Source organism: Sceloporus occidentalis, unplaced genomic scaffold (genome assembly GCF_023333645.1).
Source record: "Sceloporus occidentalis isolate IW3139 unplaced genomic scaffold, rSceOcc1.0.p SCAF_1, whole genome shotgun sequence".
Taxonomy (NCBI): domain Eukaryota; kingdom Metazoa; phylum Chordata; class Lepidosauria; order Squamata; family Phrynosomatidae; genus Sceloporus; species Sceloporus occidentalis.
The window spans coordinates 147568911-147629858 of record NW_028316981.1 but is presented as its reverse complement, the minus strand read 5'-3'; the positions used below and the strand labels follow the sequence as shown (position 1 = coordinate 147629858).

The window sequence follows — 60948 nt, the reverse complement described above, 5'->3', positions numbered from 1 at the left end:
GGGATATAAATGCATTTTATTGTTATTGTTATTCACTTGGATCAAAAACACACTGCGGAAATAACCCACTTTGTGACCGCTTCTACCGCCCTGGCTCAGCGCTAGGCAATTCTAGGAACTGTCGTTTTTGTGAGAAACGTTGAGCCTTCTCTGTCAGAGGGAGAGAGAGGGAGCTCTGGTGCCACAAATAAACTACAATTCCCAGAATTCAATAGCATTGAGGGCAGGGCAGTTATAGTACTGTCAAAACGGATTATTTCCAGCTCCAGTGCTTAGACCAATGGACTAGGCGCGAGCATGCGCGCAAGGGGGGGAGTTCCAACGGCAACCTCACGCGCCGCCGCGTTCGAGCCCACGTGACAGCAGCGCGGCTCCCTCATTGGTCGGGAGGCCCCCTTGCGTCACGTGCCCGCCTAGGCGCGCGCGGGAGGGAAGGGGCGTGGCCGTTTCCTGGGAGGGGTGGAAAATGGCGTCCCCTCGGCGCAGGCGCAGAGCGTCCCAAGGCCGGGGCGGCCGCTCCCTGGCTTGGCAGCGCTGCTCCTGTGTCTCTCTCTAAGATGGCGGATTTCCTGCCGTCGCGGTCGCCGCTGGCGGTCTGCTTCCCGGGCTGCCTGCTGAACAGCAGCGAGGCCGAGCAGCAGCGCAAGTCCAAGGAGATCGACAAGTGCCTCTACCGCGAGAAGACCTACGTCAAGCGGCTGGTCAAGATCCTGCTGCTGGGCGCCGGCGAGAGCGGCAAGAGCACCTTCCTCAAGCAGATGCGCATCATCCACGGACAGGACTGGGACCGCGCCGCCCGGGAGGAGTTCAGGGCCACCATCTACAGCAACGTCATCAAGGGTGAGCGCAGAGGAGCGGGCCGAGGAGGGGGACTCCGCGTTCGCTCTTGGCCTGGCTCAAGGCTCTGGAATTCTGGGAGTTGGAGTTTGTTGTGGGCCCAGAGCGGAGCGAGCTTAAAGAAGGAAGGCCCCACAACAAACTCCAACTCCCAGGATTCCACAGCCTTGAGCCAGACAAAGAGTGAGAGGGGGCAGGAATCAAGCAGACATAACCCACTTTGAGAGCGCCTCAGCTGCCCTGGCTCAGTGCGAGGGAACCCTGGGGACTGTAGTTTAGGAGAGCTGCCTGGCCGTGAGCCCTCTGCCTGCGAGTGTGGCGGGGCCTCCGTGTTTGGAGGTTTTTAGCCAGAGGCTGGGTGGCCATCAGTCCCAGGGAGGGCCTGGGTCGTGTCTGCGGATGGTCGAGAGACCCAGGAGGAAGAAGGCGCAGTCAAAGCACGCAGAACAGACGGCCACCCAGCCTCTCTTTAAACCTTCCCAAATGAGAGTCCAGCACTTCAGGCAGCGTACAGTATTCAGAGCTAGCCTTCCTGGCCTCCCACTCCGCCATCACTCGCTTCAAGATGGTTCCCTCTTGGCCCATGTTGTTCCACAGACCCAGGCTTAGTTTTTATGATTCTGTGAATGAGAAGAATGCCAGCGTGGTGTAGTGCTTTGGGCATTGGGCTCGGACGCTGGAGACCAGGGTTCAAATCCCGTCTTGGCCATGGAAACCCACTGGGTGACCTTGGGCAAGTCAAACTCTTTCTCCTTCAGAGGATGGTAATGGCAAGCCCCCTCTGAAGAAAATTGCCAAGGAAACCCCATGATAGATCCACTTTGGGGTCTCCCGAAGTGGGCAACGACTTGAAGGCACACAATAACAACATGAATGATAAAGTTTGTACTACATGGTTTGAAAACTTAGCCGGATCAGGCCATGGCAACTGCACGCTGCAGCCCCGATCCAGCCTTTTGGGGTGTGAAAAGGAGCCACAAAAAGCAGCCCCTTTTTGCGCCTTCAAAAGGGTGTCATAGCTGCAGAGGCACAGCTATATGTTGCTCGTTCTGTGCTGTGTCATGTGGAAGAGGAGCACCATGATAGCACATGCCGTATGGAGCGGAGTGTGGCATCATGGCACCCTGGGACGGAGGTATCTGGACATGAGGCCCCAGCTCAACCCCCAGGGCAGCCTTTCAGGCCGATCTGTACAGGGCCTTAATTGAAACGTCTGGAGGTGCATTTGTTATCTCTTGTCATGTATTGGAAGGAGAAGGAGCTGAAAGGGCCAAAGCCATGAGCGGTTGCTGAATGGATGATGTACCTACCCATTGCATATCCCAGAACAGAACAGAATAGAACTGTTACTCTAGTCAGAAATTGCACAAAACTGTCCAGACAAGCATGGAGAACTGAAAATTATAGAACTAGAAAGAAATGGTGGTCATGTTACAAATGGTTGCTTGGCAGTCTAGAAATATGTCCTGAACTTTACTAGTAATTGGTGTTTCTGTAGCATTGTGCTTTTGTGCTGTCTTATGACAAGGAAGCAAGCAATCTAAATGGCTCTCAGATATCAACTAGTTTATATGCGCTCTCTCTCTCTCTCTCACACACACACACACACAGAGAAACCCTTAAAAATAGAGTTTGGCTTGAGGTACAACTAGTGACATATTATGGTACAGTCTAAGATTACAGTTTAAACCTGTTCAATCTTGTTTTCTCTTGCCACTTCCTTACAGTTTGCTCTATTTTTTGTGCATTTTCTGGCAAGGAAATCTGTATGAATTAGAACTATCCAGTGTCAAGTAATAAATGCAGAATATAGGTTTATAATTAACGGGCTATTAAACCTGAAAATTATGTATGCATTATGTATGTCTACAATAAAAAGAAGTGTATTGGTATGTTTAATCTATAGACAACTATTCATGGTAATAGCACATTAAGACTTGCTTTGTTAAGAAAGAGAAGCCACCTGGGTTGTTACACATTCTTAAATTTATCCAGAGTTAATATTCTTAAAAAACATCTAAATATACTTTCCAATTGGCAACTCTTTCATACTATTTTACAAGTATAAAACCAAAAACAAATCAAAATCACTTATTTTCCATTAAGAGCAAATAAGCTCAAACAACATCAGAGTGACAACATTTTAGAATGCTTGGAGTTACATTTAAGAAAGATTATGGTAAAAATGAATACAGTATGTGGAACTTGTCTCTGTGTGTCATAGAATTAAGGTGTTATATCCAGACCTAGACATATTTGAGTAGACTAATTTACGTGTCCCATTGGTTTCAGTGGGTCTCTTCAGGTATCACTACATCTCCATATGCTAATTTTATAATTATTATTTTTTTTAGTCCAAATTAGTGCCAATACAGCTGGCATGTAAACTATTTGAAGGGAACTTTGGAAGGTATACATGGTGAAGCAGATACCTTTTCATTTTTATGTTTACTACTTTTTGATGTTGCTAAATGTGACATCCTTGTTATCCATTCCAAAAGAGTTGTAGTTTTAAAGATTAATACCCTGTTCTGGCAGTTATTTTGAGCATATGTGGAATGGATGTTCTGCAAGTCAAAACTTTTAAAGATCTGGTTATGTAGAAAGTGGTGAGGGCAATTAATCTAAGACCACCTTTTCATGTAATTAAACTGGTATAGAATTAGTTCAGTTGATTCACTGGGGCTATCCATTTGTAAGTTGACTGATACATTCGTTCCACATTGGTCTTGTAGAATGATAAGGAAGGTGTTCATTTCTATCCATATTAGTGGAGATTAAAAATTGCACTATTTTCTCTCATCTATTAAGTGTCACAGTTTAAAGCTAAACATTAAGCCTTTGCATGTATGTATCACTTTTTGCATTTTAAGAGAATCTGATTACTCAGTTTAATGCAATACCAGAAGTACTTAGAAACTAATGCATACTTTCAATTTTGTTGTAGGTGTAAGAGTTCTTGTAGATGCTCGAGAGAAACTTCATATTTCTTGGGGAAATCCTGCTAACCAAACAAATGGTGACAAGCTGATGGCCTTTGATACTCGCTCAGGAGTGGCAGTGCAGGGGATGGTGGAGACCCAGGTTTTTTTACAGTATCTTCCAGCAATAAAAGCTTTGTGGGCAGATAGTGGTATCCAGCATGCCTATGACAGACGCAGAGAATTTCAGTTGGTAAGAACATCTCTTAATATTATTGTTCTTGTTCAAACACACTTTAAAATGCTTCTGCAAGTGAATTAATGTTATAATTTTTGTACTTGAAATAGTCTAAACAATTTTAGTTGATGTATGTGTTATTTATTAGTTACCATTTATATACTGCCATTCCTCCAGTAAGCTCTTGACAGCATACATGGTTGTGTTCCTCTTCATTTTATTTTTACAGCAGTCTCACAAAGTAGATTATACTGAGAAGGAGTTACTAGCCCAAGTTTATGCAGTGAGTTTCATGGGTTGAGTCTTGTTCCAATGTACTATCCATATATTACACTGACATGCGATTCATAGAAGAAGATGTAACTTATCCATAGCAAAGCAGTTGGAGCAAACTTTGTAAAATTCACAGTGCTTCCTGCTTTCTTCCTTTAGGAAAAAGGAAAGTTATTTTATTAGATGAAGATACACCACCTAGTCTGGTATGATTTTTGTTTGACAAAGGATAATTGAGGCATGCATCAAGGATGTTAATGTTCTGGAAATCAAGACTGTGGCAGAGTTTTGAATTTAAACATAATATCACAGAAACTACCACCCCTCATATACTAGTTCTTTGTCTCCCTCTTGGAAAAAATACTGTGTATGTGCACTGTATATGTCTTATTAAAGGCTGACTGAGTTTGTGAAAGGAACTTAAGGAACAATTTAAAGAAGCAGATATAATGACAGAAATTTATGTCAATGAGTGTTTTTCCCTCATGGTTGCAAGGCAAGAGGCAATTGAACATGCAGTTGTGTCATTTGCTTGTATTAATACCATTGGCATCTTAAGATTCCCAGAGGCAGAACTAAACATGAGTGTGTATGCTACACAACAGACCTACAGTTCTCACCTCATTTGTCATAAGGCAAATTTCCACGATAGAATACAGTAAGTTAGAAACTGAAATTGAATAAACATTAGCTGTAGTCTAAGAAGTTCCTGTATGTCTTTTGCAAGAATTATACTTCCTAATTTATTTCTAAACTAATCTTATAGGAGTCTTAGATTTTGGTTTTTTAAAATATTGATAATATGGCATTTATTCACAGTTCATGCCTCTGTTTTTGAACTTAAGTTTCAGGACAACTAGTGTTTAGCCTAGTATGTATTTGACTCACTGCTTATTGCAATCTGAATTCCGAGTGCCAGTCGTAATGTGGCCAAAGGAGCAAGATGCGAGGAAGTATTGACAGACCCAGAGAAACAAAACAAACAAACAAACAAACAAAATCACCCCTTGGGAAAGGTGTTCTCATCAGTCCAGTAAGAACTAAGGATGCTTAGAAAGCAAACAAAGCTGCTTGTTGAAAATTATAATAGGAGAGTGAGACTAGAAAATGGAATGGAGACCCTGGTACTGAACAGACTGTACTCATTATTAGAACCTTTTGTTGTATGTCTTGCTTGTCAATGCACAGGCTCAAGGCTTCTTTGGTTGTTGACACAGTGGTGCGTGGATTGATGCCTCAGAAACAACCCATCATTTGCAAGTTTTAATTTAATAAGAATTCATTTAACTTAATGTGCCTTATAGGAAATAGGAAATATGTAATAGAACCAGTGTTTCATTATATGATAAAGAAGCAGAAGGAACTATGTACACGGAACATTTGCTTGCGTAATCAAATCATGAGTTACCTTCAATAAAAATATTAATTTTTTAAAACAATCATGAGTTGCCTTTTCTTGTGAACCGAGTAACTATTATATAATTCACCCTCCATATAATGAAATGAAGAACTATGACATTACAGTTTCTCTCCTTTCCAAGTCGTGATGCATGTAGGAAGCAATTTCTGTTCAGCTTATATTAAGTTTTAAATTGGAAACAATGGGTGAGATCAAAGATATGCCAGTGGAGCTCTGCTTGGATAACTGGGCTTTCCTAAGACATCCTTCTCTATACTCCCTGACAAACTGCTCCTGAGTTTGAAGAGATTCCCATAAAAGAAAAGGATGTTGTATTAGGCACTCCAGTGGGAATGCAGAATTGGTGTGCGTATGTGTGTGCGTGTCTGTAAGTAAGTATCTTTCCACTTACATAAGGCACCATAGTGTTAGGAAACCAGCAAGATTTCTTTAATATATTTAGGAAAGCAAAGGAGCAAGAAAATATGTATGTGCATGGCTTATTTAAAACATGTTCATATGTGTTGCCAGGTCAGTTATGTGCAAGTGTGGAAATAGAATGTATCAAGTAATGTTTAGGCTTCGGAGTGTATGGTGCGGGGAGGAAGGAAATGTCAAACAGTTTCAGTTTTGTTTGTGCACTTCAGTGTTTCTTGACTTGAATGCTGGGCCCAAGCAGAGCTTTCTGCCAGTCATATGTAGACATAAAGAAAAAACGATTGAGATTACTTTATGTGGACTACTTCTGTAGAGTCGATGCACTCTAACTTGTATATGCAAACACATTGCTTTTACTGTCAGTGTATCATAGTAACAAACTCAGTATTATCGGTTATTATACACTGTACCTCTTACTGTTTTTTAAGCTTAACATTGCTAGCCACATCTCACTTTACATTTCTGTTGACTATGACTACTTTCCTTCTTTTCATACGTCCGATGTGCACACTCAGATATTGCAGTATTTTTCATTTGAAGCTTTGCTTAGTTGTTGCTTTTTGTTAATGTAACCAATGCAGAAATTCAGCTATATTTTTAAGGCCAAATTTTGAGTGGCATTTTTAGTATTTAATTTGTTTCATATGCTGGTCTAGACTGTAGAAAACTAGTTGGCTTTAATTCTGGACATTTTGATATTCAGAACAGTTTAGTTATGCTCAGCAAAGAAAGAAAGAAAGAAAGAAAGAAAGAAAGAAAGAAAGAAAGAAACTGCCTGTAGAGGTTGTAGAAGAAAATATTCAATTAATGCAAATATGTATATGACCGCCTTCACAGATAATTGGTAATAAAAAGGGTGTTTTTATTATATTGGGGCTCTCACGTATAATGCAGCATAAACCTTTTTAGAGAAGAGCTGATTTTTTGGATAAAGTTGTTGAACTAAACTCTAGTTAGTCCACAAAAACTTACTCTTCAAATCTGTTGTTCAAGATAGTACAAAATGTCCTTATTTTTGCTCTAACAGACTAGCATGGCTAGCCATTTCCATGTCTCCATATAGTATATGTCTGCTGATGTCAAAACGCCATATATTTAACTTTGTTCTTGTTAAGTGCCTTCAAGTTGTCTCCGAGTTCTGGCAACCCTATCCCAGGGTTTTCTTGGCAAGATTTACTTAGAATGAATTTTCCTTTGCCTTCTTCTGAGGCTCAGAGAGTGTGACTTGTCCAAGGCCACACACTGGATTTCTATGGCTGAGCTGAGATTCTTACCCTAGTCTCCAGATGTCGTAGTTCAGTCCTTAAACCACTATACCACACTAGTCTCTTGTATTTAACTTACAAATTTGTTTTACAACCTCATTACTTTCTTTTCATTTGTCTAACTCTGTGGTAATGTGAACTGTTAGGGGATAAGAGAGGGTTTTTTTAAATGTTATGTAAAGATGTTGTAATCTTACATAGATTATGTATGTTATATATTTAGAATGAACCAAAAGAATCAGATAACTCTGAGGGTATGGAATAGCCTGAGCCATGTGTTACGCAGACAGCATTCAGTAGGAGATTATTAGTCCAACCCACACATGTCCAGTGTTGTATAAATAGTATTATACCTTGCAGCCTATTAGCTTCTTTTTAATCTCCCTCTCCCTTTTTGTCATATTAGGAGGGGACCATTAGCTGTTTTCATTGTTTAATATGTACTAAATATAGTAGCTCCTCAGTGATTTTTAGAGTTTCTATAACAGCCTGAAATACAGTTTGAAAGAGAGATTATGGGGACAGATTGAATTTACCATATGCCTGTGATTGCCATATGCAGCAGATTTTTTCCCCACATGGGTGTGTTTGTGAGAATCTGTGCAGTAGTCTGTACACATGCAAGAAACAGGCTTTAGAATGGATCTTCATTGAATGTTTTCCTCCTCAAGAAAACAAGCTACCAGTTGTTAACCATGAAGTAACTCATTTGTAAAATGCCTGTTTTGATTTGTGACATTTCAAGTTACAGTTTAAATATTTGAAGGAGTTTAAACATTGAGGAGGGAACAAGCTTGTTTTCTGCTGCTCCAGAGAACAGGACCAGGAACAATGGATCCAAGCTGCAGGAAAAGAGATTCCACCTCAACATTAGGAGGAACTTCCTGACAGTAAGGGCTGTCCGACAGTGGAACAAACTCCCTCGGAGTGTAGTGGAGTCTCCCTCCTTGGAGGTCTTTAAGCAGAGGCTGGATGGCCATCTGTCGGGGATGCTTTGATATGGATTTCCTGCATGACAGGGGGTTGGACTGGATGGCCCTTGTGGTCTCTTCCAACTCTATGATTCTATCATACAGTGTTTAATTTACTAAAGCAGGAAAAGAAACTGTGCCTAAGTACCAAGTGATCAGAGCTTGTAATTCATAAGCAAAAGGGACTGATATTCCTGATCGGGGTGGATCATTGGCCTGATGATCATTGGTTTGAATAGAACAGTCTCTTTATACATGGAATTAATACAAAGCAAGGCTGCTTTGTATTGTCTGTTGTATTTTCAAATTTGTGAGATATATTGTATATACTTGACTATAAGTCGACCTCATGTATAAGTCAAGGGCAGGCTTTGGGGCTACAGTTATGAAATTTGATATGACCCATGTATACGTCGAGGGTAAAACTTAAGGGCATGCAACAAAGGATATAAAGAATGAAGGAAAGGAAAATGATGCCAAAGAATGCTACTGTTTTCCTTTCCAAGCATTCAAAAAGGCCAGAAGTGGCACCATATTGAGAGAGTAGAGGGGGTTGGTGCTTCTTTTATGTTCTCCCAGGATCAACTAAGCTCTCACCTTTTGCCACTCTACTTAGAGAGGGAGATGGCTCCTATTTTGAGTTAAGGTACAGCACTTGCATTTACCCGTGGATAAGCTGACCCAGGTTTTTTGGGTCAATTTTTGACTCAAATGTCTAGACTTATACATGAGTATATACAGTATTCCTTTTCATATACCTTATGAAGATTTACTCTTTGATGGTAGTCAGATGCTTCCCTCTTTCCATGTCTTTAGTGAAGTTTATAAGGGACTAGGTAACTCCTGCACTTAATACTTGTCGTGAAAACCTGTCAGTAGATTGAAATCTGCTCACTGTATTGACAGTCATTTTCAAGGGCCTAAACTTACTTATTTGAGTCTGTCCTTAAAATTCAAGCCTTTAAAAATGTGAGAGATGTGCTTCTCAGGCTATCTGATGTGTGAGGCTTCATCCCCCCCCCCCTAATTTGCCAGAATGTGGGCCAGGCCTAACACCCTTAAATTTGAAGTGGTAGAGCTGGGCAGTATTTTGGGCCTGGTGACCTGTCTCCAATAGCTGAAACATTACCTGCAGGTTGTGTCTCTGTTTGTACCCCTAGCTATGTGACATTTCCTCCGTAGCACATCAGACACTCATATGGTTCTTTGAGCTAATATACTACGTATATATCATCCCCTTTACAGTTCTAATCAGAAAGGTGATCTTCCTTACAAATGTGGTTTTAGCCAGGAGGTTGAATGAGCTCTTGATTCGGTCTGACAAAACAAAAAAGCACCAACAAGGCAGCTCTGTATTTTCTGTCCTGGTGGGGTTGTTCATGTACTGATCTATTTTCTGTGGCAAAGGTAATTTCATGTGACTCATGGTCCTTCCTGGCTTTTGCCTGAATCTGTCTCATACCATGGGAAAATTGTGGCACAAAATGGATATGCACCAGACATTTTACGGTATGTGTCAGATGTACAGCAAACTCATGCAGGTCCTGTAGCCTTGGTTTTTTATAAGCCAAATGATGAGGGCAATAGGTGTCAGATGACACCATCACCCGGTAGGGCAAAGTGGTGTAGCTTTGCCCTACCGTTACTTTGATAGGCCCTGTCTGTTACAGCCTTTGCTGCTCTCAACTTACTGAGCTGATTTTTTTTTCATAAGGAGATGGAGTCACAGTATTCAGCACAGTGTGATCTGATCCACACAGCTAATGGACTTGATGGTTGTCTCCTGTCTTAATGAAAAGCAGTTTTGGGAACCTTAGTGGGAAATACCCTCTCCATTGTTGTTGCTGGAAAAATAGACATGAAACCAGCAACACCAGAAATATGATTGCAGTGCTCTTTTATTCATGTTGTTCATTAAGTAGAGAACAGATGCTTCGAAATACTGTACAAGTATGTTGAGACAGTAAAAATGGTACATGGTCTCCTTTTTGCTTGAGAACTGTTCTTCTACAAATTTTGCAGGCCACTTTGAACTTGATCAGTACTTCTCCATGCCTGTTTGATGTATAAAATCAAACCTCTTATAAACCTTTCTTTTGGAAAAACATGAAAATGAAAAAACACAATGTTTTGGGGAGTTTAGACAATGTGCACTAATTCATACTGTAATTTCATGGAGTTACATTTTGAATAATATTTAAATGAGTTAAGTGATGCGTGGTGCTAAACTGTGGTTTGCTGATAAGGGAATAGCTTTGCGCTCGCCCCCCTCTCTTGCATATAACATTAGTTACTTAGTAGTTGTGGCAAACAGTTTGGCAAATGCTTTCTGTCCATTGCAAATTGGGATAGTAAACTAGGATTGATTGTAGTTTGCAAGGCCAGAAGAAGATTCCCTGCAGCTGTCTGTGCAGGTCAAAACCTGTCTCTGGAGAATTTCTTGGTCTTCCCGAGCTGGTTTTAGAGGTGCTTAGAGAGCTGCAGTGGGGAACCCTTTCCCCTGAATCTTGCTGTTCTGCCAGTAGAAGTCCAGTGTTAGATACTGCCCACAGTATGAATCAGGCACATTCTATTTACATTGACATGTTCAGCAGTGAACCATTGAAAAATAATATATGCATTGGTTCATTTAATATATGACAGCAGCCATGGTGTGACTTTGAGAACTGTGACTCAAGACTTGTGTGTTCTGATTCCCTTTTCCATTTCATTGTGCAGATAAACGGTAGTTTGCCCAAACAAAAGTAACACAGGGAAGTAGAATATGCAGAGGGAGAAGAGAATTGCACAATTTAACTATCAAGCCATGGTTTTGTCATTAGATGTCAGAATCAATGCTGTATAGAAATTTTAGCACTAAGTACTGATGTAAGTATTGAGTAGCAATACTCTTAAAGACTTTAGCAATGCTATACAATTTGCTGAATGCTTCATGAAAAATCAGTTAAAATGGTTAATATATGTTTGTATCTGTAACACTAGAAGTAAAAGGATTTTACTTTTTCACTCAGAAACAAAAATCTCCAAGGATGATTTCTACTTTTAGTATAATATGCATTTTAGTACCAAGTGTGTGAGTGGATGTGTGAAAGATGAATTGATTGAAAGTAGGACTGTACACATCCTCCACCCCATTCAGTTCAGAGATCAGTTTGACTGTTTAGATCTGGCCCCAGATTGGTCTCAACTGGTCACTGAATCTGGTGCCAAGCATTCAGGCAGCCACACTTGGCACATAGAACATCAGTCAGTTAAACCTGTTAAAAACTTTAATTAATGATCAGATATGATGATAATCATGATCAGTTGAAAAAAGGGTACTTTTGCTTTATGTTACTTAATTGAAAAGGGAGTACTTTTGCTTTATTTTATCAACAATTCAACTAGTGAGATTAGAGATGCAGCACAAGGAAGTAGGGGATAGAGAAAAGATGTTTTACCAGCAGTCCTACTGATGGGATCCCCCTGATTCCTCTTAATGGTTTTGATTATCAGGACTGCTCCTGGAAACTTCCATTGCATGTTTCTGTGTTTCCTCCATCCCATCTTTTCTATGGCATCCTGCCTCTTGCCTTTGTGGGAAGGAGTGTCTAAGAGCTTATGTTACCTTAGGATTCAACATTTTTATTCCTGCCTGATGGGTCTTGTCCCTGCTGTCTGGCATCTTTCCTTCACAATATGCATCAAATATGCAGGATGTTGATAGTGGTGATGATGATACTTTGTGAATTAAGTAACTATGCTTGCTGTGAGATCAAAATTTCAATATGCAAATGAAAGAATTAGAGAGACTTAAAAAAAGAAGCATCAGTGAGAAAACAAATCAGATACTTAACAAGAGCTAGGGGGCAGTTGAGGTGGGGGAGGGATAGGTTTCACTGCTTCTTTCTCTCTCTCTCTCTCTCTCACACACACACACAAACACAGATTATTACTCAAATATTCATGGAGACAAAAAGTTGTAAAATTTAGAGTCTCAGATAATAATATACATCCAACTCTTTTAGCTATCTGTTGTTAACAGGTAAATGTAGCAAACCAATGAAAATATGTAGAAGATAATTGATTATATAATTTAAGTGGCTTCACAGCTCCATGCCTATAAACTGTAATTGGAGAATGCTGGTGAGACTCTTGCCTGTTCTTCACCCCAACCCCCTATTGCCTTTTATAGTTGTCACTGAACAAAACGATGTTCTCCCTTGGTGCTACACCACCCTAGCATTTTCCTTATACGCTGGAGGCACAAGCCTCCTGCTTTTTAAAATGTCTTTATTGGTACAAAGCACTTTGAAATGGACCATTCTTCTCTGAACCACAAATTATTTATTTACTTATTTGGAGTATTTATACTCTCTTCAGCCATAAAGACTCTCAGAGTGGCTTACAATTATTTTACCAGCCCTCAGGCTTACAATCTAAAAAGACGTGACACAAAGGAAGAAGGGAATGAGTGTGGGGAAGGGATCAAGTTCATTGGTACTTCTCTTCCTCTGGGGCCATGGTCATGGCAGATGGGCTGGAGGGAGAGCTCTTCTTACTTTGGGCTAGGCCCAATGGTGGTGGCCTGCCTCTCTCCCCCTTTGAGGCTGGGTGATGGTGGATTGGAATGGCGGGTGGCTTCGTTTTATGGAATTGGCCCTGTTAGCTTCAGGATTTAGCCATATTGGTGGCACTTCCCCAATTTAACTTGGCAACAAAAAGACTTATTGAAATAATTGATTTAAATAGATTGTCACATTGATGATATATATGTTTCTTAAACTGTGGTGTTGATCTACCTACTAGAACATATTAATTTACAACTGGAATATTATGTTGTTTATTTCTCATGACATTGAGTCTCTGTTTAATACTGTGCATGATTTGAAAGAATTCAGTTTTTTTTCTTAAAGGATTCGCTGTAAAATATTCCAGAATATTGTCATGACTAGTACTTGTGACAGTTTGTGAAATTAAGTTTGATAATATGGGGCTTACCAACTGGATAATTTTGATTCCTCTTTAGTTTGTTTCACTTCCCCAGCCTCATTCTTCAGCAAAACAAAACAAAGAAAGGGAATGGAGAAAGGAAAAGGAGAGAAAAGTAGCAAATGAGTTGAGGTTGGTATGTTAGACTTTAAATAATCATATTTAAGAAATTATAAACTGATTTTTCATTCATAAAGAAAAATGACATTAATGTGAAGTACTTACTGGGACATTGATTCAGTTTAGATGATAACTGTACAGTAGACATTTCTTCATTATTTAATAATAACCATATTAGTAAGAGAAAATTGATATGTACACCTTTTTGTTAAATCCAATTTAAATTCTTCTCAAAATAATATTTATTCACCATGCCTTAACTTGGAACAGTGCTTGCAGCTCACTTTCTTCTCCATCTTTTTCTTAAAACTCTTCATTGTATAATACATACTACTCAGTGAAGTACAACTTGGCTACAGCAACCATTTTTAAAGCAAATAGAGAAAGAGTCCAGTGGAGTGACAGAGAGAGATTGTTTTATGTGATATGAAAGTTGTTTGAGGTAGTGTAGATTAAATTAAGAATGTCCTTAAAAGGATGCTGCTTTTCAATTCAAAACTTATTTTGAAAATGTGACAATAAAAGATGGATACAAATGTTTTGACTGTTGATACACACTCAAAAGATTTGTTAAGAGAATAATAATTAAACAAAAATAAGTACAATAAGCCTTCTGTATCCACAGATTTTTTGTCCCCAGATTCAAGCATCCATGGGTTGAAAATATTTTAGAGATGTATAAATTCCAAAAAGCAAACGTTGATTTTGCTAATTTTTTAAATAAGGGATACCAATTTACTATGCTGTACTGTATTTAATGGGACTTGAGCATCCACACAATTTGTTATCCACAAGGGTCCTGGAACCAAACCCCAGCAGATATCAAGAGCCCACTGTAGTTTGTCGACGTCGGATTGGTCAGTAGGCATGGCTTGTAGCCCTTACCACGCCCCCAGCTGGAAAGGGCTCCTAGCGCAGAGGCGAGCAGCACCAGGCCTCAAGCGCGGAGGCGAGCAGCACCAGGCCGCAAGTATGGAGGCGACACGAGTGCCAGCACCACCACCAGGGGCCCAGTGCGGAGGCGAGCAGCACCAGGCCACAAGCACGGAGGCGGCGGTGGTGCGAGCGCCAGCACCACCACCAGGCCCATAGCGCGGCAGAGGCCCGAGCGCCAGCACCACCATCAGGCCCATAGCGCGCCAGAGGCCACAGCGCCAGCACCACCACCAGGCCCATAGAACGGCGGAGGCCCCAGCGCCAGCACCACCACCAGGCCCATAGCGCGCCAGAGGCCACAGCGCCAGCACCACCACCAGGCCCATAACGCGGCGGAGGCCCCAGCGCCAGCACCACCACCAGGCCCATAGCGTGGCGGAGGCCCCAGCACCAGCACCACCACCAGGCCCATAGCGCGGTGGAGGCCCCAGCGCCGGCACCACCACCAGGCCGCAAGCGGTAAGCAGCACCAGCACCGCCACCCATATGACCCTCCGGATTATCCAACTTTTTCGACTATCCGACCCATGGGACCGCCACTTTACGTCGGATAATCGAGACTCTACTGTATAGATAGTTATCTCTTCTGTTTGCCTGTATGTTCAAATGTAGAATAATGTTTTATGTTTGAATAATATTACTGACACTTTGTGGATTTAGTTTCTAATCTTAAATACATTGAATATTCTGCCAACATGTCAGTTCAGTATTATTGGTCTGGAAATTGTAGCTTGGCATAGTGGTCTCTAAATACCTTCTGGGAATGTTGAGAGTATTTGTTCAACACATCTGGCATTACAATTTTTCTCTAGGTTGGAGAAAGTCATTTCTAATACTGTAATGAAACTCAACTTTCTTGATAGAGGGTTGTTATTGTAATATCAATGCAGGAACACTTTCGGAGTAGTTAGAACATCATTTTACTTCTAAATCTTGTTTACTTCTGTGACATTGCCAGTAAGCCTTTTGATCAGATTGTCAAAGACAGGAAAAGGTGTGTTCACTGAGTTAGACTCTCTACAGCCAGTTTCTTTCTTGAAGCACAAAAAGAAAAAAAAATAGTGGAGAAATTTTGTTTCATTATCCATATGATATATTTTAGGCCATTGATTTCTGACTTGCCTACTTTTGGATAAATATGAATTTGTAATCATTTAATGCTACAAGACAGTGACAAACACAACATGGAATATGTCCTCTACAGTAGAGATTGAATGGAACAATGCTAGTAGTGATAGTAGCACTTCAGTGCTTGGATGATAATAATAATAATAATAATAATAATAATAATAATAATAATATGTTTTATTTATAGACCGCTATTCCGCGATGATCATAGCGGTGTACAGTAAAATCGTTAATACAATAAAAATACAGTTAAAGGAGGGAGAAGTCTCATCCTTCAGGCAGTCCAAGATGTTGCTGGTCTGCCTGCTGGCTCCCTCTGAGGCCGAGATGACAGTTGAGGAGGGAGGGGCCTCTTCCTTCAGGCAGTCCAAGATGTTGCTGGGTCTGCCTGCTGGCTCCCTCTGAGGCCAAGATGACAGTTGAGGAGGGAGGGGCCTCTTCCTTCAGGCAGTCCAAGATGTTGCTGGGTCTGCCTGATGACTCCCTCTGAGGCCAAGATGACAGTTGAGGAGGGAGGGGCCTCTTCCTTCAGGCAGTCCAAGATGTTGCTGGGTCTGCCTGATGGCTCCCTCTGAGGCCGTGATGACAATTGAGGAGGGAGGGGCCTCTTCCTTCAGGCAGTCCAAGATGTTGCTGGGTCTGCCTGATGGCTCCCTCTGAGGCCGAGACGACAGTTGAGGAGGGAGGGGCCTCTTCCTTCAGGCAGTCCAAGATGTTGCTGGGTCTGCCTGATGGCTCCCTCTGAGGCCGAGATGACAGTTGAGGAGGGAGGGGCCTCTTCCTTCAGGCAGTCCAAGATGTTGCTGGGTCTGCCTGATGGCTCCCTCTGAGGCCGTGATGACAGTTGAGGAGGGAGGGGCCTCTTCCTTCAGGCAGTCCAAGATGTTGCTGGGTCTGCCTGATGACTCCCTCTGAGGCCGAGATGACAGTTGAGGAGGGAGGGGCCTCTTCCTTCAGGCAGTCCAAGATGTTGCTGGGTCTGCCTGATGGCTCCCTCTGAGGCCGTGATGACAGTTGAGGAGGGAGGGGCCTCTTCCTTCAGGCAGTCCAAGATGTTGCTGGGTCTGCCTGATGGCTCCCTCTGAGGCCGTGATGACAGTTGAGGAGGGAGGGGCCTCTTCCTTCAGGCAGTCCAAGATGTTGCTGGGTCTGCCTGATGGCTCCCTCTGAGGCCGAGATGACAGTTGAGGAGGGAGAGGCCTCTTCCTTCAGGCAGTCCAAGATGTTGCTGGGTCTGCCTGATGGCTCCCTCTGAGGCCGAGATGACAGTTGAGGAGGGAGGGGCCTCTTCCTTCAGGCAGTCCAAGATGTTGCTGGGTCTGCCTGCTGGCTCCCTCTGAGGCCGAGATGACAGTTGAGGAGGGAGAGGCCTCTTCCTTCAGGCAGTCCAAGATGTTGCTGGGTCTGCCTGCTGGCTCCCTCTGAGGCCGAGATGACAGTTGAGGAGGGAGGGGCCTCTTCCTTCAGGCAGTCCAAGATGTTGCTGGGTCTGCCTGATGGCTCCCTCTGAGGCCGTGATGACAGTTGAGGAGGGAGAGGCCTCTTCCTTCAGGCAGTCCAAGATGTTGCTGGGTCTGCCTGATGGCTCCCTCTGAGGCCGAGATGACAGTTGAGGAGGGAGGGGCCTCTTCCTTCAGGCAGTCCAAGATGTTGCTGGTCTGCCTGCTGGCTCCCTCTGAGGCCGAGATGACAGTTGAGGAGGGAGAGGCCTCTTCCTTCAGGCAGTCCAAGATGTTGCTGGTCTGCCTGCTGGCTCCCTCTGAGGCCGAGATGACAGTTGAGGAGGGAGGGGCCTCTTCCTTCAGGCAGTCCAAGATGTTGCTGGGTCTGCCTGCTGGCTCCCTCTGAGGCCGAGATGACAGTTGAGGAGGGAGGGGCCTCTTCCTTCAGGCAGTCCAAGATGTTGCTGGGTCTGCCTGATGGCTCCCTCTGAGGCCGTGATGACAGTTGAGGAGGGAGGGGCCTCTTCCTTCAGGCAGTCCAAGATGTTGCTGGTCTGCCTGATGACTCCCTCTGAGGCCGAGATGACAGTTGAGGAGGGAGGGGCCTCTTCCTTCAGGCAGTCCAAGATGTTGCTGGGTCTGCCTGATGGCTCCCTCTGAGGCCCAGATGACAGTTGAGGAGGGAGGGGCCTCTTCCTTCAGGCAGTCCAAGATGTTGCTGGGTCTGCCTGATGGCTCCCTCTGAGGCCCTGATGACAGTTGAGGAGGGAGGGGCCTCTTCCTTCAGGCAGTCCAAGATGTTGCTGGGTCTGCCTGATGGCTCCCTCTGAGGCCGTGATGACAGTTGAGGAGGGAGAGGCCTCTTCCTTCAGGCAGTCCAAGATGTTGCTGGGTCTGCCTGATGGCTCCCTCTGAGGCCGTGATGACAGTTGAGGAGGGAGAGGCCTCTTCCTTCAGGCAGTCCAAGATGTTGCTGGGTCTGCCTGATGGCTCCCTCTGAGGCCGTGATGACAGTTGAGGAGGGAGGGGCCTCTTCCTTCAGGCAGTCCAAGATGTTGCTGGGTCTGCCTGATGGCTCCCTCTGAGGCCGTGATGACAGTTGAGGAGGGAGGGGCCTCTTCCTTCAGGCAGTCCAAGATGTTGCTGGTCTGCCTGCTGGCTCCCTCTGAGGCCGAGATGACAGTTGAGGAGGGAGAGGCCTCTTCCTTCAGGCAGTCCAAGATGTTGCTGGGTCTGCCTGCTGGCTCCCTCTGAGGCCGTGATGACAGTTGAGGAGGGAGAGGCCTCTTCCTTCAGGCAGTCCAAGATGTTGCTGGGTCTGCCTGCTGGCTCCCTCTGAGGCCGTGATGACAGTTGAGGAGGGAGGGGCCTCTTCCTTCAGGCAGTCCAAGATGTTGCTGGGTCTGCCTGATGGCTCCCTCTGAGGCCGAGATGACAGTTGAGGAGGGAGGGGCCTCTTCCTTCAGGCAGTCCAAGATGTTGCTGGGTCTGCCTGCTGGCTCCCTCTGAGGCCGAGATGACAGTTGAGGAGGGAGAGGCCTCTTCCTTCAGGCAGTCCAAGATGTTGCTGGGTCTGCCTGATGGCTCCCTCTGAGGCCGTGATGACAGTTGAGGAGGGAGAGGCCTCTTCCTTCAGGCAGTCCAAGATGTTGCTGGTCTGCCTGCTGGCTCCCTCTGAGGCCGAGATGACAGTTGAGGAGGGAGGGGCCTCTTCCTTCAGGCAGTCCAAGATGTTGCTGGGTCTGCCTGCTGGCTCCCTCTGAGGCCGAGATGACAGTTGAGGAGGGAGAGGCCTCTTCCTTCAGGCAGTCCAAGATGTTGCTGGGTCTGCCTGCTGGCTCCCTCTGAGGCCGAGATGACAGTTGAGGAGGGAGGGGCCTCTTCCTTCAGGCAGTCCAAGATGTTGCTGGGTCTGCCTGATGGCTCCCTCTGAGGCCGTGATGACAGTTGAGGAGGGAGGGGCCTCTTCCTTCAGGCAGTCCAAGATGTTGCTGGGTCTGCCTGATGGCTCCCTCTGAGGCCGAGATGACAGTTGAGGAGGGAGGGGCCTCTTCCTTCAGGCAGTCCAAGATGTTGCTGGGTCTGCCTGATGGCTCCCTCAGGATGGATGGAAAGGAATAACTTTTATCTTTACTAAAAAAAAATCATAGTGTATGGAAGTTGTAGATACAGGTATGCCTCAGTTAACGAAGTAGATATGTTCCTGGACATTACTTCTTTGAGAGAAAATTTGTTACTAGATGGAGAAATAGAATGAATAGGGATAGGTTCCTACACCTCAACAAAAAAGAACACTTCAGTATCTTTCAGCAAAACATATTCAAACCTAACTATATGCATAGATGAAATGAAATAACCAGGTCAAGTAAGCCTTCTGTAAGTAAAGAGAAATATTTTCAACTTTTTAGAGGCCACTTGAAAGTCTTTCCAAAAGGTATCCAGGGATATTTTAATAATAATAATAACAACAACTACTACTACTACTTATTTATTTATATCTCGCCCAATCACAAGGAATTTTCTTTCATCAGCATCCACTTTTCATAAGATTTCTATTTTGGTGCCCAAGCTTTTAGATCTAAGCTTTTCAAATATGCTGAAGGGGTAGTTTGTGGCAGACCTATCTGCACTCCCCCTTTTCTCTCTGTTCATGCAGGCTTGGTGAGGGTTTCTGGAGGAAACAGATGGCCCCAAAGGAGCGGTTTCCCGCCACCCCTTTCAGTGCTGGATCAGGGCTGCGGCAACTGCATGCTGTGGCCCAATGTGGCTCTTTGCCAACACAAAAAAGAACAACAAATGCCACTCTTTTTAGTGCCGGCAAAAAGGTGCTCTTGCTGCTGCTGTGGTGGTTTTCTAGCACTTCTAGCGTGTCTAAATGCTGTGCCAAAGTAGTGCCGTGACGCTCCCTGCTGTGTGGTTGGGCATGTGATGTGATGCTGGCATTGGGGCGTGTGGCATGCAAACGCCATGCCTCCACTGTGGCTTGAGGCCGACATTAGACACCAGTCTGTTTAGCCACTTACTCTCTGGTAGTGGTGAAGATTGCTTAACTGCAAGGCCAGCCATTATCTATGAAAGAAAGCTCTAGTTGTAAGAAGAGAAGTGTGAAAAAAATCAGTGGGAGCCTGCATCTGAATATGCATTTGTGTACATGATTTAACTAGTTGGGAATTAAGGGGCAGAGTTGCAGGTAAGTGCAGAAACAAAGAGGGAGCCCTGAAAATGCTTAAGAGACCATAGCCATATTTGTGTTGCTGTCAATTCAGACACATGATTATTTTTTTATTTTTTTTTGTCTTTTCTTCTGAAGTTTAGGTTGTACATGATTCTGGTAGACTCATATGTTGAAATACATTTCTGGTTTACTTACCAGAAGTTAGGGGGTACATCAGTTGAAAAGAGTTTGTGGAAGGGTTTCTTTGGCCCGATACAAGCGGGCATGAAGTGCCATGCTGGCGCCGATTTTAGGGTTAGGGACTGCGCGGCAACCGCACGGTCCCTAACACGGTGCGATGCCATAACAGTGGTGCACTCGTTACATCGGCCCAGCAGTGCAAAATGAACCAGTTTTCTTTATTTTGGGTGTGATAATATTATTGCTTTGAAAGGGAAACATTCACTACTTGTTTACAAGATCTCTTCAGTTCAGCTTTATTCAACATATTAAGCAAGAAGGGGAAGGAGAGGATGTAGACTTGTCTTTGCATATCTTCCACGTTCTCTTCCTGCCTAGAAACTTGACAAATCCCAATACAGAAAAGAGTGCATGTGACTTGCTCAGCCTTGAAGTCTAACCAAGTTTTAAAGTATTGGATGTTAATTGCATCTTTCACCATCATCATTCTTATAATGGGTTTTTCTTTTCCTCACTGTTCCCCATGCCCCTGAAACTTGCATAAGAGTTGAATTTCAGCCTCTTATTATCCCTAGTACTTTTAATTGATAGCATACCATTCTTCTTTGAAATGTTCCAAATGAGGAAGGAGTATATACTGCCACATATTTTAAGTCTTCAGATGGGATTCAGTTATATTTGCAGTTCTAAACTGTGGCTTAAATTGGATTTAAATTATATTGATTCATTATACTTAATGGCTAGAGTTTACATGTATTATTATTATTATTATTATTATTATTATTATTATTTTAAATTGGCCACTCCCCTGCTGGAGAATATTACAGAAACTGCTGGTCTGCACACAACTGTTTAAATAATTTATTAATGTACCTCTGTCAATCACCTTAAGATGTTGACAAGCCTAGGTCCAAGCCAGAACCTATAAGGTGAAAGATTTAGAACAGGACTGCATCACAGTCATTACATATCACAGATGATTACCAAGGAAGTTGCTGTCCTTCCTGGGTTTGCTTTTGCCTTTGTCAAGCGTCTGAAGTTAGCCTGGTGGAAAATTTCTTTATTTTCTGACTGATATCTAGACTTTTCTCCCTCTGCAGTACTCCCCCCCCCCCCTTTTGATTTCACAGAAGTTGGTTTGGATTAGGACATGAAGACATTTCTTCACCCTTTTCCAACCCAAGCAGGAAATGCATGCCATAGAGAAACAATGTTGTCATGTTTTCAGAAAACAGCCAGTGATGGAAAGTCATAGAGAGAAGCTTGCTGAATGTTGTAGGTTTTTCATACTGGGCATATTATTTAAATGCTCTCTGACCACTTTCCTTCCTCTTTTGGGAAAGCTCTTTGAATGATAAAAAAAATCTACAGTGTTTTGACCATGTACACAGAGGAGTGGGAACAAGAAGTCTAATGTATTTATTCCAACTATTTAAGTATTGCTTGTTAGGGTAAATACCACACAAAGGAACATAAGTGGAAAGTCTGCAGGCACAAAAAGAAACTGGATGACCTACTGCAGTGGCATAAAATGTTAAAATACTTAAGGAAGAAGCAGTTTATAGTCAGTAATGTGTGAGCAAACGGAAAGTTGTCAATTTATAGAGATTAAAACACCATGTGAGTAAATGCCTAAGCAAACAAGTTGAATGCAGAGTTTAATTTTTGGCAATGGACAGAGAAAGAGGAATCTGAAGGAAGGCTTGCTGTAAAGTGAGGCTTCAGGGAAAGTTAGAAGAAATTGAGAACGGAGTCTAAAAGAGCCTCTAAAAAGATACTGTAAAGATCTAGAAGTGGTGTATTTGTTTTGAGGAGAGGGTTGGAAGATGAGTGCTAAGAATGTTACCGAAGGAAGCAGGGCAGTGAGTGCAGCAAGAAGAAACGAAGAGTGGAAAAGACATAACACTAAGTAGAGGAACCAAGAAGAAAGGCTGGGTCACAATGGTTTACATGGCCTACAGAGTGGAAATGCTATGAACTTTTGGCAGGAAAGGTGAGTGGACAGGGGAGGGTGGCATGTAGGTTTAGGGACTGTGGGCCAGGAGGAATATAACGGAGTGAGGAAAGTTCAGTTGTAGTCTGCACGTGGCTTTCCAAGACAATTCTGCTCACCCACCAACTTCCCATGCCCTCACCCACCTCCCAAATATTGAGATCCAAAGGAGGGTGCCCCCAAATGAATACTGCCATCTTCCCCAAACCCACAGAAATGTTATTACCATTTTACTGCATTTTGGCTCTTCTTCACCTGTTTCATGCTTCGTTGTGATTGAACAGGGGGAATGCTACAGTGCCTGAAAGTGGGATGGCTAGTAGTGTTCCCTGGAATATTATAGTCTGAGAAAAGTCCATTCTTTGATTATGCCTTCAATCATAAGGATCATCCAGAGATACCACTGAATTTGGTCCTTTAAAAGCATTTATATCCACCAGCCTTAATTTTTTTTCTCAATTCAGCTAAGTTTTACTTAATAATATTTCATTGGCATTCTTGAAGCAAAATTAGCAAGAAGATTGTATGGTTGAGTTCAAGGTTCCTGTGCAGATTATTATGGTATTTCTACCCTCTTTGGGCACCAAGTCTCTTTGTCCCCTTCTGCCACCACAGACACTGTAACCTAACCCAATATTTATGTATATAATATTCTCAGAGGCCAACACCATGTGATACACAAATCATAACTTTATTAATAGAAACTGAACAAAACAAATTAATACTTTTTAATACAGTACACTTAAATATTTTATTCTCTCATACTCTTAAAACTACTAACTCACACTCATAAACCCCACTCATTAATTCCTAAACCTGACTTAACCCTACTCCTCACTCATTCACCCCACATGTAATACACTCAACTCTCCCAATTCAACTGCCAGACTAACACCGCCCTTATTCAAATCCCTTCAAACATTCCACCAGTCACTCAGTCTCAACTTTTCTTTTGCTCCCCTCGTCTCACCAGTTCCCTACCTGTTATTGTTAACTACTGTCAAGTTGACTTTGATTTATGCTGACCCTATGAATGAGAGGCCTCCAAGTCACCCTGTCATCAACAGCCTTACTTAGATTTTGCTGACTCAAAGTCATGGCTTCATTGATTGAGTCTGTTCACCCAGAATGCAGTCTTTCTCTTTTCCTACTTCTGCCCACCTTACCAATCATTATCATCATGTTTTCTTTTGATATGGCCAAAGTACAACAGTCTCAGTTTAGTCATCTTGGCTTCTAGGGAGAGTTCAGGCATTACATGATTACCTTTATTATCAATATATACAAAGCTAGCTTAACTTAATATAAAACAAAATTTTCTCCAAAAGGTCCATGATTCGCATTAAGTTATTGAAAATAAGAGAAGATGTGTAAGTATATAGGGAAAGTCACTCTTCTGGAGAAGAAAACATGAAATAAGGTGTTCCTTTTGCATGTTAGTAAGTAGAATAGACCCAAATGTTTAGGTGTAGGTAGTTTTTCATTGGTCCAAATCAGAGAGCCGGTTCAGGGGGGAAATATTAGTCCAATAGTCATCAAATATTTAAAGTAATTATTTATTAGTAACTGAGGGATATATGCTACTGTGTCTTCCGGGTGTCCTGGGGACATGCATTGTCTGTACACTACATCCCCAAGACACTTGGAAGCTGGTTTTCACCATTGTGCAGATAGTGTGTATGGGCCTATTCAACATGTAAAATAATAGTTCTGATCCTTGAATTCAAAGACAAAGCTGTGTTAAATCCCTTTGCAGGTCTGATCCTAGAGCTCCAAGTGATATTGTTATGAATAAAACATGAAAAGCATCTATAAAAGAAAAGTCAGGTTTAAGGTGTGGTTATATTTCCATCATATGATAGAATTCTGCATTGGGGTGTGTATGTATGAGGACAGGAGAGCAATGAACCTTCCCTTTTGTCAGTGATATTGAATCACACTATGATGCAATTTAAAAGGTGGATGTTAGAAGAAAATGCAAAGACCAGAATTTTATTAAACACTGACTGAGCATAATACTCCATTGGTGTAAATGTCTAGGAGTGCATTAAGACAGAGATGGTGATGCGTTGGTAAAGTGGTGCCCAAGCATTGACCAGAAGGAATGCTAACTGTTGCATTGCCAAGGAACTGCTTCTTTGTAGAGATACTGGATATATCTGTGTTAAAGCTCAGAAAAAGTACATCTGCTTGCACAATTGGGAATTGCATCAGCCTAACACAAAACTGGATCCTTGCCAAAGATTTTATGGTGTCGCAAGATTCCCTGGTCTTTCTTCTAATAGTTCACTTAATAAAGTGGGCTGTAGTCCTGCAGTCCACAAAAGCTTGTGTCAAATAAAAAATATTGGTCTTTAAGATGCCCTGACTTTTATTATAAAAATATATTTTCTTAAAAAGAGAGAGATGCTGAAAGACCTTTTTTTAAAAGTAATTAACTAACTTACTTAGCTCCCCCTAAAAACATCTACACTAGTACATTGTTGTCATCATAGAATATTAAAATCCTGTCACATGGGTGTCAAGTCCCTCTAACCCCAAATTGAGCAGATTTTTAATTAATTTCGCAAAGCTGGCCTGTTTTCTCTGAAGTCAAATCTTAGTGTAGCATTGATGCAGATTTCATTGTAATCTATGGCAGGATACAGACCGCCTAAAAAGGGCGGTCTGCCGCCGCCTCCATTTCTGCCGGCGGGAAAGGGCGGTCATCCGCCAAATGACAAGGCTTCCTGGCGGCGGAAAAAGAACCCGCAAAAAGCTGTGCATCCGTCGCGTCACAATGGCAGTGCCCGTGTGTACAGGGACAGTGCGTCCTCGGCCAACCCCTAGCATGTGATGGGGGCGCTGCAAAGGCCCATCTAAATCGGGCCTATGTTGGCTAATTTAACTGGCTTACAGTTTGGAAGATTCAGTATCTACCTAGATTCATTTCAAGTTTATAAAAGTTTGGTAAGTCATATTACCCTACTTGTATTCTGTGAATGAAAAAATCCTATTGTAAACTAAGAAAGATTGTTAATTTTTAAAGAAGATAATTTCTCCTAAAGGAAGATTTTGTGATCATGTAAGTAAATAAATAAATAAAACAAATATAATTGCAAAGCTTTGGATATGGTTGGTAGGTAAAAGGTAAAGATAGTCCCTTGACATGAATGTCTAGTGGTAACCGACTGTAGGGAGCAGTGCTCATCTCCATTACTAAGCCGAAGAGCCAGTGTTGTCCAAGGACTGCTCTGGTGGTCATTTGGCCAGCATGACTGCACCAAACGCTATTACTTACTCAACGAAGTGGTATCTATTTATCTACTTGTGTTTGCATGCTTTCGAACTGCTAGGTTGGCAGAAGTTGGGACTAGTGACGGGAGCTTATCCCATCATGTAGCACTTGGGCCTCAAACTGCCAACTTTCCAAATTTCCAATTGTCAGAATTGGCATCTTAACCATGATATGGTTTGTACAAGACTGAAACATTAAAATGATTATGAAATGTAGATAGGATTGGTATACCAGTGAGTTAACTTGTCAGATGACTGTGGTTAAATAGCTTGTGAACCAAGCTATTTATAGTATCTTACCATTTTCTATTTCATTTTGATGTCAGTTTTTGGCAAGGGTAAAAGTAAAGACTGTTTACCCCTGGCCCTGCAGTAGTCACTAGGAGTGGCATAGCAAACCTTGCTGGCAACTTGTTAAAACTGCAGCCATCTTCAAATAGGAACATAAGCAGTCATCAATGGAAAAAGACATGAAGACCAGTCATGACTACATCTTGCTTGCTGCAGGAAGTAGGGCGTATACTCTCCATGTGACATGGTTGTTTTTAGTAATTGCTAGTGCTTGTTTGATGATCTTAAAATTTATAGAAATCTTTAACATTTTTAAGGGTTAAAATAATTGGTTAACATTGCAAAAAAAGTTTGGTATTATGAATAGTTAACATTTATTTTTGTTATTAGTTATTATTTTAGTTATTTTGTTATTTGTATAATCACTGAAGTGTGTCCATTCTAAAAGTCAGGTGTATTAAAAAAAATTTTTTTCATTTATACAGTAATATTTTATTGGTGTTTGGCCAGCAGTCAATTAACCAGTTGTGGTTTTGACCATTCATTACCTAACCAGAATAAGATGATTACAGGATGATGTTTGTTCTTTGTGTCTCATAGAATTATGCCTGTTGTCATTTTGACTGTTAGGATTCTTCCCCCAACCCCCCATAAGATTAGACAAAACAACTAGTAGACGTAGTAGAAAAATCTACTTCCAAAGTCTGTTTCTAAAGATCCATTCTCTCACGGATTAGTCTTTTTCTTTCTTTTTAAAGGTGCCTTGTGGAGAAACAAGAAATGCTTGTAAAAAAGAAAAATAGAATAGCAGAAGTACTATGATCACTTGCTAATGATGTAGTCACATATGTGTTGGAGGAGAACAATTTTGTTTGTAATCATCTGTGATGTGTATGACTATGATACAGTCAAAAACCCTAAACAAAGTAATTTGTCACTGAATGCATCATTTGTTGTTGTGTACCTTCAAATCATTTCCAACTTATGATGACCCTGTTATGGGGTTTTCTTGGCAAGTTTCTTCAGACTTGGGTCACCCAGTGGGTTTACATGACTGAACTGGGATTCGAACCCTATTCTCCGGTCATAGTCCAGCGCTCAAACTACTACACCATCCTGAACACACTGTACACATATCAAAAACAAGCTAAGTTTAAAAGGAGCAGCTATTTAACTTGCTCAAAATAGCTGAAGAAGCTTGCAGTTGATACCAGACTGGTAAAGATAGAGGAAGCTTTTCAATTCATTAGTATAAGATTAATGATGATTACTTATTTTTTAAAAAACAAACAAATATTTTAAAATAGTAAATGATAAGATTTCTCAGTTCTAATTGAGTTCTAAATGACAATGTAATCCTCTCACACTATTCAGTGGGGTATTTTAGTCCCCCAAATGCACTTTTGTCTTGTCGAATGTTCAGAAAAGTATATCTACAACACGGGTCATTGTAAAACATGTTCATGTACACCAGGGGTAGGCAAACTTTTTGAGCCAGGGGCCGGGTTGCTGTCCCTCAGACAACTGGGGGGCCGAAGCCAAAAAATAAATAATTAAATATATTTTTAAATAGATAGATAGATAGATAGATAGATAGATAGATAGATAGATAGATAGATAAACCGGGACAAATGTGGGACAAAATTTTCAAATGGAGGACACTTTTTTTAAAAAAAAATGGAGGACATGCAAAAAAATTGCTGATTTTTTAAAAAAATGTTAATATAAATGCATGTTTTGGAGGCTTCTATAGACAATTGCCCCCTTGCCCGCCGCTTGCCTCCCCTTGCCCGCCTCCTCCTGATAGGCCAAAGGCCCCATGCGAGAGGCCAAAGGCTCCGGCAGCAATCAGCGGCAGGACCGGGCTGGGGCCGGTCCCAAGGCCTTGCTGGGTCGCATCCGGCCCATGGGCCGCAGGTTGCCTACCCCTGATGTACACAGTTCTAAACATTGTTCCCGCTTATATATCATACAATATTTTCCTATAAACAAAAAAAAATTGAACCAAAAACATCACATCAAGTCTATTAATTTTTGTCCAGACAAATGTAACATATGTGATGAAACATGTCCTGTACTTGCTTTGAAGGAGCCATGATGCGATGAGGGAGAACTAAGGTGCTCTGTTGCCAGTGGCAAGAAACTAACATTCTCCTTTGGGGAAATCATCTTTTTCATATCCTCCTATCCTGAGGCCCTGCCATCAACAAAAGAACAATACACAGATTAACATGGGGATCACACAGTGTATACACACACACACACACACACACACACACACACACACCCCTACCTACCTACCTACCTACCTACCTACTCTCTTCCAGGTCAGCATTCTCTGAAAATACCAGCCACAGATGCTGGCGAAACATCAGGAATAAACTCTTCTAAAACATGGCCACATAGCCCAAAAAACCCACAAAAAACTATGGATGTTGGCCACGAAAACCGTCGACTTCACAAATTTTGGTATTCTCTGTATTCCTAAAATACAGCTAACACAAGGCAAGTTTGTTGGTCGTAGGGTATGAGGTTTAAATGCTCTTCATTCAGTCTTTTCCCCTCAGATCAAATGTTTCAGTTCATTTGGCTATTCACATTTTTACACTAGTTGCTTACTTTCCCAGTTTTCCTGCAGTGAATAAAAATAGTTTCTAAATGACCAGACAAAGAAGCTCTTTCCAGATATCCAGCCACAAGTAACAGGTCTAAATAGGTGTGAGTTTGTTGTCTAATTTAAATTTTTGTGGGCAAATAACATTTGAGGCAGTCCTGATGCATATATCTGAAAAGTACTTAGAACAACTTTTCCAAAACAGTATATGTGGTTTCTGATGGATCTGCTGCCAAGCAGAGGCAAGAATTGGATAAAAGATGAGGAGTGTATTGCAACGAAAGCCAGCGTGGTTTAAGTGTCAGACTAGGACTCTGAGAGACCAGAGTTTGGATCCCTGCTTGGTCATGGAAACCCATGTCGCCCTCTCTCAGCCTTAGAGGAAGGTAAGGGCAAACTCCCTCTGCAGAAATTTTGCCAAGAAAACCCCTTAATAGGCTTATCTTAGGGTCACCATAAGTCGGAAGCTACTTAAACGCACACAAGAACAACAATACTACAGTGATAGCAGCATTTGCTTAGGGCACGGATGGGCAAACTGTGAAAGGGTAGGGGACCACATTAGCCCCCATGAGACCTTGGAGAGCTGCCCAAACTTGCTTCTCCCCCCCCCCCCCCATTTTTAAAATTTGTTCCCCAATGCCCTTTTGGGGATGGGGAGTGGGTACTCTCATTGGCCATTTTAGGCTCAGAAGAGGTCTTTTTTTAATAACAGGAAAATCACTTCCTGTCCATTTCCTGTTTCAAATAAAGGCCACTCTCTCTTGTTTGGCCCAGGGAAGGTCTCCAAACATGATGTTAATGCCATGCCTTCCACACCCCTAGAGGGCATTTGGGGGGACACATATACCCATAGGCTTCACTTTGTCTACCTCTGGCTTAGGGAATACTATTACTAATAATTGTGTCTCAGATTGTAAATGTTGCATTGATGTCTTAAGACTTGTTGGATTTGGAATATATCAGGGGTCGGCAACCTGTGGCCCGCGGGCCGGATCCAGCCCGCCAAGGCCTTCCTACCGGCCCCTGCGCAGTCCTGCCGCCGATTGCCGCTGATTTCCCCTGTTTTCGCGCCGCTCCGGCTGCCATTTTGTTTTTCAAAATGGCGGCCGAAGTCTCACGTGACCTCAGGATGGCAAAGGTCACGCAAGACTTCGGCCGCCATTTTGAAAAACAAAATGGTGGCGCCCATCTAGTAGGCCCGGTGCAGCCCCTGGAGCACTCCAACAGGGCTCCAGGGGCTGCAGCAGGCCTGCAGCAGGCTCCACCTCGCCCTCCGCCCTCCTCCTCCTCCTCCCTAAGAGCAGGGAAAGGAGGAGGAGGCAGAAGGAAGGAGTACAGAGCGAGGGAGAAAGGGAGCCAGAGCAGCAGCTGCAGCAGCCACAGCAAGGCGAGAGGTTGGTTCATTGGGGGAGGGGGTTAGCTGGGTGTTCTTTCTGCAAAATGCTCTCTCACCAACTTGTGGCTTTTCTGGGTTGAAACTGTGCGTGCTTGCTGCAGTTTGTTTTCAATTGCATTTTAGTAATTTCCTTGCTTGTAACTTTATTAGTATTATTATTATTACTACTTGCCCTGGGTGTTCTTTCTGCAAAATGCCCTCTCAATGAGAAAGAGGAGGAGGAGGAGAAAGAGGGGGAGGAGGTGGAAAGGTGAGTCATTTCAGGTCTGCCTTGGGTTTTTCCATTAATTTTTAAAAATATATAACACTTATTTTTGTTTTTTTATTTCTTTATTTTTATTATTGCTTTTTATTGTATTTCATTATTTTTATTATTGCTTTTTATTTCATTTCATTATTTTTATTATTTATGAAGGTGAGACAGTGTGACTTTCCAAAGTGCTGTAACAAAGGTCTGCTGTAACAATGATAGTGGTGGTGATGATGATGATGATGATGATGCTTCGGTGGAAGCTCCACCCCCAGTGTGTGGCTCCGCCCCTGGAGGGTGGAAGCTCCACCCTGGCATGTGGCTCCGCCCCCAGAAGGTGGAAACTCCACCCCCGGCATGTGGCTCCGCCCCTGGAGGGTGGAAGCTCCACCCCCAGCTTCGGCCCCCCAGTTGTCTGAGGGACAGCAACCTGGCCCCCGACTCAAAAAGGTTGCCTACCCCTGGAATATATTATCAATGGGCTGACTCCAAAATGGCTTAATTTTTTTCATTTGCTATGAATTTAGTAGCAAATAAATGGCAAGAATACTAACTGTCTTGCTAGATAGACTCAAATCTGTAATAGTAGCACATGTTGCATAGGTAGGTAATTTAATTTTGTTTCAACTGAGTTTTTCTAAGGAGATTTTTGACCATTTGGATTTTTCGTATATATTGTTTATATCTATACCTATTTTGTTTTAATTGAATCTGCCTAAGTACCCTAAAGGCACCAGATCTTGTCTGATGTTAAAAGCTAAGCATAGTCATTTCTGTTTAATACTTGAATAGGAGACGTCATTGAATAACAGGTGCTGTAGGCTATATTTCAGAGGAAGGAACTGACAAACCCATCTCTGAGTATTTTTTCCTATGAAATTAATGGAGTTGCCATAAGTTGACAGATGACTTGAAGATACATACACACACATTTTTAATTGACCTTTTTTGTGTGCAGGAAAGGTATATCAGTGTATAGTGCACAGATAGTTGACTGCTGTTGTCTAGGAAACTCAAACCGGACTCTGTGACTGTCTGGACCAGGGGTAGGCAACCTTTTTGAGCCGGGGGCCGGGTTGCTCTCCCTCAGACGACTGGGGGGGGGGGCGAAGCCAAAAAATAAATAATTAAATATTTTTTTTAAAAAAAATTTAATATATAAATAAACCAGGACAAATGTAGGACAAAATTTTCAAATGGAAGACACTTTTTTGTGGAGGACACGCGGAAAAATTTCTTGATTTTTTTTTAAAAATGTTAATATAAATGCATGTTTCTGAGGCTTCTATAGACAATTGCCCCCCAAAGGCCCCAGCGGCAATCAGCAGCAGGACCGGGCTGGGGCCGGTCCCAAGGCCTCGCCGGGCCGCATCCGGCCCGCGGGCCGCAGGTTGCCTACCCCTGGTCTGGACATTGCTGCTTGCACCTTTTAAACCACAATTTCACCAGGAAAGAAGTGGCTTTGGTGATACTCATCGCACTATGCCACCTCTGATTCGTAGTTGCCCTGTCCCCAGCCTATCCCTTTTTATTCACAGGGGAAACCTGTCCCCTTCCCCCTTGCAATTCTGAAGCATCCTGATTACCTTCCTTCCTTCCTTCCTTCCTTCCTTCCTTCCTTCCTTCCTTCTCTCTTTCTTTCTACTTTGAAAAATTTAAATCTCAACAGCAAAGCTTCAGAATTACGCAGAAAAAAGGGGGGACCCTAAAGGCATGCTGGGTAGGGCATAAGACAGGGAGGCAGGGTTAAGCGAGAGGTCAGGAAGAGAGCGTGGTAGAACAAATAGCTCTGGTCACACGATTGAGAAAGGGGCAGTGATGGCTACCTGGGAACCCATATGTTGCCAATTTATTATTATTTCTGTGACTGCTGCAAGAACGGGGCTTGTGTGGAAGAGTCTTAACTTGCCAGATGTCTGATTCAAGTGGAAATAGACTAGGCTTTTGTAAATTAATGCAGCATTGAAGAAAGAATACTGATTTTACTTTGGATGTGTCATCAAAGATCTTGGCTCATTGTTTCCTTTCTTACAGTTCACCATAAAGCAACAGTTATCTGACTGTACTAAAATATTGGTTTAAACTTTCTTCAGCTGAACACAAGACAGTGGAAGGAGCCACATGGTATCTAAATGCAGCCTCTGAACATGGGATTCTTGTGTATTATGAATCACTGTGTTTAGCAGTGAGCATCCATAGTTTACTCAGATCTTTCTATGTGAAAGAAGACTAGGCCCTGTAGTTGAGCTTGTCCCAGGAAAACACTGATGAATTCAGCAAGTGAGCAGATGTTCCATGAGTATTCAGAGATATTGGCCAAATGCCAACCAAGTGACAGAGGGCCTATTTTAATTTTATGTCAAAGTCACAAAGACATTGTAAAACATTCTTTGCAATCCCAAAGTACAGCAGAGATGGGGAACATGTGGCCTTCAGGTTTTGTTGGACTGCACTTTCCATCAGTCCTCACCATTGGCTGCACTGGCTAGAGCTGATGTGAGCTACAGTCCATGTCTGGAGGACCACATGTTCACATTTCTGGTATAGAGAACTATGGAGCTTTCAGTAGCAAGGCTGTGTCTGTTTGTCTGTTTATAACCCACAAAACCCAAACGGTTGTGTGCAAAAGTTTATTTGCCTCGAGTGTTTGATTAAGGGCATTTGTATTGATATGCTGTGTGTGTATATGCCTATACATTAAATTGGTGGTATAAAATTAAAATAAAGCTAATTTGATTGCTGTACCTAGAGCGTTGACATTTTATGTGATGGGTTTAAAATGAAGATAACTGATGCTTTTTGCTTTTAAACTTCTTTAGTTCCCCCCCCCCTCTAATATGGCTGCCAGTAGACTGAAGGGGGCATGTAGCTCCCAAAGAAAGTTAGATGGAGAATGTTGGAAACAGGGACAGTGAGTGATATGTGTGTTAGGGCAAAAGATTCCACACTGAAGGCATTTATTGCACTCAGCTTCCCTTATTTGAAATCCATTGATTGCCACTGAGATTACAACTCTTCATGCTATTTCAGCTTTAGCAGTAACAGTTTGTTTCTATGCCTAAATCAAAGTGCTTCTTTTAACCTTTTAGACCCCAGGTTGTCTGGGAGCAGACGGTTTCTTTAAATATGAACCTTACTGCATTGTGATAGCATCTGGAACCCTGTTGATTCTCCTTCCTGCTGTTTGTAGTATGGCACACAGGTACATGAAGGACATTTTTCTCCTTCTTCATGGTTTCTGTGCCTCACACAAATGGATTTTTCACCTGTGCAGCGACCCTATCAGAATGTTCTAGAGCTTAGTAGGTTGGCTGGAACCCCATCACCTCCTGCATACCATGCATGTCCTAGCCCGCCAAGCTACCATTCCCTTAAGTTTCTTTTCGTCGGCCAAACAAGTCATTCCACTCAGTGTGCACTAGTGTTGATTGCTGTTTCTTTTTATTTCCTCTTTATTTTTCTTAATTCCTTCCATTTACCCTACTGTATCTCATTTCTTCTGCTCAAAAAACAAAACAAAACAAACTGCAAAATAAATAAACCTTGTCAATACTTCACTGTCTCTCCCCTCTTTCTTCCTAAGGCATCTACTTTTACATTTAAATGCTGCACCTCTTGTGAACACAATGTTTCTTTATCTGACGCTCATACTAAGTGTTTATATTGCCTAGATGAGGGTCATATCACCCAACATTGTCCCATTTGCCAGGGTTTTACAACTCAGGCTATAAAGAATTGGGCAACTCTCCTCCAGGTACATCTTCAAGTAGAAATCTCTTCAAGTTTCAGAGCAAGCAGCAACACATAAATTTCTTTCTACCACTTCTACAATTGCTGCCAAACTGTGGGAAAAGTTGGGGCCCATTTTCATACCAACAGCTTCCGATCCAGCACCACATTCTTTTGTATCAACTACTGCTATGTTTCAGCTAGGCATTCCAGCTTTATTCTCAATTACCCCAAAGTCTACAGCTGTACCAGTAGCTGGGACTTTGATCCCAATCATGTCTATCACCCATTGTTCCAGCAAAAAATTTAAGGCTGAGGTGGTTTCAGCAACTTCTCCTGAGATGTTGGGGCAGAAAAGGCACCACCTTTTGGAGGAGTTCAGATTGGTTTCTGAACCTAAGAAGAAGGTAGAGCATGTTGATAAGCCTGTGGTTGAAATTCCTGAATCATCATCCTCGTTTGACAGTTGATGATACAGCAACCATGAAGCTGCCCCATCTGTTGTCATTTCCATCTGTATCTGTACTCCCAATACTGACAGATGACCCAATTTATGCTGTCTCACCCTATGTTGGCTCCATTTGTTCTAGACCCCCAGTCGCATTCAAATGCCATTCTGGGCCGATCAGTGTCTTCTCCTTCATATCACCTGTTCCAACTTCCTGTCATGTCACCACCCAATTGGTTGATGAGGGTGCTACCACCATCTCCTAGATATGAAAAGTCCCCATTCTATTGGATGTCCGGGAAAGCAGCCAAAGGGCTGATAAGGCAGCTAGTTCCCAAACAAACAAACCCCCTCCCAGCACAGCAAAGTCAGTGTAAGCTACACAGTCCTGGAGATTCACAGTAGTTCTACCAAAAGGGATTACCAAGAGAATTGTCAGACGGTCCGAGGTTCAGGGCAACAGATAGGCAGGTCGATAAAGCAGTCCAAGGTCAAGGTTTCCGGGTAGTCAAGACAAGAAGCCAAAAGAGCCAGAGACAGAGTCTTTCCTCTAAAAGAGTCAGATATCCACTGGCAAAGAACCACACATGCTCTAGGTGCTTAAGAAGGCAAGGAGCCGGCCTTCAGCTGTGTCTGATTACGAAGACACTTCTGATAAGGCCTCCGAGATCTTCGAAGGCCCTCTCTTTCTGCTCGACGCTCATTGAAGGTAGGCACACTGCCCAGATCCTCCTCCGTGTCCACAGCCTCGGCACCAGGCAAACTTGACTGCTGAATCTCTGGAGGGGCCATAGACTCTGCTCCAGCAGAACTAGGGCCAGCCTCTGGCTCCTCCGTTACAGGTTCAAGCCCCAGGGGCTCTGGCTCCTCCATTACAGGTTCAGGTCCCAGGGGCTCTAGCTCATCCTCTGAGTCCTCCAAGCCATCCTCCAGGCTGGGCATGACATTGGAAGAGATGGTACATCTCATTTTCACCACAGTATTATGTGGTATCTGGAGGATTTGCCATTTACTTCTTTTACATAGACTGATACTAGAGAGAACACTGAGATCAGGGCACCAAAATCATACTTCTCTCATTCTCTATTTTAAGAGATCAGTACCATGCTTTGGATGTTGACTGTCATTCCACTAGGTGGTCTCTGTATTCTTGGTATCATAGTCAATCTCAGTCTCCTTCTGTTCTAGCTGAACCACCACATTCCATTCTCTAACTCCAGCTCATCATAGCCCATTTTAATCTTCAGTCCTGAGTCAACAACCTTTGACTCTTCTTCACCTGCGTCTCCCACACCCTAGACATTGGGCCAGTACAACTGACTTGGGGTATGGCGTGCACACAGTGCATGCCTCCATGACACCTGGAAGCCAGCTTCAGGCCTCCCATCTGCTGGCATTTGGGCGCTGCAGCAGCATGGCTTTCATATGCTGCACACCACTGGAGTGCCTTAAAGCTGTGCTGGGGTGGGAAAAGCTGTCTTTTTGCCAGCGCAAAAAGGAGCGGAAATTTGCCACTTCTTTTTGGGCTGGCAAAAAGGCATATTGGGGTTGTGGCATACAGTTATAGAGGGCCCAATCCAACTTTCTCAGGGACAGTCTGTTTCTCCCCTTAGTTCCCAGGGCATTCTGTTTCCTCTCCAGAGGACAGGATATTTGCAGATGTGTTTAGGATGGTGAAGACAATTGGCATAGATGTTACTGTTCCTCGAGCACCAGCAATAACAGCTTCATGCACCAGTTCTGGATCCAGTCTTTCAGACTGTAGACCATCAAGCACCAACATCAGCAACAATCCCTTTGCTGCCAGCCCTTCAAGAGGTGATCAAGCAATCATGTATCAAGTCTCCATCCCTGTCTCTGGCTTCATTGCACTTGGAATATCTCTACAAGACTAAGCTGGACTAAGCTTATCTAGCCACACCAAATTTAATTGTTGTTGAGCCATTGCAGACACCTCTGATTGGAATGGTATATAGTATGACATTTTCAGTAGGTATTTTTACTCAGCTGTCCTATCAAATTGAGTTGCCAATATGCAGCCATGCATGTCTGCATATCAGTGTTTTCTGTGGGACAAAGTGTTGGAATTCATCCCTTCCTTACCTGATGACCAAAAGAAAATGGCTGTCCTGTTACAAAAAGAGGAATTATCCTTGGCAGCACAACAGATTCAGTTAACACAACATTCAGTTGACTCTGCTGCCAAAGTTATGTTCAAGGCTGTTACACTACAGCAGTGTGCCTGGATCTGTTCTGCAGGCCTTACTGAAGATATCAGGCACAGAACAGCAAACATACCATTTGATAGGGAAGAACTCTTCCATTCTAAAACTGACTTGTCCATGAAACCTCTGACCAAGGCCAGAGTAATGACTCAGAAGATGGGGGTTCAGCCAGCAGCAACAGCACCACCATTGGATGTTCCACTCTTCCTGGAGATGCCAATCCTCTTAAGTTTTTATTCTGTTTGTAGGATGCCACCACAACCCAGTTCTCACTTCTCTGACCCTTTTCCATCCTGGACCCCAAAACTATTTCACCATTATTCCACTTGGTGGAACATCACCACAGATTCTTGGGTTCTTGCCATCATCTGTTTGAGTTATGCTGTAGAGTTCTCAAGTATTCTTCCCTTTGGCATATTGCACTCTGCCCCTCCAACCAGACCTCTGAGAGACAAGATTACTGCCCAGTGCATAAGGGATAGTTATTTATCTCTGTATTTCAGTGTTGTGAAGAGAAAGGGTAGTCTGTGTCCCATATTAGATCTTCATGGAGCCAACAACTGCATCTGACCATGAAAATTTAAAATGATCACATTTCAGTCCGTCCCGCTGTTTGCTTCTGTAGATCTGGACCTCCTTCCCCATCGTAATCTGTCTACAGCATCACTAATTCCTCTGCTTTGCCATCAGAATGGATGTTTAACAATACAGTTTCTTTCTGTTTGGCCTATCTACAGTATTGAAAGTTTTCACCAAATGCATGACACTGGTGATCTTCTTCCTCGGGACTTGAAGGATACCCTTACCTGGACAACTGGCCTTTTGGTGGCATCCTGCAAGCACAAACTCTAGATAGACATTCATCGGGCTCTCTCTCTCTGCTATAAGACCTGGGACTCAGTGTCAGCTCCAAGAAACCAACAAAATTGATAGACTTCATCAAGGCAGAGTTGGACTCAGTAGTAGGCAAAGCCTATTTTCTATTCGACAGGACAGAGGTTCTTCAACACAAGGTTCATTCTGTCCTATTGCACATGCGAAGGTAACTACTAACTTTCCAGAACTTCTTTGTTCTAGGTCCTGTAACATTTCAAGCAGCTGAGAGATTATGAATTCTTACAATTGACCTTACCTCAGACAGTTCCTCTCTCTCTCTCTGTTGTGGTGGATGAATCTTCACAATCTTCAATCCAGCGTGCCATTTGATCTGAAGACATCACTGATGCATGAGTGACAGATTGGGGAGTGCATTATAGACATTTGACTACAGATTCATTGGTCCAGGGACAAAGCAAGTCTTCACATCAGCATTTTGGAGCTGTTAGCTCTTATCTAAGCATTTGAAAAGTTGCTTAGAGAGAAAGTCGTGGTAACATTGGACAACAGTACTATGGTTTGCTATATCAACATACAAAGTGGTACTCCACAAGTTTGCTCAACCTCACCATTCATTTCTGGAGCATGTGACAAAGGCGATTCAACCCATAGCTATTTACATTGCCAGCACAGACAATGTCCTTGCAAACTCACTCAGCTGAACTCTCTCTTGGCAAGCATCTAAGTCGATAAGCACAACTTTAGGCATTCCTCAGATCAATCTATTTGTCAAAACAACAACCAAGAAGTTTGACGTCTTTTTGCTACAGGGAAGTGGTCAGAAGAGGTTCTGTGGGGGACACATTCCTGTTCCTTTGGTGAGAGGGTCTACCTCTTTCCCCCATTCACTCTTCTGGAGAAAGTAATTGCGAACCTATGCAAGGATAGATACTGTACAATATTAATCACACTATACTGAAGCAGGCAATGATGGTTTGCCACCAAACTCTGCATATCCTGGGATTGCCACATGGTTCTTCATCCAAAGCTAGATCTGCTCAGTCATTCCAACTTTCATGTACTCCACTTGGAAGTTCTGGTGTTGAAATTGTCAGTATGGAGGATAAAATTAAATTCACCGAGGTTAGCAGCTACAGGTCTCTAGTAAAGGCTCCACAAAAAGGTCATATAGGCCTGATACAGACAGGCCAAAATAAAGCTGCTTCGAGTCACTTTGGAGGTATGGTGTTTCAATGATACATGCATCCTAAGAGTCCAGAAGCTGCACCAAAGCCACGCTCCAATCCTAAGGACTGGAGTGCAGCTTTGGTGCAGCTTCCAGACTCTTAGGACACATGCATCATTGAAACACTATATCTCTAAAGTGACCTGAAGCATCTTTATTGTGGCCTGTCTGTATAGCGCCATAGTTATAAATGGAGACACTTTTTTCCATTTGCAGCTTCTCATTATGAGGAAAGGTATCAGCTTCAGTTTTAGTACTAGTGAATTTTTGTTGCATCTCTGAAATAGCAAGGTTTAGCATTTTTGACATTGAAAGTATACCATGCAGCCATTGTCATTAATAAGCTTGTATCTCAATCTGCAAATACTTTATTTACCAATCCAATGGTTAAAAAAAAACATGAAAGGCTTATCATGTCTCTACCCACCTGTGTCACCTCCGATACCCCTGTGGTCACTTTTATTGGTCTTGTGGCAACTCATGAGTCAACTCTTTAAACTTCTGGCATTGGCACACAAGCCTCTCCTCACAGTGAACTGGGCTTCATTCTGGCTGCTTTCAGATTCAGTAAACAGATGTATCTTTTCAGATGCATCAGACCACCTGGAGGTAGAGCAGACTTTGTAGACAGCAAGGAACTGCTGTTGTAACTCACTGATGCTTTCCCCAGCTGGACTGGACCTCTCCCTCTCCCCACCACAAAAACCACCAGAACTACGTACCCTCTCAAAATCTTTTGGACTCCAACTCCCAAATAAGCAACTAGCATTGTTAATGGTAAGGAATTATGGAAATTATACTTCAAAACATTTGAAGATCATTTGTCCATGTTGCAGGTAGCAAGTGTGAATGTGCTCTATTCACTTGGACCCACTTTGTACAAGGGAAGCATTTCAGTAAACTTTGTGCAAAAGAATGTGGAAGAATGCCTTGAGTTTCAGAGGCAACATGAGATATTTGGGAGTGTTGGGTACAACAGAAGTTTTTTTGTGCAGGCTTGTTCTCAACATGTTGGAAAGATAAGTTTTTATTAACTTAAAATGCATTGAGTCTTTTTGTTAGATGTTTAACTTAATAGTGTAATTGATTTTAAATAGTTGGTTCCTATTACTAATCATAGGCTTTTTGAAACAAAATACTGCATGATGAGCTAAATAGTAGAATGACTTGGGGGGAAAAGGTTTAATGCAGTAAATTATTGCATGTGAAATTTATGGAGACTTTCCAAAAATTTTTTAAAAGGGCCTTTGAGGCATTATACAATATGAGCTCATAATTTTTTTTCCAAATTGTTGTCTTTGACATTGTAGAATATGGGTTATTGTGTGGCTAAAAAATCCAGCATTTAATCCTATCCTTGGTCATGAGAAACCTCAGCTGAGCTCCCTCTTTCACCACAGAGATCTTTGTGACCTCAGCAAATTACTAAGTGGTTGACTTCTTCCGCTTCAGAGGTGCAAATAGTTGTAAGAAAAACTATAATATTGAATGGCTAAAAGCACACACTTTGCATGTTAGTGTGACTTATTGGTGAGTAAGAATGTTTAGAACTTTTGCCTCTTAAAAATTTCAAGCCTTGAGAGCCTGCTTTTGTCAGCTATAGTATTCTCTGGAAAAATTTCTGTTTTATTTAGCTAGTGGCCTATGCTGACATTGGAAATTGGCTTAAAACTATTTTTCAGACTTCATTCATGTTCATGCGTGCACATATATACTATATAGTTTGACGCCATATGCACTGTCTTCTCGTCGGTCTGTCTGTCTTGCTCTCTAGTGTATGTGTGTGTTGTTTTTAAGTACTGCTTGAAGTGATACAGATTACAAAGTGCAGATTATTATTCCTAAAAATGTCTTGAAATAATTGCGGTCTGAAGGAATTCCTTGTTGGTTCCTTGGAAAGATTTTAACTGGGAGCTATGTTGAGCCAGCAAGCTCCAGAAAATATTTTGTTTTGTTTAGGTTTCTGACTTTATCTTAAGGATTTGAACAAATACAGTTATGGCATAAGGGCTTCACTACAAAGAGTGGCTCATTGTGTACTGTGAACAGTAACTAGAGTAGTAGTTGAAAATGTGTCGTATATCAGTCACTGGCCTTCTGATCACAGAGTGGGCTTGTATGACTGTTGCATAGGAGTTACAGTGCATTGTCCATAAAATTGGATAGCTGCATGGACTAATAAAGGCTCTGTTTTAATGAAAGAGGTGGAAGCCATTTAACTTTGTATATAACATGTTTTGGGTCACAAAGAAAATGTATAATTTTATAGTAAAAATGGGGTAGAGATGGAGTACTAAATGGCCTTTGGTGGTCACAGGAAATATGCTCCAGCTTGTGTATTGTTACATACTATGTTAGTACACTGAAAGGCCATACAAGTGTGTTGCAAATCCATATACCATAGGTGAAAATCATGAAGCCCTTTAAATATCGTTGAACTGCAACTCTGAGAATTCTTTAATTCAGTCCAACAGCATCCCACTCTGCCATGCACAGTAAAGCCAGTATTTCATGCATCTGATGAAATGAGATCTAGGTCCCTAAAGGCTCCTGCTGTTAATCTGGAAGTCACAGAAGAGTGCACTAGAGGTAGCATTCTTATTTGTTTTAATGTTGCATACTTGAAAAATTGTGAAGAAGAATTATAGTTTTGAGACTGTAGAAATGGGATGGCCACCAGTCATTCTTAAAACAGGCATTGTTCTTCAAGTAGCCCTGCTGCTGCTGCTGCGGCTGCTGCTGCTCTTTTATGTCTTCAAGTAGTTTCTGACTTATGGTGATGAACCTGTTACTGGATTTCCTTGGCAAGATTTGTTAAAGGGGTTTTGCCTTTGCCTGAGACTGAGAAAGTGTGGCTTGCCCAAGGTCACAGAATGTGGTTCCATAGCCTTATGGTTTGAACTCTGGTCTCCATAGACTTAGTCCAACACTAAAACTGTACCTTGCTGGCTCTCGACATTCTGTAGTGGTAATAAATCAGTACAGCCCTCTTAAACAAAATTATGTGATGTGAAGATGAGTAATGCCAATGCAAAACTGTCACTAATAAACAGCTGGAACGTGCCTAGTAATATTCCTGCTGCCCAAAATTAATTAAGAGTAGGGGTCAAATGACCATGAAATGCAGCCTGTATAGAAGAGTTCATTCAGATTAGCAGTGCCCGCCTTTCTTTTCTCTTGCTGAATGTGTAAGCATGAGAGACAGAAGATCTGCCAATTGGGGGAGAGTCACTTCATGTATTTGTTAAACATCAAGTTTACATTACAGTAAGTTTGTTTGTCTTTATAGTGGCACAAGGTGTTTTGCTTTGGGGGGGGGGGTACAGACTCAGATCAAAACAAATTTTATTTGCCACAAAGCCAGTGGTCATTGCAGTTTATTACAAGTATAATGCATACTAACAAACACAACCAACATAAAAACACACTAATATCAATTATGTATCAAAATATAGTTACCATTCTCACAACTGTTACATATAAAAGTTGCTAGTTACAGGTTTGCAGAAATATTAAAAGGCTGTAGAATAAAAAATTGGTGGTGACAGTGATACTCAAAGAGTCCCGTGGAATGACATACTCTTACCATGAACAGCAGAGTGAGAACCAGAAAGAGAAAAACAGAATAGGAAGTGGAATACTGTTTTTGGAAAGAATGGCTTGCTAGAACCCTTTAGAGGTGGATTCCTATTGGAAGGATGGATACATTGCAAACTGTTATTCATGTCTTGGTTGTATTTGTTTTAATGGGAGTCAATTGCCCAGTTGTAGTTTTCTTTCTAGCATTCCATCATAGATGATAATATCCTACATGTTACATAGATGTATTATCCTATTATCTCTTAGATTGTACGCCATAGGCAGGCTTTCTCTTATATATTTATTGTTTTATGTACAGCGCTGTGAAAATCTACAGCGCTATATAAAATAATAATAATAATAATAATCACATTTGACTAATAATTCTTATATTTGACATATTGTTGATGGCGTTTGAGCTTCAGCATTCTGTGTACTTGGAAAGTCCGTTTTAAATGTAGTAAATTTTGGAGGAAGAAAACACATTTTAAAAGAGGGGCTATTTCAGGAGCATGTAACTTTTTTTTGTCAAGGAGCTGGTTTTTAATGTGTGAAGAGCTTTTGGGCATACTCTGGAAGTGGGGTGGAGTTGAAGATGTAGAGTAGCACCTAGGGCAATAGAAAGGGCCAAAACAAAGTAGTTAGGGCCAGTTGTAATTTTTACCAATTTGGATATTTTTCTGCCACTTTGGATATTTTTCTGGCTTAGGAGTACACTCTAGTAAAATAGCTTACTAGCAACACACAGCTCAGATTAGAGCTAAGAGAAGAAGACAAATTTAGGTGGAGCTTCCTCAGAACTGGATTAGTGCACAGTGACTTTGACAAATGTAAATTCTACTCTCTTCTATTTCTAGTGGGAGCCAGTGTGGCAACTCAAGACTCCCAGGGTTCAATTCCCTGCTCAGCCATGAAACCAACTGTCTGGCCTTGGGCAAGTTACATGCGCTCAGGCTCAGAGGAGAGCAAAGGCAAACCTCTTTTCAACAAATCTTGACAAGAAAACCCCATGATAGGTTTGCCTTAGGGTCACCATAAGTCGGAACCAGCTTGAAGACACACAACAACAACTATTTTTAAATTTTAAATTGTGCTTGGGTTCTGCCTTGAGCCCATTGCATTTATTGGAATAAAATTTGTTTCAATTGAACTTTTCATTTTACTCAGCTTCTCCTTACATGTTGTTTAAACTGATGAACTCTACATTAAGCGGAAATTTGAAAAGCATGGAGTGATTTCTTTTATTTACACACCTTAGAAATAGAACTTTATAAATTGTTGATGAATTGCATTCTCTGATTCTGTACATGTAGAATCTCTATAGTGTGCATGTTGTTCACTGAAATCTCTGTGATGGATATTGACCCTTGACTTGATGAATGTTTTGTAGATTTTGATGCAATTTAGTTTTCAGGTAGGTGCATTTAAGAGTTAAGCACAACACCTGAATAATAGCTACCATATGTTTGAAAAGTAATAGGTACCATATGTTTGAAAGGTAATTAATATTGAATTACTGTAAATAAATACATTAATTATGAATAAAAATAAGTATACTCTTCCTTAATTTCAGGGGGAATCCATAAAATATTTCCTGGACAACTTGGATAAACTTGGAGAACCAGTAAGTTTACTCTTTAATTTAAATGTTAAAGTACTACTACAAGCTGGAAGGGAAATTTGATTTTTTTTTATACTTGTAGATTTAATGGTTGAAGTTACCACATTGCAAAGTAAATGTGAAAGAACATGGCAACATATTTCTTGTCTTGGTGGGGCCTTGGTGATAGGTTTATTTGAAGGACTTTTTTATTGTATACCTAGCATAACAATCCCCATTACCCCTCTCCTGCTAACTCCTTCACTGTTATACTGTCACCACTCCTCCTTTACATATATTAAAACCAGATAAAAACCCTTATAGGAAGAATCCAGTGGTGAACCTCATTGATGTAAGAATATATTATAGTGAAACTGGAGCACCACCATTATCCTGCTGCAGGCCCCTATTTGCTCCTAAGCCCACATCTGGAAGACTGGAACCAACCTCTGCAGTTGGTTTTTCAGCACAGGGCAAGGACAGAGAGATTCTTGCCGTTGTATTTAGCCCACTAATAATAAACATAGGGCCTGAACAGACAGGCCAAAATAAAGCTACTTCAAGTCACTTGGGAGGTATGCTGTTTAAATTATGCATGCGTTCTAAGAGTCTGAAAGCTGCGCCAAAGCCACGCTCCAGTCTTAAGGTGCACCTTCTGACCTCTTAAGATGCAAGTGTCATTTAAACAGCATACTTCCAAAGTGACCCGAAGCAGCTTTATTTTGGCCTGTCTGTTCGGGCCCATAGTGCTTTGAAATGCTTCTAATTCATACTTAAAATTTACAGAGCTGACATACCCCATATGGGTGGGCACAAAATATTTTAGACCACTAATAATATGAGTAGTTGTTCTAGATGTCCCCAAGTTGGTGCCAGTTTGCTCAGTCGTCTTTCCTCAGTCCTTTCACTTTCTGCTTTCACAATTCACTGATTCTTCAATTATGATTTAATCAAGTGAATACTTAGTGAGACTTAAGAGTATAATAATTCATTCTCATTATTTTAATTTTTAATGTTGCACCTTAAATTTGGTTCAAGGCTTTTTAACATGCTTACATAATGAAGGCTCAAGTGCTTATATCCTGAACTTCCTATGTCAGTTTATTCTGAGTTTCAGTAACATGTACAGTGATATTATTAATGCCAGTATTTTTTTAAATCTCTCATAGGACTATCTTCCCTCTCAGCAAGATATTCTACTGGCACGAAGACCTACCAAAGGGATCCATGAGTATGATTTTGAGATTAAAAATGTTCCCTTCAAGATGGTTGATGTGGGTGGCCAAAGGTCAGAGCGAAAACGTTGGTTTGAATGCTTTGACAGTGTCACTTCAATACTATTCCTGGTTTCATCAAGTGAATTTGACCAGGTACTTATGGAGGATCGACTAACAAATCGCCTTACAGAATCTCTGAACATTTTTGAAACTATAGTCAACAATCGGGTTTTCAGCAATGTCTCTATCATTCTCTTCCTAAACAAGACAGACTTACTTGAGGAAAAAGTGCAAAAAGTGAGCATCAAGGACTACTTCCCAGATTTTGAAGGTGATCCTCATAACTTAACAGATGTCCAAAAATTCCTGGTGGATTGTTTTCGTACCAAACGCCGGGACCAGCAGCAGAAGCCATTATACCACCATTTCACCACTGCTATTAATACAGAAAATATCCGCCTTGTGTTTCGTGATGTCAAGGATACCATCCTTCATGACAACCTCAAGCAGCTCATGCTACAGTGATGGGCAAAAACACTTTGGGTTAATAGTTTACAGCAGGAGTTGGGGGGAAACCGGTCTTGTTAGACCTCATTGAGTGTGGGTAAAGGCTGCTGCTGTTCAAGTTATTGCCAATTTCCCTTGAAATTAAGGCTTTAATTTTTTCCACTGTAACTTTCTTTTCAATCAGTTTTAATTTCTTAACAGACTTTTAAGAACTAACTCCCAAGTTTTAACCTTTTCCATCTTTTTCAGATTGATAAAAGCTTGTACTCCTGTAACATCTATTCATGTATAGACAATGTGGTTGAAAGAATTTACTTTGGAAATTCGCTAATGCGGTTTTGGCATTTGAAATTGTTACAGCAGAGACCTGATATAACTCTGGACTGCTCCCCAAGCTTGGCCAACCACTACCACTCATTCTGTGTGGGAAACAGCTCTCGTCTGCCCAATAGTTAAGGTGTACTTGAAGTTTACAGATGTGTTTATGCTTCCATGCCAATAGAGGGTGCTTACAAATGGTACCAGAAAGGAAAACAATTGTGGCCCACTCCCACTGAATATTTTAATCAAAGTGAATTCTGTATAAATGTCTGGTATTGATTGCTGATTGATAGCTCTTACAGTTTGAGAAATCTATGCTTTTATAGTTTGATGCTAACATAGCTTAAAGCACACAACTGCTTTTAGCTTTTAAATGCCTGTCATTTTCTGTGAATAAGCCATTGTTGAAGAAAGCTCCTTTTTTTTCTTTTGGTGTAGTTAGAACAGATATTGTAGTTGGGGTAATCAAGAAAGCCAAGCATGAGATTTGTTTCTGCTAAACAGTGACAGTATTTATAGCTGTCAGATGCAACTTGTTAAAATAGTATGACAACACTGAGAGTGTACACAGCTGTAGTTGACACAGTGCTGGCCATTATATCAGAAAAAAGGGCAAAACTTGTTTTTAAAAACAAAAAGCGCTGAATGATCTACAAATAGCATATAATGCTGCAAAAAACTGAAATGAAAAAAGGATAGCACATTTCATTTTGATTGCCACACATCTCAATAATTCAGCCTACAAACAAATAATGAAAATAAAACAGAGTTTTTTACTATTTTTCATCTCAGTTTTGAGGATGCTGGTGATATTTTGATTTCTCAGGAATTCGTTAAAAGCCCATACATTACTGGCTAGACATCCTAGTTTAACTGTAACTTTTATCACAGGTCGTGTAATACTATGCTTAAGAGATAACTTCTACAAAAGCAATTAGCACTTATGTCTGTTTTAATACTTTACTGCCATAAATATGTGAATGATTAACATGGCCAGAGATTAGGAACACAACTTCCTTTTTATTGCATGAATGTAGTACATTGCTAGGACTCTGAAATGCTTTGTGCTACTAGTAAGTAATCTTTGTGGAAGGAAATCAGCAAAATGTCCATTATTTTGAAAACTACTTTAATTTTTGCCACATATTAGATGTGGGTAACATAAGAACTTTTGCAGACTAAGTGCTTTAATAGAATAGGCTTGGCTTTCTCAGCACTTCAGTGGGCCTAATCCAATGCTAGTATATGCTGTACTGTAATTTAAAGCAGAACCTTTTTAACCTAAAGTGCCTGTTTTGTTTTCCTTGCAGTGTCCTTAACATGAATGCCAGTTTACCTGATAGTGGCCTTAGTTGGGAAAGAAGGAGCAAGCACTCCATTGCCAGAATAAAGCACACATAGCACAGAACTGATCATAAGCTTTTCCATATTTGCTAGGAAATGTATAAATGTCATCAGCAGATTTTTGAAGCTTCTAAAGGGAAACAGTATATTTAGGGGTGTCATTTCTCCTGCACCTGAATTCTTTCAGAATTCTATCAAAAATTGTATATTAGAATGGGGTTAGACTTGCTGGGCTCCTGTCTACAAAGTAGTATATGGGTAAATAAAGTAAGTACCTGTTTTTAATCAGCTTCCCTACCAGGTTTAGCTAACAAATCAAGATATATGTAAAACTCTGTATATGAAGAAATAAGAATAAATGTTGACTCAGTTTTATAATAGGGTTTTATAATGTGAGTCAGATGTACCATTGTGTTCTAGAAAGATAGCTATAAAAAGACATGTGCTTTGAGGAAAAAATGTATATGCAATCAGAGTGAAGGACATGCTGCATTGGACATGTAATCTCACATGTACATTTCCTCCTATGCTATTTTTTTAAAATCAAAGCAGCTGTGGAATGCACCAAATAGGATGAGATGGGCAGAAAAAAACTGCTTACATGTGCTGTGTTTAATTTACGTAATTATAATAAATCAGTGTTGACACACCATAAACCTTGAAACAGATTGTGGGTTTTGAGTAAGCAATGTCGCAGACTACAGTTTATCACCACCCTACACAAGCTAGCCATCAGCATGTATAGAACAGGATACTTACGGTTTCTTTCCTTTCTGTTGTCTTGATATAAATCCCGGTCACAGAGGGTTCTAGGCTATAGGCCACCTATCTAGGAGTCTTGGAGTACATTGTGACATATTTTACAGTTGCCACTATGCAATGCTTTGAAGATGTTCTAGTGGTCCCTTATAGTGCAAAAAACAAAACTAAACTAAAAATAAGTATCTTGCTAAGAGGAATGGCTTAGCCATCTAAATCCACCCTAAGAATGTCAAAATCTACATTTTAAGTAGAAATAATGTTAAAACCTTGTATTTCAGGTAATTTTCAAATTACAGTTATACCTTCATATCCACGGATTCGTTACCCATGGAGTCCTTGACTTGAAAATATTCCAAAAAGATAAAAATTCCAAAAAGCAAGCCTTGATTTTGCCATTTTATATAAAGGTCACCATTTCACTATGCTATTGTATTTAATGGGAGTTGAGTAGCCACAGATCTTGGCATCCATGGGGGTCCTGGAACCAAAGCCCCAGTGAATACCAAGGGCCCCCTGTATAGGCCTATTTTGCCAGATAAAGATTTTCTCTATCTTAAAACAGTATTTTTTTTTTAAAAAAAAAGAAATAAATCTATGGTGTAAGAAAAACTTGGCCTATAATTTGGATTTGCAAAGTTCACGTTTTTTAATTTGAAAAAAGGCAAATTTATTTTAAAATTCCTCTCAAGTATGTGTATGCACATTCTGTGTTTTAGTCTCATACTTTGTTTTCATAGCTCGGTATAAGCAGCTATGCCTCATTCCCAGACTTGCCTGTAAATATCACTCCATTAAGAAGAAGCAGCTTTAAGGAACCCCAAATGTGAGTAGTCTTTGAGTCAAGGCAGGAATTTGTGGGTGACTGTGATGCTTCATGGGCACAGTCTCTTAAAATGTTTTTCTGTCAACATATGTTTTGTTGTCTTGTAAGATTATGTGAAAAAGTAACCTTAGGAAGCCTGGGTATCAAGGCAATGGCAGCCATTTTGTTTTTGAGCACTGATTAGATGTAGACAGTTGCTCACTAGTGAACTGCTTTATAAGCTTTTCTTTATTTGATGGTACCACAAGACGGACATCTCTAAAATCAGACTTTTAAGAATTACACAGCGTTGTAATAGTGCCATTTGCAGTCTTCTGATGTACTTGAAAGCAAATAATTGTGTTATTTAAAACAGCTTCCGCATTTAATAGTACCAGTCAGAGCTTATGTTCTATAAAGCCTTTCTCTAAAATACATATTTTGTAAAAACATCACCAAACCCTTAATTAAATCAAGATTTGTATTAGCTTTGTATAAATGTGGGGTGTTTTGCGGCTTTACATTTTTTATATGTATAACTTTTATAACTTTTCCAGGGACTAAGAGAATCTTCTATGTACTTGTAAATTTCCCCCTTGCCTTGGTTCAGCATTGGCAATAAATTATTTCTAAAGACGTTTTTAAAGGCATAATTTTAAAATGGTTTGATTTACTAATAGATGAAAGCTTCCTTTAGTTGTACATTGTTCTCTGTACATAATTCCCAAGTGTTCCAACCATTAATATTGCCTTATGTAAAGTAATTTACTGACAGTAAATAAACAATCTACATTCTCACTGCCTATATAGAGTTTATATTTTTGTGCTTTTGAATTTTTTTTTCTTGAGAAAACATTTAGTTTGCAGTGCAGTGAGTTTTGGTCTTTCCCTAACTTTGAAACTGCAATTAAAATGCTAATCTGTATGCCAAGTTTCATTTTATGGGTAGGACTGCTTTAACTCTTTCTGTTGCAAAAACCAAAGAAGCAACTTTATGCACAGTGGATTAAATCCATCTTCTGCTGATCAAGGTTTCTTCCCCACCCATGCAGCTGTTGGATTTCCTAGTCCTCCAGAGCTGGTTTTGGTAGCCCATAAAGTTAAAAGAAATGTTTTTACTGTCATACAATTCTGAAGGAAAAAAACAGATATAAAAAGTTGGAAACTCTCACATTAAAATCTTGAAATGATTTTGTTATATAGTATGACCCTTGTATCCGCAGGCCCGGTACCCGTGGTTTCACTTACCCACATCTGAGGAAATAGGTTCTTTTTATGCATTTTCTAGGTCATCCAGTACAATTCTATAATATGCTTCTGGCAGAGGTTGACCATAAAGTTGTGCTGTCTAGAACCTAGAAATGCCTAAAGAATTTTGCAGAGTCTTCAGATTTTGTTATGGCTGAAACTGTGTTGTTGAGTGAAATTTTACATTAGAGTTGTGGTAGTTAAGGGTAGTAGCATGGAGGTAAAATAAGGAATTTCCTAGTTTTTCAGGGAAAGAAATTATCATTCATTAATTGTGAACTTGATATTCTGTGGCCCAGGTCATTTTTGTAAACATGGTTGCTGGATCTTGTAATCAGCAGTTGGATCTTATAATCAAGATCTTGTAATCAGTTTCTCCAAGCACTTGCCTTTAAAAAAAGCAAATTTAATTACTAGTGCAATAAAAACTTTAAGTTAAACCAGTCTATCTAACAAGAAAGAACGAATGTAGTGTTTTGGTTTAAGTGTTGGATTGTGACTAGAGACCAAAGTTCAAATCGCTGCTCAGCCATAGAAACTCACTGGTTGACTTTGGGCAAGTCACGTTTTCTCAGCCTCAAAGGAAGGCAAAGGTAAACCTCCTCTGAACAAATCTTGCCAAATAGAAACATGATAGGGTTGCCATAAGTCAGAAACAACTTGAAGACACAACAATTTAACAGAAACACTTTTCTAGTTAATACTACTACTACTGCCAAAAAGCAACTTTTAACCACTTAATTTATTGTAGTTTACTTTCTAGATAACATTGCATCATAAGAGTTACTCTGACTTGTGCTAGTGCAAAATTGTCCAAAATAAATAACCATTTGTAGTTTATGGCTTTATCACTACCTATGAAGGGATACTTTTTTCAAGTAACAATTTGCACAATAATTGGCACAAGAACATTTTGAACAACTTTAAACCAATTTGTATTAGGAAAGAGCTTTATAATCTGTTGGAATGTATCCATGTGACTGATCTGAAGTGTTCCTCTCCTCCCCATAAGCCCAGTATATGTTCAGTTAAATTTCTTAAGTCTTCCTTCCTCTACAGAAGTAGCTTTCAGACTGCACTAATAAGTAGAGAAAAATGAAAGAGAAACACTTGTTTGAAGTTTAAACAAAGGTCTCCGTGGACTAGTCTCACTGGGGTTGTATGCTCCTCCTTCCACTCAAAATTAGTTGAACAAGCTCCAGCTTCTTGCAGACAAATTTGGCTAATATAAAAATCATCACAGATTGACACATTGACTACTCTGCAAAATTTCCTCCAACAATAGCATTTATTTTTGTTTTTATTTACATGTTTGCATAAGATTTATTATGTCAGGTGCTTTTGTTAATTAAAAAAAGGCTGAGCGAGACTGCCAAGAGTTTTTTCTTGCAAGATGTATTCCCAACGTACTTGTCTTTTTAAAATAAATATTTTAAATGCATGCTAGAGCTACATAAGGAAGGTTCTCAGTTATATGCCATCATACTTCTATATAACAAAGGCCCGAAATGCATGGGCCAAAAGAATGGCTTCCAGCTGCTTTGGGAGCATGGCGTTCAGATAACACACGCCCCCAAAGTGGACAGAAGGTACTCCAATGCTACGATCCAGTGCTTTGGACCAGATCAAAAAGGAACTGATTAAATCTGGCTCCTGGAGGTGGCCAGCTTGGGACTGCAATGGCGGCCCGCTTTGGAAGTTGGCTATGTGGTTGCCATGGTCTCAGTATGATTGCTGTCTGATCATGGCTGGAGAGGCCTAGCCCTCCTGGCAGACCATCTGCTTCACTCCAAAGAAAATAAGAAAACCAACCAGGTTTATTATTAATAATAATAATTTTCTTATATCCCACCTTTCTCCCAATATAGGGACTCAAGGTGGTGATCCTATAAAATCTGACCAAATGAATAGTTATAACAATGCTTGCAGCATTTTAAAGAATGAACCTACTAGTAGACTTATATGTGGACATTCGGTCTACTTGTCTTCATATACGGTCTTCACTTACCCATGGGACTCAACCATTGATATTTTTTGAGTAAGCCGATGTTGCCCTTCAGTCTCCAGCTTGCGCTCTGTGCTAGTCATCCAATTTCACTCCACTGCAGGGTAAGACAAGGCACAAGGCTGAATGAACATTAGCCCTACACAGATTAATGATTTCCCAAGTCATGCTCCTAGGCCCTATTAGGAAGTAACTGCCCCTTAAATTAAATACATGTTTTATTTCCCCATGACTAGAGCAGTTCTGTAATTATTGTACTTTATCCTGCTAAATTCAAAGACATAACTGTGTTAGTCTGGGATCTTGTAGCACTTTTGAGACTATCTGAATGAAAGAAGCTGGTAGTATGAGCTTTAAGTAGACTGAAACCTACAAAAGCTCCTGCTACCAGCTTCTTTCAGTTAGTCTCAAAGGTGATACAGGATCCCTTTGTACTCTTATCCTGCTGAAGTTAGCCAGTGTTGAGAGAAATGCAAGGCACAAGTTACATGCCTGTACTTGAGGAGTGGCGTGGGTCAAGTTCAGTAATTTAATTTTCTACACACACACTAAAATAATTGCCACTGCCAGTGTGGCATAGGTGGTTTGAGTGCTGGATTATGACTCTTGAGACCAGGGTTCGATTCCCCACTTGGCCATGAAACACACTGGGTGATTTTGGGCAAGTCACAGTCTCAGAAAGGTAATGAAAAACCTCTATAAACGAATCTTGCCAAGAAAACCCCATGATAGGGTCACCATAAGTCACACCTCGAAGGTACACAACAACATGCATACACACAGAGAAACTCTTCAGCCACAAAGGTTCTGAGTGGCTTGTTGTGTGCCTTCAAGTCGTTTCCAACATATGGTGACCCTTGAGGTGAAACTATCTTCGCAAGTTTCTTCAGAAGGAGTTTGTCATTGCCCTCTTGTGAGGCTGAGAGTGACTTGCCCAAGGTAATCCAGGATTTGAACCCTGGTCTCCACTCAAATGATTACACCATGCTGGCTCTCAGAGCGGCTTACACATTGTTAATTCAACAGCTCCCTGTCCCCAGGCTAATAATAGCTAGCCAAAGGGATCCAGTGTGGATAGTTTTATCAGATAACCATGTTAATCTGTCAAGCATAAAAAGAAAATGGGAAATGGGAAAAATGGATCTAAGTAGGAGCTTTAAGGAAGCTGGACTGTGAAATAAGAGTCCTGGCAGTTAAAGTGGTGTCTACTCCTTTCGTTTTGCAGTGTGGATACATGTATTTCGGCAGGAGTCGTGGATCTCAGTCCACTTCAACACACTAATGGAGAACTATGCATTGACATGGGGCTGTTCTCTTTGGTTTCTGTACTGTGAGGCGGAGTGCTGGTTATTTACCGCGAGCCAATGTCCAGAAAAAGACAGTCCCACTATGCCTGCTATCCCTGCGCAGGGTAACCAGACATCCTCCTTTCCCAGGACATGCCCTCCATTTCAACCATTTCTGTGTAGAGGGATCTTGTAGCACCTTTGAGACTCACTGAAAGAAAGAAGTTGGTAGCAGGAGCTTTCGTAGACTTCAGTCTATTTCCTTCACTAAAAGCATATGAGGAAGTAGGCTGAAGTCTAGGAAAGCTCCTGCTACCAACTTCTTTCTTTCAGTGAGTCTCAAAGGTGCTACAAGATCTCTTTACATACTGATTTTACAGACCAACACGGTTATATCTTTGATTTCAATCTTGTGTGGAAGCTACTCCAAAATGCCCTCCCTTTTGAGCATGACTGAGATGCATGACTTTATATTTCTATGAGTGTTTTGAGCTTTTATTTGTTTGTCTCCTGCATTCTCCTTGAATGTCCTACATTTTACAATGCCTCCCTGGTGCTTAGGGTGACCAGATGTCATAACAACAAAGGAGGACAAGGCACCACAAAATGTAGGACATCCAAGAGACAGGTAGGACATTACAAAATAAAAAGTTCAAAACACTAACAGAAATACAAATCCATACTTCTTAATCATGCTCAAAATGGAGGGCATCAGGGGCATTTTGGGATGCCTCCTGGGCAGGACACTGAAATGGAGGACGCGTCCTGGAAAAGGAGTGCGCCTTGTCACCCTGGTGAGGAAAAACACAGCAGTGGCACAAGATTAAGCATTTTCCCTTCTGGATCTGCAGCATCCAGTCTAAAGACTGTTTGCTCTCTGAGGCTGCATCTGCACCGCAGAAATAATCCAGTCTGACACCGCTTTAACTGCCTTGTAGCTTTGTGGGACATTTCAGCCTCTTCAGTCAGAGAGCTCTAGTAGTGCTACAAGGGTTGTCCACTATTACCAGGGACAAAATGTGGAACAAATTCGAGACCAAACTGTAGGACAACTGCAGGACAAAACTCAGCCCAAAATGTAGGACATTTAAGAAAAATGGCGGACCTTAAATGTCCTACATTTTGGACTGAGTTTTGTCCTGCAGTTGTCCTACAGTTTGGTCTCGAATTTGTCCTACATTTTGTCCCTGTTAATAGTGGACAATTATGAAACTTTATTATTATAAAACTTTATTTATAAAGCGCTGTAGGTTTACACAGCACCATACATAAAAACAGAATAAAACCAAACAAAAAAAACAGACCTGCCAGTGGCGTACATTCTAGAAAACGGAATATAATACAAAATTGATACACAATATCATTTACCAAAAATATACAAACAACATATTTTTTTTAATTCTGCCTCTCCCAACAGGATCGAGGCAGCTTACAACAACAAAACACAACAATACAAAGTTAAACCTATTATCCCTCCCTCCAAAACAACAAGATGATCATCCTCACATAACAGTATTAAAATATTAAAAATTTTATATAGGTATGGACTGTATTAATTTTATGAATTTGTCTTGTTCATTAATTGATGTAATTTTAGATAACTTGTGCTTGTTGTAATGCTGATTTTATGTGTTGTACTCCCGCCTCGATCCATGGGGAGAGGCGGGAAGTAGATATAAAGATTTTATTATTATTATTTGTAAAATATCGTCTATAAATTATTTTAAAAAGTTATTTTAATCAACAGATTAAAATAATTTAACAATTTAGAAGCGATATTTGAATCCTGTTATGTGAGGATTATAATGTAGTTGTTTTGCAGGGGGGGATAATGGGTTATTTTAATCAACAGGTTAAAATAAACATCAAATAACAATCAATTTGGTTCTTCAGGTTTGTTTTATTTTTTGGACTTCAGCTCCCAGAATTCCTGAGTATTGACCAAGGTGGCAGAGGCTTCTGGGAGTTGAAGTCCATAAAAAGGCTAGAGAGCAGTGTCAAAGTGGGTGACTACTGAAGCCTGAGGCGAGGCCTGCCTACTTGCCTAGCCTCGAAGGCGCAGAGGCGCTCTGAGGGGAGAACTACTCGAAGGAGGCCTGAGGCGGGAGGACTAGGCCCGACGCGGACTGTGGGCCTAACGCTGCTTAGGCCGCGCCCAGATGCGGGGAAGCAGAGACGGCCCTTTGGGAACAAACAGAGGGGTGACTGACTACTTTATCGGCCCTGAGGAGGGAGATTGTTTGAGGGAAACACGCCCGGGCTTTGGAGCCCGGCACTCCCCGCTCAGCAATGCATGCTGGGAGTTGTAGTCCAAAGAAGCGGCCTACCACCAGAGCCTTGGGTGGCGCCGCCTCAGAGGCGCTCAGGCGCCATTTTAGGGCTGGGAAGAAAGAGGGGGGCGTGAGGGGTTTGTTGTGAGGGATTTGTCGTCCAAACTTCCTCTTGTGTTGTTGTTGTTGTTGTTGTGTCCGACTTATAGCGACCCTAAGGAGAAGCTGTAATGCATTGTGGGTTGTTGTTTTTGTTTTTTGCATGCTTGTCAGAGCTGCTTGACTCAGGGAGGCACATCATCAACAAACGTACCATCCTTGGGAATCTGTACACATATCAAGCAACCCTACACATAAAAATAAAACATTAAAATAAATAGACACATATATGGTGAACACCAAATCCCATACCATAGTCTAACATATTGTCAAATATTGGGAAGGGGGAGTGAAGAGGAAGAAAAAATTATTATTATTATTAGTATTATTATTGAGCTTTATATAGTGCTGTAAATTTACACAGTAATATACATACAATCAATTAAAACATAAAATCTGCCTGTGGCATACATTCTACGAAAATAAGGAAATAAAATACATATTAAATAATAATAATAATAATAATAATAGAATTTATTTATATCTTGCCTCTCCAAGCGTATCAAAGTGGCTAACAATAATAAAACAACATTAAAATACAGTAAAATTACTTGCTGTAATTTTCAAAGTTAACACAGCTCACAAACCCAGTCGAAATGGAAACCACAAAAATTTCTTCTGAAGAAACTTGCCAAGAAAACTTTATGATAGGCTCACCTTAGGGTCTCCAATAACTTGAAGGCACACAACAACAACAACAACACAATGAGGAAGAGGCAGAATGAAGCTTTCTGTTTCAGATGCCTAAAACTATGTATACCTTGACATTGAGAATGGTAGGTTTGTTGATGTACCTCAAGCAGCATTGTGCCAACCATTGTTTAAAAGCCTCCTTCTAAATATATCCAAGCCAGTGTATTTTAAGAGAACTTATGGTTATGAATATTTATATTTGTACAAAGGGCCCTTGATATCTTATGGGGTTTGGTTCAAGGACTCCCTGTGGATATCAAAATTCATGGGTGCTCACGTCCCATTAAATGTGATAGAAGAATTCAAAGATATAGCTGTGTTAGTTTGTAGAATCAGTATGTAGAGAGATCTTGTAGCATCTTTGAGACTAACTGAAAGAAAGAAGTCTACAAAAGCTCATGCTGCCAACTTCTTTCTTTCAATTAGTCTCAAAAGTGCTACAAGATCTCTACAGTACACACTAAATATAATGGAGTAATGAAATAGTGTTCCTTATATAAAATGGCAAAATCAAGGTTTGCTATTTGGAATTTATTTATTTTTATTATTATTTACAGGTGTCAGATGCTGGAATCCGTAGGCAAAAAATCCGTGGATATGGAGGGCCAACAGTACCTTATAATAATAACAACAATTTTACTACTATAGGTAAACCCGTTTAAAAAAAAAAATACAGATAGCTTTGATTAGTATATAGACTGATCGATTATCTTAAAATTGGCTTGATCTAGACTAGAGTTGTGTTTCCAGAAGAAGCCATTCCTCTCTATTCCCTTGTGCTCGAGAGTCGTAGTGGAGTGGGTGAGGGACCTTTTGGAAAAGAATGTGGGAGATGGATCTGTAGCCAGAAAGTATAAGTCAGTGATGGTGAACCTTTTAGAGACCAAGTGCCCAAACTGCAACCCAAAACCCACTTATTTATTGCAAAGTGCCACATCCCTCTGGCTTTCTAGTAATGAACTCTGGCAAACCCTGTGCTGGGGCAACAGTGTGCGTGCCTACAGAGAGGGCTCTGAGTTTGCCACCACTGGTATAAGTGGTCTATACTAGGGGACCATTATTGCTGTCCTTTCAGCCCTCAACCTTTTAATGACACATTTTAAAAATGTAAGTCCTAACTGAATTAGGATAACTGTACCTTCCCTATGCAAAAGAAAATACTGAACTGACTGTTCTAGCAAATAGTTACTAATACTTTCTTCCCATCCTCTTCCTGTCTTACATTTTCTAGAACTGTTAAATATTGTTGACTTTTAAGTTTTTCTCCTATAGTCCTCATTTACCAAAAAACCCTATTGCGGCAGCTGATGAAACATCTGAGAATTGCTATAACACAAACTCATCAGTTTACTCTGCATACAAAGTAATAAAATGCTCTCTAATCATCTGCTACTGAAATAATCTTTTGCATCATTAGGAGCCCTGGTGGCACAGTGGTGAAATGCCTGTACTGTCACTCAAAACCATAAGGTTGTGAGTTCAAGACCAGCAAAAAAAAAATAATAATAAATTTTTTTTAGCTTTGTTGGCGGTAGAAACCTCAAATAGTAAAGCCCCAGTCCATTAGCTGCCTCTATAGAATTCACTTGTTGCGGCTAAAGTGCAGTATCTTCACATTCAGAAAATGTGTCTGGGGTTGCAAAGTACAATAACATCCAAAATGCATAAAACATTGATACCTTTTTTGGGGCCAACCAAAATGCACAAACTACAGTACATGTTGCAAGCTTTAGAAGAAAGTGTGGCCTACCTGCATGGATAACCCTCCATACCATCTTAACTCAGAACAACAACAACATCTTGACAAGATGCAAGCCTGTGACTAACATTGTCATTTTTTTTATCCTGCATGATTTTAAACACCTTTGCCTAATGAAGAAACCAGTGGAGCTTTGAAAGCTTGCAACCTATGTTTTGTGCATTTTGGTTGGTCCAATAAAGGTATCACCATCTTGTGGATTTTGGATGTTATTGTACTTTGCTTTGTGGCCAGCATGGTTGCCCCTGGATAATTAAATGTTGTAATTGTACCCTTTCTCAAGTGCATGAAAGCAAAGGCATCATTATAAATGTTTTTATTTTTGAGATTTATTAAATGTTACTTAACACTTTCACTGTTCCTTCAGAACATTCATGTAACATTTAGGATGTTTGTTTCAGGCAATTAAGAAGTTTTGGAACACATTCTGCAGCTGGAAAACTGTGTCCCTTAAGGAGAATTCTGACAAGTAGTTCCAGAGTCCAAGGACCAACAAGGCACACAAGGTGAATTTAGGCTTCTCATTGATGAGGAACATCCCCCACCCCATCACATGGCAAAGTGATTTTGAAAAAGGGGGAACTTCAAAACCATTTTGGTGTAGGGCATGTTGTGTTTCTTTGCTGTTCAAAAGTAGCTTTTTGGGCCTTTCCATTGCCTGGAATGTATAACTTTGACATAGAAAACAAAAGAAAGCTACCTTAAAATCAAATTGTGGATAGTTATATGAGCACATATCACTGAGTGATAAACTAGAACAGTGTGCATTGTAAGCACTTGATAAGATATTTATTTTTCCTTGAATACAGCTTAAGAAGGAGCCAACACAGTGTAGTGGTTTGAGAGTTGGGCTAGGATTCTGGGCAACTCCCTGTTTAGCCGTGGAAGCACACAGGATAATCTTGGGGAAGTCACATTCTGTCACCTTTAAAGGAAGGCAGTGGCAATCCTCTGAATAAATCTTGCCAAGAAAACCCCATGATAAGGTTGCCAGAAATTGGAGTTGACTTGCACATAACAATAACATGAACTCAGAGCTATGCTAGGGAAAACCTTTTGGTGTAAAGCTGATGGTTGTACAAGAAGAGTTCTGCCAGTGTATCTTGCTGTGAATAGTAGGAAATAATTTCAGTAGCCATCACCTATACTTTAGCCTATTTGAAAGAGAAAAGTTAAAACTGAGATGAAACTGTCCATATAACAGAAGAGCCCTGGTAGCACCATGATTAAATGCCTCAACTGTAGCCACTCACTCATAAACCACAAGGTTGTGAGTTCATTACCAGCCAGGGCTCAGGATTGACTTAGCCTTGCATCTTTCTGAGGTTGCTAAAATGAATACCCAGCTTGTTAGGGGCAGTTAGCTTACACATTGTAAACCTCTTAAGGAGTGCTTAAGTGTACTCAAAAGCAGTATAGAAATGCATTTGCTATTGCTATAATACATAGAACTAGTGATGATACAGCTCTCAGTAACACTTTCCCATGCTGCTTTTGTCCAAAAGCAGAAGCAGATTGTGAAATGGCAATCGGGCATGGAAAAAGGAAAGGAATGAGGAAGCTGAATGTTGCATGTGTAGGGCAAGATACTTGCTGAACAAGCAGCAAACTGCAGGAGATAGTTGGTTTGTTACTAATCATTTTATAAAAGGAATAATAGCTTGTGAGGTGGTGTGATAGAAGAAGAGGAACTTCAGAATAAAAGCATGTGGGCGTAAGATTCAGATTTCCTAAACCATCTTGTTCTTGCTTTCTCATTATTAGATGAAAGTAATTAAGCATTCTGAGGAGGTGTTGAAAATGGCCCTGATCTCTGAGGACGTGAAGCTTGTGAAACTTTATGAGAAGTTTGAACCAAAAGAGAAACTTTTGTTAAATCAAGCATTTCAACCAGACAGTGTTCTCTTTAAGCCCATTACACTACTTTCTGAGTCAGATTGGATCTCCTCACATCCACAACCTACCCAGGATTTTGCACAGTTTTACCACGACCCTCACAGAAACATACCATCTCCTCAGAAAAATCGGATTTATATCCAGCCTATTGGTAATGTCAACTTGATCTATTAAAGAAATTGTTATGAAAATCCATGACAGATGAAGTATCCAAGCTGAGTTATCCAAGTTTTTAATAAACCATTAAATATATACAGCTAATAATTTTCAGGATTTCCGTGGCTTGTTTGTCCAAAGACTCTTTTTCTGTCACAAAACTCCTATGCTTTGTGGAAAAAGCTCTGGAACATTTTCTAGGGGAAGCCTGTTCCAACCAGGCACTCTTTGGACATGTTGGAACAGAACTGTCATAATTTCCAGCCATCATAGCCAAGGGGAGGGTAGAGTTCTGGTCCAATGGATCTGGAGGACACCTGGCAACAGAAGGCTGTTCAGGGCATTCTCTTGCTATCACCTTATGTAAATGGAAAGTAAAATGTACCACAACATGGCCCCTAAGCACTGCACAGCAGGGGAAGATTGGTAGTAATGGAAATACTTTGATCTTTTCTCTGATGTGCTTTGTGAATCCCAGTGTTCCTTGGAAACAGCTTGAATATTATCAGTGAGAGCTCTGCCAGCTCATTCCTGGTTGAATAATTCATTATCTGTGAACTAAATATCTGAAGTCCTGAGGCTGCTTTTTTTATGATGTTTTGCTGATAGGAATATTTTCATTGGATTTGGTAGAACCATTCCTGTGATAAATAAGAAGGTGCAGAGGTATTTGTGAGATCAATAGCTTCAGTGACTTCCCTCAGCTTTTATTCACCATGCCTAAAATCGTGGCCATAGCTAAACCTAAGTTTTCCATATTCAA

At 41.1% G+C, this 60948-nt stretch overlaps 2 protein-coding genes across 6 annotated transcripts in view; both read left to right on the top strand.

Moving 5' to 3' along the window:
- The first annotated feature begins 552 nt into the window (after positions 1–552).
- LOC149322376 (guanine nucleotide-binding protein subunit alpha-13) lies at positions 553–48478 on the top strand. Its single transcript, XM_089540632.1, has 4 exons — positions 553–840; positions 3785–4011; positions 43734–43784; positions 44930–48478. Exons 1-4 carry the CDS (start codon positions 558–560, stop codon positions 45500–45502), a joined length of 1134 nt encoding a protein of 377 aa, XP_089396758.1. The 5' UTR covers positions 553–557; the 3' UTR covers positions 45503–48478.
- Positions 48479–54724: 6246 nt separating this feature from the next.
- Positions 54725–60948, top strand: part of AMZ2 (archaelysin family metallopeptidase 2) — a 22904-nt gene continuing 16680 nt past the window's right edge. Inside the window, exons 1-4 of one of the 5 annotated variants that reach the window (XM_089540664.1) lie at positions 54725–54792; positions 56932–57022; positions 58535–58639; positions 59898–60180. In XM_089540664.1, coding sequence (XP_089396790.1) covers positions 59898–60180 — 283 coding nt within the window. In that variant the 5' untranslated portion in view covers positions 54725–54792; positions 56932–57022; positions 58535–58639. Of the gene's footprint in view, positions 54793–55075; positions 55454–55636; positions 56458–56931; positions 57023–58534; positions 58640–59897; positions 60181–60948 lie in introns of those variants that run through there. The other 4 variants (XM_089540679.1, XM_089540647.1, XM_089540656.1 and 1 more) reach the window with 4 other exon arrangements.

What these genes read in the sequence shown, in the direction of transcription:
- LOC149322376 (XM_089540632.1), top strand. Translation starts at nt 558, where the DNA reads ATGGCGGATTTCCTGCCGTCGCGGTCGCCGCTGGCGGTCTGCTTCCCG. An exon ending in CTACAGCAACGTCATCAAGG is followed by an intron (nt 841 to 3,784) that starts GTGAGCGCAGAG and finishes ATTTTGTTGTAG; the next exon opens with GTGTAAGAGTTCTTGTAGAT. An exon ending in GACGCAGAGAATTTCAGTTG is followed by an intron (nt 4,012 to 43,733) that starts GTAAGAACATCT and finishes CCTTAATTTCAG; the next exon opens with GGGGAATCCATAAAATATTT.